Source organism: Sarcophilus harrisii, chromosome 3, assembly GCF_902635505.1.
Source record: "Sarcophilus harrisii chromosome 3, mSarHar1.11, whole genome shotgun sequence".
Taxonomy (NCBI): Eukaryota; Metazoa; Chordata; class Mammalia; order Dasyuromorphia; family Dasyuridae; genus Sarcophilus; species Sarcophilus harrisii.
Window position 1 is genome coordinate 546,171,997 of NC_045428.1, and position 71,205 is coordinate 546,243,201.

The 71,205-nt window shown below is 48.8% G+C and overlaps 1 protein-coding gene across 1 annotated transcript; it reads right to left on the reverse strand.

Moving 5' to 3' along the window:
• Positions 1–10,506: 10,506 nt before the first annotated feature.
• On the reverse strand, positions 10,507–50,203 carry SPOCD1 (SPOC domain containing 1). Its single transcript, XM_031962266.1, has 15 exons — positions 50,092–50,203; positions 47,885–49,710; positions 31,526–31,579; positions 29,494–29,667; positions 19,396–19,501; positions 19,040–19,178; positions 17,958–18,117; positions 17,713–17,829; positions 15,898–16,023; positions 15,384–15,510; positions 14,320–14,500; positions 14,028–14,178; positions 13,608–13,697; positions 12,866–13,052; positions 10,507–11,731 (listed from the first exon to the last, which is right to left on the reverse strand). The coding sequence occupies exons 2-15, from the start codon at positions 49,655–49,657 to the stop codon at positions 10,746–10,748; spliced, it is 4,371 nt and encodes a 1,456-aa protein (XP_031818126.1). The 5' UTR covers positions 49,658–49,710; positions 50,092–50,203; the 3' UTR covers positions 10,507–10,745.
• Positions 50,204–71,205: the final 21,002 nt, after the last annotated feature.

A 71,205-nucleotide genomic window follows, 5' to 3' on the forward strand; every position in this document is an offset into this window, starting at 1 on the left:
TGCTGCCCAGCTTTTCTGCACCCCCACAATTCAAACACTCTGGTGAAACACCTACTATGTGCTAGCACAAGTCCCTTCTCAAACTTAACCACTTCCAGTGACAGGAAACTTACTACCTGCCAAAGGCTTCCAAGAAACTCCGTTTGTGGCCATCCTGGCCTCCCGGGGAGGCTCTCCCCTATACTGAGCCCACATATTCCCCAGAACTCCCTCCCCCTCTCCCTGTGCCTTCGCCATCATTGTCCCTAGTTCTGCCCTCCAGAGTCGTCCCTTAGACCATCAGATAGCAAAAGCTGGTTAATTCCGTGCCTCAGGATGAAACTGCTCTCTCACCTCAATCTGAAAGTATTATTGGGAATGAAATGGCTGGGGAGCTGAGAAGAAGCCCAAATGCTATCTCCTAAGCTGGGGACGGCTGCTAAACCACCTGGCTATTATTGCCTTGCGTTTCCTGTCCCCTGCCATCCTGGCCCGCACATCCAACTCTCTGCAAGGCGATTCAGTTCAATTCAACGCAGTGCCGACTGTGTGCCAGGGAGGGTGCTAGGCGTGGACTACAGCGATTTTTAAAAATGGAACATTCCCCTCCCTTGCCAAGTCTATATTCTACTAGAAGAGGACTGCCATTTTTTTTCAGTTTCTCATTTAGCGTTTTGTCGTTGTTTTTGCAGTGGGAAATCTCGACCTTTTTATTTTTCATTATTTTATTAAAGCTTTTTTATTTTTAAAAACATATGCATAGATCATTTTCAACATTCACCCTTGCAAAACCTTGTGTTCCAATTATTTTCTCTCCCTTCCCCTAAGTGGCAAGTAATCCAATGTAGGTTAGACATGAACAATTCTTCTAGACATTTTCCTATAACTATCATGGCGTACAAGAAAAACCAGATCAAAAGGGAAAAAAATGAGAAAGAAAACAAAATGCAAGCAAACAATAACAAAAAAGTGAAAATTCTGTGTTGTGATCCACACTCGGTGCCCACAGGAGGAGTCTCATTTGGAGACTTCCAGACTAGTGGTCTCTGCTACTGGACTCTGGGAAGTGATAAAGAAAAAACAGCCCATTTCCTTCCATCTTTTCTCCACAGGCCTCTGGGCCATTCCCCCGAGGCCTTCCAATAGCCCAGGGCCCCGTTACCCCTCTCCCTATGTAAGATCCCATCTCCTCTAGCTGCTCATTTAGTTCAAGTCCCCCTTGAGTTCAAGCTCCCACCAAGGCTTGGTGAGAATTTACCCTCACAGTGCCCGGTCTCATGCCCACCCCTTCCAACTCTGTCTCTGAGGGCAGTTAACTACATCAATCTACCCTGGAAGATCACATCCGTGGAGTCTCCTATTATTCCAATTTGTTTCTCTGACTTCTCTGACCAAACATCCCCAGTGGCCGATGTTCCCCAGTACATGTCGTCTTCCCCTATTAAAATGTAAGATAGTCAAGGGCAGAAGCTGTATTGTACTGATCCCAGTTAGGTTATAGCTCCAGTGCCTGGCACAATTGACAAGGGTTCAATAAACACTTTCCAATCTCCAGTCTTTCCAGAGCCAATCTTGCTCCCTGTACATGAGGAAAAGAGATAACATGTTAAATAATAGAATAACCATCTGAAAAGCTCTCAATAGGCTAAAGCCATGAGCCCAGTCTAAACAGATACAGCTGAAGAAGGATAAATGTAAAGTCTCCTCAGGTTCAAAAAATCAATTGCACAAGCAAAAATTGAGGGAAGTATAGCTACATAGAGTTTATTTGAAAAAGATCTGGTGGTGTTAATAGCCTGCAAGCTCCATATGGATCCATGGCATGGATTGGACATCAGAGGAGCTACTGGGACCTTAGACTGCATTAAAAATGATCAGTCATTCCTCTGTTCTGTGTCCTGACTTGACCACTCTGTCACCTAGTTGCCGTTATAACTGTCTTAAACTATTCAAAGGGTTGACCTATGGAAAAGGGACTAGAATTATTCTGTTTGACCTTAGAGGGCAGAACCAGCAGCAGTCTTGGGGAGTAAGAGTAAAGAGTACAATTTGGGCTTTAAGTAAGGAAAAATCTTCCTAAAAACCAGCTGAACAAATGGGAGATAGTGCCTTCCCAAACACCAGACATTTTTAAATCAAATCAATGAGCATTTATTAAGCATTGTGCTAAATTCATGTGATACAAAGAAAGACCCAAAAAAAATCCCTGCCCAGGGAGTTCCCAGTCTAATAAGACAATAGTGCAAACAACTGAATGAGCAAGATGGACACAGGATAATTTGGGAGTCATCTCAGAGAGAAGCACTAGCAGAAGTGGGCAGGGTCCAAGCTGGGGCAGGATGGAAGCTGGAGGCAGAGGAGAGAAGGGTGTTAGATACAGGGAAACCACATGGCCGGAGGCTGAGAGGAACTTGTTTGTGGAACAGGAAGGAAGCCAGGTCCTGGATGAAGAGGCTATGGTCAGGAGGGACGCATAAGAGACCTGTAAAGGGCCGGAGGGGGCCAGTTATAAAGGGCTTTAAAGGCCAAACAGAAGATTTCATCTTTGATCCTGGCAATAGCTGGAGTTGATTGAATAGGGGTGGGGTGAGGAAGGTGACAGATCTGAGCTTTAAGAGAGATCTCCTGAAGGTGAAATCAGTTGCATTTGGTAGTAGATGGGTTATGGAGGGTGAGAGAGAGTTTAGGATGACCCCAAGTTGGTTGGGAGCCTTAATAGCAGAGAGGACCACCAGTGTTTCTTGATTCTTAATAATGGTCTTGTTGAGGCATTTTATTTGCTTTATCAGATCAGGATTTGAACTGTGTCCTTTCCCTTTTCTCCTCGGGCCCCTTAATTGCCCACTGATCACCAGCAGCCCTGTCTTGTTCCATATCCAGGAAGAATAGTCAGGCAGTATTCTGACAACCCACTTTTGCTTAGTAGATTAACCAAGGGATGGAGACCCACAAGGTCACCCATACCTCTGTCTGTCCTGCTCCAAATGGGCTTCCTCATTTGCTCCTGAATGAAGCTGGCCAGCTGGAAGGTCAGTGGCCCATCATCTGAATTGCTGGCAGGGCGGACTAGGGCTCTAGCCAAGGTCTAGTGCAGGGGCAGTCACAGCGTGGCGCAGCTTGGAGTGGACCTGGCCAGTGGCTTGCCCGCGGTGGGCTGGGCAGGAGCTGTCTGTGGAATGGGGCAAGGCATTCATGTGGGAGTCAGTCAGCAATCAACAAATATTAAGTGCCTACTGTGTGCTAGACACAAAGGCTGTGGGAGAGGAGATTCCTGCTCTCAGTGGGAAGTTCTCGAGGCCGGCTGAGGTCCCACTTTCCAAGTCTGTGATCTCTAGCAGGTGTCTGCCTTTGCCAAAGTCACCGCCAGCCCCAGCTCCATCTCGGCGGATAATGAAATGTCTCCAGGAATATGCTTTTGGTAATCAGTGTGAGAGAGACGGAAGCCCCGTCACTTAGTTCCCCAGCTTCCTTCCACTCCCAGCAATCTCAGGAGGACATAAATCTTCTTAGATGAGCCCAAATTGTAGGCTGTGCTATTTCGAATCCCTGGACCTGGGAAATGGCCCCTTGGGCCAGAAATGTACCCCTTCCACTCGGAGAAGACCGAGTGCACAGCTCACCTTCCATCCCATCAGTTTCCTTATCTGTAAAATGAGGGGATTATATTAGATGACGTTCTAGCTCAGTCTTTATTCTGTTTTATATCTTAGGGACATTTCCAGATCTAAGGATGAGACGTCTAGTCTACTTTTTAGGGGGAAGGGATGGAGCATCTTGGGATCAGGAGCAGAATTGGATGAAGGGACCCACTACGTGCCAAATTCATTCTCTTTGTCCCCATGCTTGCCAGCAGGAAATGTCCCTGGAGACCCTGAACAGAGGGTAAGGGGAAAGACCAAGAAGGGAGCTCTGATGTGCCCACCAGCGCCTGGCAGCCCCCAGGGGCTCCACTGCCAGCCCCCGACGCTGGCCCGAAGTCAGCCTTGGTTGCAGAAGCAGGATTCTTGCTCTTCTCATTTTAATACGGGGATTTCCTGGGAGGGAGCACTCCTCATCGCAGATCATGACAATGTGACGTCCTGGAATGGATACCGGACTTGGAGTATGAGCCTGGGCCCAAATCCAGCCCCTGACACTTAGAGTCTGTGTCATTCTGAGAAATTCCCTTACCCGTTCTGGATCCCAGCTTCCTCAGCTGTAAGACAAGGGACCCTGGATTGGGAAAGTCCTCGGGTCCCTTCCAGTTCTAATCCGGGGCCTAGAGTCCTTCCATAATTGAGTAGGAGGCTTGTGGGGTCCCTGGTGGAAGGACCCTGCTTCAGGACGGGGACACCCGTGTATCTCTAGCCCAGCCCAATGTCCGGCTTCCAATGGTCACTCATAAACGCTTGTTAAATCCTTTAATGGGATGGAGCCTTGGGTCCAGGTGGGCCAGCTCCAGCCCAACAGGCCCTGCCAGGCCTTCAGCTGGCACAGACTCCCGAGCCAGGGTCATCTCTGTGCCACAAGGAGATGTTAAAGAAGGACTTCAGCGGAGGTCCCAGAGTGCTAATGATATGCAAATTAGCATGCAAATCAGCATGACTCCAACAGCTGATCAAATCACAGCCTCTCCAAGCTGGAAGAGTGGATGGGGTTCAGTCTCCTCATGGGCCCAAGGTCACCCAGCCAGGCAGAGGCAAAGTCGGGATTAGAACTCGGGGCTCGGATTTGAAGCCTGGTTTGTACACCAAGGTTCTTAACCTGAAAGAGCTGTGAACATGTTCGTCATTTAGATACATTTTTTATACCTGTCTGTGTTCCAGTGTAGTTGATTTCCTTTGAAATGTCATATATTTCCTTTTATGTTTTTTTAAAATGTGCTTTTTATGTTTAGCTTACATTGGATTACTTGCTGCCTAGGGGAGAAGAGTAGGGGGAAGGGAGGGTGAAAATTTTGGAAAACAAGGTTTTGCACGGATGAGTGTGAAAATTATCTTTGCTTGGATTTTGAAAATAAAAAGCTGTTATTTTTTTTAAAATGTGCTTTTGAGAAGGGGTCCATAGGCTCATCAGAACCCGGCCCCAGGACCAACAATAATCAAGAACTCTGACTCTCGTAGGAAAATGGGGTAAAGAAAGAAAAGCAGAGAAAAAATAACTTCCCATCAATGAACCTTCTCAGCTTAGACTGGTTCATCCTCAATCCTCCCAGCTTTGTAAAGCTGCTAAGGGTTGGGCTCAGAATCAGGAAGACCCAAGTTCAAATCCAACCAGTTACTGTGTGATCCTAAGTGACCTACTTTAATATATCTCGATTCTCTTGTATGTAAAACAAGAGATCCTAGAGTGTCCCAATTCTCTGTCTGTCGGGGTCCTCCGTGTGTCTTTTTCTGTATTCCCACCACTTAGCACCGTGCCAGGCTTAGAATTGTCATTTTTGAATCATGTCTGACTCCTCACGACCCCATTTGGGGGATTTTCTTGGCAGAGATCCTGGAAGGGTTTGCCATGTCCTTCTCCAGCTCATTTTACAGAGAGGGAAACCGAGGCAAACCGGGTGACTTGCCCAGAGCCACATAGCTGGTAAGTGCCAGAGGCTGGGAAGATGGACTTTCCTGCCTTGCAATGCCAGTGCTCCATCCACTGCACCCCCTGGCTACCCACCTGGCACCTAGAAGGCCCGTAAGATATTTACTGACTGCTTTCAGTCTCTGTTTCTAAGCTTTGGAGGAGAGCTTTAATCATGCAGCAGGCTTCTTGGGAGAGTTGGCTCTGCATTAGGGTTTAGTGGGGGAAGATCCCAAGAGATGCTATGATGTCTGATCGGGAGGGGAGGTTCTGAGCAGAGTGAGCAAGCCCCGGTCTCTCCCCTTTAGCCAGCAGGCCTTTGGCTCCCCAGCCCCCGGCAGCAGCAGCATCACCCCACCTTACCCCACCCCACCCCTCTCCCGGACCAGCCCTGCTGCGACAGCCAATTAGCCCTCATTAGCCAGATCCTCCTCAAGCTAACGAGCTGAGCAAATATTTTCCCTGGGAGCTGCAGGGCCCAAGCAGCTGCGGGAAGAAGAAGCTGCTTCAGTGACTGGGCCCACAGTCCTGATCTGGAGTTGGGAGATCTCCTTGCTTTGTTCCTTTCACAGGTCTGTGTGGGGAGTCCGTCAGTAAGCAAAGCTTCTACTATGTACCGGGCACTGTGCTAAGTGCTGGGGATACAAAAAGAGGCAAAAAATGGTCCCTTGACTAGCTTCTTAAGCTGTGGTTCATGGCCTCCTGTGAGATCTTACAACTGAATGTGGTGGTTGTAAAATGGTGATTTATTATCAATAAATGTTTGATTTGTATATTTGTTTTCTATACCTCTATACCCTGGATTACATAAAAATTTCTCAGGCAAAAAATGGTCAGGAGTGGAAAAAGTTTAAGAAGTCCTGATCTACAGGAGCAGGGTACTAAGAGGAAGCTAGAACAGGCTAAGGGTCTGGGGGGCCAGTAGACAAAGCTGGGGTTTGCAGTGCCCACCAAAGGCTGGGGATCGGCAGGGAGGAGAAGAATAGATGTGGATTTCATAGGTGATGATGATGGTTTAGTTATTTCAGTCATATCCAACTCTCCATGACCCACTTGGGGTTTTCTTGGCAAAGATATTAGAGTTGTTTTACCGTTTGCTTCTTTAACTTGTTTTACAAATGAGGAAACTGAGGCAGGCAGGGTTAAGTGACTTGCTCAGGGTCACACAGATAGTGTCTGAGGCGGGATTTGAACTCAAGAAGATGAAGTCTAGCACTCTACCCACAGAGCCACTTAGCTGTCAATTATAAAAATAGAGTTTAAATAGTAATCCAAGACTTTCAAAGTGCTTTTCCTCTATTATCTCATCTGATTTAACAACATGCTTATGTGGTAGGGGCTATTATTATTCCCATTTTACAGCTGAGTAAATGAGGACAGAAAAAAGATTTAAATGACTCGTCCCATCTAGCCAGGAGCGGATTAGGGAGACAGATGGAAAGGTCTGCAGGAGAACGCTGGGGAAGGAGCTTGGCCAGGAGCACATGGCAAGGCAGCAGGGATAATGATAAGCATTCTAGCTCCCAATGGGAAGTGAGCCAAGGGGATACCAGGGCAGGAAGAGATCCCAGGGGATCCCTGAGCAAGTGCTGGGTGAAGGAGCAGGTGCCATCTGGAACCTCTCTCATCCACTACAGTTCTGGGTCATCATTGTAAGATCCCTTACTGTATCTTCAGCAAGAAAACCATAACTGGGGGCTCTCCCACCAGGAGCAGATTTAAGTGTCCCAGACCAAAGGCAGTTAGGCTGCTCTGAAATTGTAACACCCCCCCCTCCCAGGGGTCTGATAGTGATTGAGTCCACCAACAGTGGACTCCCAATCAAGGACAAGCCAAGAGATCCAAGAAAGTTGCAGAGTTCAGACCAAGAAGTTGATTGATAAACAGACTTCCCCTTGAATCAGACCACTCTGGGAGCACTGAACCCTTGCAGGCCCCCTGGACTGGGCTGGAAAAGCCCCAGAAGGACACAAAGGCAGAAGCTCAAGCCATCCATCCTCACCCCCACATCCCCGGCCCTACCATGAAGTCTAAAGTCAAGGAACCCGCTGGAAGAATGAACAAATAAAACCAGATTCTCACTGTAATGGGCTACTAGGGGGGACTAGACAATTACTAAAAACATTTACCAGCACAATCTCAAAGAACAATGCAGACTGGAGGCAAGCCCAGCAAGAATTCCTAGAAGAATTAAAACAAGAGACTGAAAAAAAAAAAAGTGGGAGGGATTATTTTAGAAACCAGTTGAGAATAATAGAGGAAAAATTAAAAGCTAGAAAAGAAAGCTATAAAAAGATAATTAATAGCTCGGGGAAAGAGGCACAAGATCTTGTTGAAGAAAATAACTCCTTAATCAATTAGAACTGGCCAATTAGAAACTAATGACTCCATGAGACCTCAAGAAATGATGAAATGCATGGCTGAGCTGGAATTCAAGTTCCCTTGTAGTAGAAATTGTTACAGTCTTTGTGCTAGAGTCTCCATTGCTAGCCTGATAGCTGGCACTCAGTGGGTTCTTTTTTTTTTTTTTAAACAATAACTTTTTTATTTTTCATGTAAAAATAACATTTATTCTCACAAAACCTTGTTTTACAAATTTTTCTCCCTCCTTCCTCTCTTCCTCCTTCCTTGGACAGCAAGTAATCCAATAAAGGTTAAACATGTGCAACTCTTCCACCTTTATCCTGCTGCACAAGAAAAATCAGATCAAAAGGGGAAAAAAGAGAAAGAAAGACAAGCAAACAACAAAAAAGAGATGTAAATACTGTGTTGTGATCCAGCCCCCACAGTGCTCTCTCTGGGTGTGGATGGCTCTCTCCATCACAGTCTTTTGGACCTGGCCTGAATCACCTCATTGTTGGAAAGAGTTGGTCACAGTTGATCCCAGTTGACCATCACATACTCACGTTGCTGTGTCCGACGTTCTCTGGGCTCACATAGTAGAAATGCCTGATCAATTGGATGTAATGATCTCTAGCTCTGAACCTATCACTACTATGGGGGAAAGTAGGGGATATTTAATTTCTATAGTTTTTCAAGGTTTGCAGAGTATTTTTTCTCACAGAAATTCTTTAGCCAAGGTTAGGATCATCATCATCATCATCATCATTATCATTATCATTATCCCTATTTTGCAGATGAGGAAAGTGAGACTGAAAGACTCGTCCAGGGCCCTGGGACCAGTGAGCATCAGAGTTGGGACCAACCCTGCCTAAGCCAGGCCTTGGATGGACAGGGGCCCTGCAGCCCTGCAGTGATGGGGCTCAGGGAAATGCCCCACCCCCCTCAGGGCCGTCACTGGACGCCCAGGCCGCGGCCGCTCTCCTGCAGCAAGCAGACTCTTGGGGCACCGGGGCCAGTGTCAGGAGGAAACCCCCACTCTTGGTACCAGCCCGGGCTCGGTGCCCTCCCACCCTTGGGCATAGATGCCAGGCAGGTGCCCCCGGTCAGTCAGAGATAGAGCCAGACGCCCCGAGCACTGACCATGAGCCAGGACCCGTCAGGGGGCCTCAGGCTGCCCCCTGCCCCGCCTCCACCCAGAAGTCCAAGGCAATGGCTTTAGGGGGTCTGGGTTTGGCTCTGCCAGTTTCCTTCCCTGACCTTCCGTATCCTCTTCAGTGCAATGAAGGGGCTGCTTTGGATAACAACTGACATTCCTTAGTGCTTCCCGGGTACCAGGGCCTGTGACAAGCACTCTACAGTTATCTCAGTCACCACAACTTGGGGGTAGCCCCATTTTACAGTGGAGGAAACTGAGGCAGACGGCCACATGACTCTGCAGGTCACGCAGCCAGAAGGTGTCTAAGGCGGCCCTGACCACTGACGCTGAGGACTTTCCCCCCAAACCTGCAGGGCCATTGCCCCTTCCTCTTGGCCTGTTTCCTGCCATCCCAAGGTCAATCCCTTGAGGGTAGGACCAGCGTTTCCATTTCCATTCCACCAGGCTCTTGGTACAATAATAATAAAGCTCAGACCGTTAGGGGTCAGGGACAGAAAGCTGTTCCCCGGGGGCCATACTGGAGGATGAGAGGGTGGCCCTGGGGGGCTGTGGGAACGCAGAGTGTCATGGAAGTGCTGTGGGCTCCGGGATCCCGCCTTCACAGAAGCCACGGAGGCCAGTCCCATTTTACAGCTGAGGAAACAGAGTCCCCAGAAGGGGCTTGCTCGAGGGTCCGTGCCTGGGGCAGAATCCGCACCCAAGGCTTTCCTGCCCTGCCCCCTCATCCCAGTGCCAGAGCCACGTCCGTTCCTCACACAGACATCGGGTCTCTATTGGTCAGCAGAGGTGTGGGAGGATGCTGACTCAAGCATCCCGGTGTTCCACCTGCGTGTGCCCCGGGCCCCCCCCCAGCTCAGCTGCCCCCCAGCTGCCCCCATCCCCCAGGGCCCCCCAGCCGCACCCCTCCGGGGTCCCCGCTCAGCTGCCCCCCCTCCCCCAGGGCCTGACATCCCCCGCCCAGATGTGTGGCCAGGCCGGGGTGGTCCTCCCTCCCCGGTACAAGGAGCAGCTCGGGCTCTGGGCTAGGGAAGGGGCGTCCATCCCCGGGCTGAGGGCGCCCCCTGCTGCCAGCTGCAGCACAGGAGCAGCTGCCCATCCTCCGCAGCCCCCACAGAGCTCCCCGCAGTCTCTGGGAGGCAGGAATCTCCGCCCCGGCCGTCCCCCTGCTCCCCAAAGTGGCTCCCGGGCTCGGGGGCAGGTGGGCAGTGGAGGCTCCGCATCTGTGGGCACCCCTGACCACCCACTCCCCCCAGGCAGAGGTCACCTTGGCAACACCCTCCCCACCCGCGCTGGGGCGGCCTTCTCCTTCAAGCTGCTTTTCTATCCCTTTAGGATCCCCAGGAGCCCCCCGGGGGCTGACACAGCAGGGCTGGCTCCGAGGGCCGCAGGCCGGCTCAGGGGCACAGCAGAGGGCGGCCCAAGGCCTACTTCAGGCCCGTTCCCACCCCAGCCCCGCACAGAGACCCAGCCACAGGACAGAAGATACTGAAAGGTTTATTGAACCCTGAACAAAAACAGAACAACAGGAAATGCCAACATGAGGGCACGGGTGCCCGCCCCGGGGCACCCTGGCCTAAAAAGTGGCTCAGGCCCACTTGGGGGAGAGAGGAAGGCACAGCCCCCTCCACTCCAGAGGCCCCAAGGAGGGGCCTGAGCCCATCACACCTAGGGGGAGGGAGGACTACGGAGGCCTGGAGGGACTTCCCTGGGGGAAGACTCAGTAGCCAGGAGGAGGCTGCTCAGATCCACAAAAAGGGGTCAGGAAGAGGGGCGGTGGTGGGCACTCCTGGCTCTCGGCCTCCCTCCCGGGGCGCTCCATCCCCACAGGCCCCGGGGCCCCCCCGGCCCCAGGCCCGGGGAGGGAGGGGTCCGGGCCAGCCATCTGCAAGGAGGCCTGCAGCTGACTATTCATCTTCACCAGGGCCTCGAGGTGCTGGATGAGGGTCAGGGCCTCCCCAGTGGGGAGGAGCGAGGGGTGGGGGGGCGGGCAGGCGGCCCCTGCGGCTGCATGGGGACAGTTGGTGGCGGCGTGCTCGGGGAAGTGGAAACAGTCAGCGGCCGGAGGGTGGGAGAGCAGGCTTGGGGCCGGGGCCAGGGCCACCGCCGGGGGGCTGCCGAAGTGGAACAGGCCAGCCAGCTGCAGGAGGCTCAGGGCCCCCAGCTCCGGGGCCAGGCCCCCACACTCGGGGTGCAGCGGGGCCCCCAGAGGCACCAGCCCAGGGCCCACGCCGTCGGAAAAGGGCTGGGCTCGCTGACTCGGGATCCTTCCGCCTGCGCTGAGCTGGGTCCAGCCGGGCAAGGGTTCCTGGGGGGCCAGGCTGCCCAGGGGGCAGGGGCCATCGGGGCACGGGCCCGCCACCTCCTGCTGGCAGCAGAAGGGGAGGCTGTAGGGCCCCCTCCCCCCAACAGACTGCTCCTGCTCCACGTGCCCAGCCACCTCTTCCAGGAGATCAGCCGAAATGCTGTCCCAGGCCGAGGGGCCCTCTAGGCTGGCCCCGGGGGCCCAGGATGGGCCAGGCTTGGAGAGCCCGGCCGGCCTCCGAAATCCGGGCGAGTAGCACTTGGTCTCCACCGTCTCCTTGAAGGTGACCGTCTTGCGCTTCTTCTCCTGCAGGGGGCTGGTGCCGTTGAGCCGGAGATCACCCGGGGGGGCCTTGGGCAGGATCAGTCCCAGCACAAGGCTGCAGTGAGTAACTTCCAGGCCTGGGGAGACATGGGGGGAGACCCTGAAATGCTGGCTCCGGGCCGGGCCAAAAGCTGGCAAACACAGAACAGCTGCGGTTCCCTTCACCGGCTGTGAGCCCCACTGTTTGCCCCCAGACGGGTCAGAACCCGTGGCAATGGCCGAGCTTGGCACCTCTGGCAGAGACCAAGAGCCCCGAGGGACCCAGCCAGCGGCAGAAGCCCAGGCTCCCTCAGCCAGGCCCCTTCTGCAGGAGCCTCCCCTGCCCCAACCACTCTGGGCTGGCTTTGGCTCTGTACTTGAAAGGCAGCCGGGCCTGGGGCCGTCCCATCCAGGGCACAAAGGGCTGCCACTGCCAGGCCCTCTGCCCCTGTCCCTCCCCAGCCCGGAGGGCAGCCTCTCCTGGGCCTGCCCCTGCTCGGCACAGTGACAGGCACACAGCAGGCACTGCATAAATGCTGGCTGACTGACTGACTCTTGGTCTGGAGGGGCTGAGCCCACCCAGACTTCCTCACTCAGGACTCCCCTTGGCCCTCCCCCATTAGCCCTGGGGAATGTGGCTCCCAGAAGAAGGGGCTCCCCAGCCTTGGAACTGCAGATGCAGCCCGCAATCCCAAGCCCCCGCCCCCAGCTGCCCCCATTTCTCCCCATGGGGCCTGTCCGGAGCCTCCTTTCCTCATCCGGATGAGGGGATCCTGGAGGCCCCCCCAGGTTGTGTCTGTGGCTGATCCAGCCTTTGTGGGGACCTGGGGGTGGGGGAAGGAGCCTGCTGCCTCCCAAGAGAGCTGGAGTCTTGGCCAACGGTTCTGGGCCCTGCCTGTCCCCCCACCCCCACCCACAGCTCCCAGGGCAGGCCTGTGGGCAGTTTCTGCGCCCCCACCCAAGCCCACTTCCCGCTCCTTGGACCCCTGGTGAGGCAGAAGCAGCTCTGGGCCCATCCCCGTTCCTCATTCCCCATGGTGCCCTCCAGAATGCCACCTGGGTCAAGGCACAACTGCGTCCTCTCAACAGTCCCCTTAGAGATGGTCCCCAAGGCCGAGCTGGAGCTGGGGGTGGTCGAGCAGGCCAGCTGAGACCCCCAGCTCTTTTTCACCACATGCTCTCCCTGTGGGCCTCCCTGGCCCGGCCCCCTCCCTTCCCGTGGGCCGCCATACCTGGGCCTCCCAGTGGGCGCAGCTTGGGGGGCACGGGCTGGAAGGCCGGCAGGGGCACCAGAAACATGTCCAGGTGCTTGCTGGCCGCCATGCCGTAGCGCTGCTTGTTGTTGAGGTAGGAGTAGAGCATGTTGTAATTCTGGGCATCGTGGGCTCTGAGGGGGCACAGCCGGACCACACTGATATCCTGGGGGGGAGGAAGAGGGGGAAAGGACTGAGCCACCTCTGGTGTTCCCCCCCACTTGGGCAAACCCTCCCGTCACCCTAAACCCTTCAACTGTCAGCCCAAAAAGGGACAAGCTCTGGATCTTGGCGCTTGGGCCCCCCTGGGGCCTGGTTCCATCCCAGATTTATCTCGGGCTGACAGCCTCTGCAGTCCCGCCCAGCTCAGACCCTCCCGTCCCACGCTCTCTGCCCACCCTCTCTCCCATCGGAGCCTTCCCTGAGCCAGACCCCAGGCCTGGGACGCTTCTGATCTAAACCTTTCCTCAAGCCCCTCCTTCTCCCAAAGCTCCAGCCCAGGTGCCCCCGTGCCCACAGGCCCCCCAGGAGCGCTCCCAGGCCCTCCTCTCCAAGAGCTGCCAGGGTGCCTGGGCATCTTGTGCCCTTAACTCCCTGTCTGCCTCCTGAATCCCAGGCCCTGCCGCCCTCCTTCTGCCCCAGGCTGAATGAGGAGGGGCCTGGACCCACTCTAGTTGCCCGCCAGGGCTGGGCAGTCTGTTCACATGGACCAGGGCCCTACCTTGGCTTCCGTGGACCAGATGCTGTCCAAGTAATCCCAGACGGCTTCGGGGAGCACGCAGCCTGCTGAGCGGATCACCTTGGGCAAAGTCTGTGGGAGGGAGGGTGGATGGGCTGCGGGGGGGGGGGGCACAGGCTGCTCCCCTGGGAGACCCAAGGAGGCTCCTTGTGGCCGAATCCCCATGGCTGCTCACAGAGGCCGGGACCAACCTGGGGGCAGACCAGCCCTAGTATCCCCGGAGCTCCAGGGTCAGCCAGGGAGGAGAAAGGGGGGAGAAAGGAGGAGCAGAAGGCAGGGAGAAGGAAAAGGTAAGGGGGGTGGAAGAGAGAGGGGGGAAGAGAGAGGGGAGAACCAAGGAGTGGGGGGAGGGGGGAAAGGGGACCCAGGAGTAGGGGGAGGGAGGGAAGTCTAGGAAGTTACCTGGATAAGCTGGCTACTGTAGCCATGAACCAGGAAGGCTTTCGTGTCAAACCGCTTGATGGAGAACATTTCCAGGGCACCTTCCCACAGTGGCCGGCCCTGCAAAGCCTTTGGCTTCAGAGCCTGTCTCGGGCAGAAGGCCAACTCAGGCCTGGTACGGACAGAGCAGAACAGGATCTGCCGGGCTGGCCCCTCCCCCCCAGACCCTCTCCCCCCCCCCAGCTGGGCACCCCAATCCCCGGCTTTCCCACACCCCTTGCCAAGGCCCCCCATTTCCATCCCCTCCCCGGACCTGTCCTGCAGCTGAGTCCAAGGGCCACTTCTGCTTTTGGACATCCCGGGCAGGGGGGTGTCCACTCGCGGCAAGGACGTGGGGCCGGGGAGTTTCTGGGGGGTGCTGGTGATTTTGCTCCTGGAGAGTGGGGTGCTCCTGGGTGCGTTGAAGCCTCTGCCCCCTCGAGGGGCCTCCCAGCCTGTGAGGTACAGACAGAGGGGTTGAGACTGAGGGGTGGGACGTCGGCTGAGGAGCTGAGGCGGCTCTGGAGGAGGGAGTGCTGGGGCCATTCCCACGGCCTCTACTGTGGCCCTGAACAAGGGCTGCTCATAGGCTCTGCCTGGGTTAACCCACAGCAGGGCCAGGGGTGGGGGGAGGTTTGAAGGCCCCACAAGGAGCACAGCTTTCAGAAGGCCCCACAGGGGAGCACTGCCCTCAGAAGGCCCCACAGGGGAGCACTGCCCTCAGAAGGCCCCACAGGGGAGCACTGCCCTCAGAAGGCCCCACAGGGGAGCACTACCCTCAGAAGGCCCCTCAAAGGAGCACTCCCCTCAGAAGGCCCCACAAAGAAGCACCATCCTCAGAAGGCCCCACAAAGGAGCACCACCCTCAGAAGGCCCCACAAAGGAGCACCACCCTCAGAAGGCCCCACAAAGGAGCACCATCCTCAGAAGGCCCCACAAAGGAGCACCACCCTCAGAAGGCCCCACAGGGGAGCACTCCCCTCAGAAGGCCCAGGGAGGAGCACATCCCTCAGAAGTCCCCAGGACACTCAGAGGATGGCTCCACATGCCAGATACATTGAGACTTGCTCCCTAAGCCAAGCCTCCCTCCCCCAGTTCCATCCTGGATGCTCTTCCCTGCCCTCCTCTTCCAGCTCCTCTGCCCCTCCAGCCCCTTCCCACCCCCCAGACCTCTTCTTCCACATTCTTCCTCTTCCTCCCTCAAGACCCCTTTGCCCTCTTTTACCCCAAAACCACTTTTCAACCCATTCTTCCACCTTTCCCTGCTGTCGTCGTCCTTGGCCCCCTTCTTCCCCTGCCCCCCCCCGCCAGCCCCCCTCCACCAGGCCCTGCTCCCACCCATGCAGACTCGGCAGTCAGGGTCCAGGAAGTGGCTCTCGTGCTGCTCGGTCGTGTCTCGCCCTGACTGGGACTCGGCCGTCCCCGGCTGGTGGCGCAGGTTCAGGTCCATATGGGAGGCCGGCTCCTGCGGAGAACACAGGGAGGGGAGGTCCAGGGCCGCCCCGGGCCTGCTGGGAGCCGGTCCCAGACCCGAGAGGAGGACTCCAACACTCGTTCCACCCCCTTGCTCAGCAGCCCCGTCTGTGTCTCCCGCTGTCCTCTTGCAGGGCTTAAATGTCACCGTGGGCGAGGCTGCCCAGAGGGGGACTGAGGCCCAGCTTTCCTGAGGCCACAGAATTAGCGCCCAGGGCACCCAGCCTACTGCGGGGGCTGGGACCTCTGCGGAAGCTTCTGGCCCCCGGGGTAGCTAGCCACCCCTCCCCACCTCTGACGCTCTCTGGCGGGCCCTGAGGTGGGGAGGGGTCGGGAAGTGCCCCTGGTGGTGCCAACTTCAGCAGCGACGCCCACTCACAGTCAGATCTTCCAAGGTGAGGGTCTGGTCCACGTCCGGATGGATCTCAATCTCCCCTTTGTGGGTCAGCTTGGTGACCCGGCAGCTTGGAGCCTCTCGCTGCTGCTTCTCGATGATCTCCAAGCCCTGGCGTAGAGAAGGCCCAGGCTCGCGGCCCTTGCTGACCGCGCCTCGCCCCCCCCTCGGCTCCCTCCCATCACCCCCAGGTCCGGCTCCTGCCCTGCCCGCCCCCCCTCCCCCCTCTGCCTGCCAGGGCACCCAAGGTCCCGGCAGGGCACCCCATCCCTTCCCCTCCCTCCTCAGCATCTCCCCGCCCCGGCCCTGGGGGAGCCCTGCGGCCCCTTCCCAGGCCGGCCAACCCACACTCAGAGTTGGGGCCTGATCCGGCCGAGCGAGAGGAGGCTTCCGAGGGCAGAAGGAGGCGGGAGAGACTGAGCATGTGTGACCCGGACTGGGGGGAGCGGTGGGGGGGGCCCAACAGGTCACTGGGCCTGGAGGCCTCCATTCCCCCACTATGAAATGGTCCCCAAGATCCTGCCGGCTCTGACTCTGCTGCTGAAAAGTCTGCGGGAACTCTGCGAGGAGCTGCGGGGGGTGGGGGGGGAGGGGGGAGGAGGGAGCGCAGCCCTTGGTGCAAGGGGGAGAGAAGGGGGGGGGCGGGCAGCGCGGGCGGGGCGATGACGAACGCAGCCTCAAACACATTGGATCCCAAGTGTGGGCAGCCGAGCTCCGATTCACTCTCTCCGCACAGGAGTAGGTGGGGGGCTGGCAGGAGACCATCACAGTGCCCGGGGAGGAGGCTCCCGGGATTGTGCCTGAGCCGCACAGCGATCCGCGGGGGGACGAAGACTGGGCGGGGCGCAGGGAGCAGGGGCTGTCTCCCGGCAGTGGGGGCAGAGAGCAGAACCAGAGGCAGGGGGGGTTTCAGCTGGGGGAGGAACAACTTCCTAACTGCCCCCACTGTCTACAAATAGGTCCGTTCTATGGACAAAACGGTCCGTTCTGTGAGGTAGTGAGCTCCCCGTCTTCACAGAGGCCCAAAGAGGGCGGATGACCGACCATTCAGTGGGAATGTTACAAAGGCACAGACTGGCCCGGTGACCCTCGGGTCTCCTCTGCATCAGGTTCTAGGATTTCATGAATGACTCTTAGGGACCATGCCAGCTGCTCTGCCTGCCGCGTAATACATCGGAGCCCTCGTCCTCAAGGCTCAACATGGTGCCCTGGATCACCGGCCTAAAAGGAGCAGTGTCCGGCGAGCGGGAGGCCCAGGGCCACGGGGGTCAGCCCAGCTGGGAGCCCCAGCCCCACAGAGGGAGCCCTGGCTCTGCCACCCGGCTGCAGGGATCAGTCAACAAAGCCCTGACACTTCCCCAGCACCTGAGGATTCACAAAGCGATGCCCCCCCCCACAGATGGGGGGGGGGGCGCTTTTCACTCTCCCCAACTCCCCGGAGGCAGCAGAGCTGGGACCGAGGACCCAGGGCTCTGTGCTCTCACTGCACTTCTCTGGGTCTGGGCTTCTTTGCCTGCAGCCTAACATTTTGGGCTCAAATGCTGCCCAGGTCTCTGGGGCCCCTGTGACTGTGCTCCACAGCCTGCCACTCAAAGAGGAACAAGATGCTCCCACTTGCATGTCTGGGCTCCTCCCGGTCTCTACCCTGACACAAACCAAAATGCTGATGGAGCCGACTTCTTCATCCCCCTCCTCCCTGCCCCTCCTCCTGCTCTCTCCATGTCCCGCTCCTCCGCTCCTCCGGCCCCCTCCCCCCCCCCCCACCCCGCCACTCCCACTGTGGCCGGCCCAGTCACTCACATGCTTCACCTCTCGGTCCCGCCACTGGGCCAGCTCCTGGGAAGCCAGCTCCGTGGCACTCATCCGAACCAGGCCCTGAGGGGTGATGTCTCCACGGATCACCTGGAGGAACAGGTCCTGCAAGCACCAAGGGCTGCAATGGGCCTGCGGCCGGACACCTGCTCCCCCCTCCCGCAGCTACCCTGTCCAAGGTCCTGTGCCCTCTCCTCCCCCCCCCCCTCAATGTGGCTCCCGTCCCCGCTCACCTTGTTCCTGGGATCCCTCAGGTTGAACACCAGGCTTCGGTATTTGGTCTTGTAGCGGTAGTCGGTGCATTGCATGAGGTCAAAGATGGCAGCCTCAATGTTGGCAGCGATGCCCCTCACAGCCTCCTCACCCACAGTCAGGTTGGCAGGCTCCTGCAGTCTGGGAGAGGCAGAGGCCATGGGTGGGACGAGGCCAGGGCAGGGCCCCCGGCACTTTGGGGGGCAGGTCTGTTGTTTTATCATGAAGGTCAATTGCTCAGACAATCATTTTCTCCAATTTGATTTTGTTTGTCTCAATTCAAGGACCAAGCTTCCTGGACTAGACTCCAGAGACCATCTAATCCAAGCCCTTCATTTTATAAATGAGGAGACTGAGGCCCAGGGAGTGAAACACTTTGTCTAAGCTCACACAGGTGTGACTTGCAGACCCGGGCCCTCTCCCCCACCTCAGAGGCGCACCGTGGAACTCTCCTCCAACCTGGGCCTCCTGCTGGGGGCTTGCTCCCTAAGACCCCCTGCCTCTGCCCAGGGTCTCCCCTCACAGGTTCTTGAGCAGCAGCTGTTGCCCAGATCGGATAATCCCAGCCATTTAAAAACCGCGGCCGAGTTCCAGAACTTTGCAGGGAGACCAGCAGAACACCAAATGCTGCCGGTGATTTGGGGACAGCGTGGACACACTGAAGTTTTACCAAAAACAGGAGGATTTGGCTGTCGACAAACTGAGCCCAGAGCAGCACAAATGGAGTTGGTCCGGAGGTCCCATTCTCCCCTCCCCCCAGTGCTGCCAGTGCCGATCCGTGGCTGCCATCTCCTCCATCCTCTCCCTCAGGCTGCCTGCTTCCCTTTGCCAGGCTGTCCCCATGGCCTCTGTGCCCTGTCCCAGGGAGCCTGTGGCCCCACCCCCCCAAGCAGCAGCAGGTGCCCCTATCTCATGATGTCATGAATGCCCAGGTCCCCATTTCCCTCTCTCTAAAGGGGGGTCAGATGGACGGTTCTAATCTGCCATTCTACAACCAGAACATGGGAACTGGGGGCGACCCCGGGGACTCCGGGGTCCCCAGGGAGATTGCAAAGAGCCTCACCGTTTCAAGAGCACCTCCCTCAGGGAGTCAGCCACAGCGCTGCGCACCTGCTCCCCCGAGAGCTGCAGGGGTGGGGCCGGCCCGGGCAGCGGCTTCTCCTTGGGCGGCCGCTTCTTCTGTTCCCTCACCTTGGGCTCAGCTGAAAATACAAGAGGAGCATGTGGCCTCGGGGGACACGGCCTCCAGGGAGAGCAGAGGGGTCTCCATCCACGGGGACCAGTAAGTGTCTGAGGCAGGATTTGAACTCAGGGCTTCCTAACCCCAGGTCCCATCCAAAGTCTCATGACTAGCAGCCGGGGGTGCTGGGACCTGACTTCCACCTTTCTCCCACCAGCAGAGCACTCGCTCCCACTCACCTGGGGTCTGTGGCTTCTCCACAGGTGTGGGCGCAGAGGCTTTGCCCACCTGAGGGGGCTTCTTCTCCCCTTCACCAGAGACATCTTTGGTTGCCTTTGGAGCTAGCTGTAAGAGCAGAGATGAGTGAAGACTGGGGAAGGCAGAAGGAGTCCATGAGCAGAAACAGGTCCCCAGGAAAGGCCCTGAGGCCAAAGGAAGGGCCCGAGTCCCTCCTCCCTCTCCATGTTCATCCAGTCATCGCTACCCCTACTGTGTGCGGGCACTAGAGAGGCAACTCAGCAAAAACACCATCCACATCTTCCCCGAGCTCCTGCTCCTCCAGGTCAGAGGGAAAGTCCACCTGCTCACCTTCTTCCATTTATGTGCTCTCTTTCCCTTCCACAGGTAAGGCAAGCCTTACCCAAACAAGTGCTCCTCCCTCCTCTGCCACGCCCGTCCCACTGTGGGATCGCTCCCATGTTTCCCTCACAGACCCTTTGTGTCTTCTCTTTGTAATTTCTGCCCACTGCTGCTGGTTCTGTCCCTTGGACCAAGCAGAACTCACTCCCTTAGCCAAGCCATAACCCTTTAAATATTTGAAAAAAGCTGTTCTATCTTTCTCTCCTCCAGACTGAAACTTTCCCCTCCCTTCTACTTATTCTTCTGAAGCACAGCTTCTAATCTCCTGGACATCCTCCTTAGGATTGTCAATGTCCTTCTTCAAATGTAGCTCCAGCACCCACCCTGGAGTCAGAAGGCCCTGAGTTCTAATCTGGCCTCAGACACAACACTTCCTGGCTGTGGGACCCTGGGCAAGTCACTTAACCCCAAAATAAATAAAATGTAGCTTCAAAACTGAAGAGGATGCTCCAGCTGTGATGGAGTTAGAGCTGTATGAAGCGACACCTCCCTCTTCTGGATTACCTCTTCCTAATACAAAAAGCTAAGGAGACTTTAAGCTGCCAGCTCACACTAGTGATCAAGCAATCTACTTGGAGCCCCAGATCTTTTTCACATAGACTGTTATCTATCCTTCTCTTTCCCACCCTATTCTTGTGCAGTTGGACCCAAGTGTAGGACTTTGCATTTATCCCCTCAATATTCTACGATGCTTTCCTTAGTTGTCAGAGTGCCCTCAGCTGCCATCCACTGCTCAGCCTCCTCCCCAATAATGTGCAAGTGGTCTGACTCGAGGGCAGGATTTTTCCCACCGCACCAAATGACCACCCTGGATTTCTGGCTGATGACTGATACATGAGAGGTGGGGTAAACTTAAAGGTTTGGCCCTGGACCTAATGGTAACTCCCTCTTGCCCTAGAAGCAGACCTAGCTTGCAAGAACCAGCACAGAGGGAAGGAGCTCACGTATCAGTGTCAGAGCTTCGCCCCTGCTTACTCTCTGTGCCCTTCTCCTAACCCTCTCAGTCCCCCTAGACTCTCAGATTCTTCTCTTTTCCTTGGTGCCCTCCCACTGCCCTGAGTCCTGTCTGTCACAGTGGGAGACATGAGAAATTTCCAAGAACACTCAAAAACTCTGCTCTAAGAGCAGAGAGGCTTTGCCCACCAGGAAGAGCAAAGTCCCATCTGGGGACTTGGTGGTTAATCCCTGGCCTCTGGCCTTGCTGATCACGGATGTTTGCTAGTGACTCCACCCCCTCCACACATCCGGCTGCTGCTGCGGGAGCTAAGGCATGATTGTGGGGGGGCTTTCTGGTGCCCGAAAGGTCAGGACTGTAGCCCAAAGGGCTACCTGTCTTAGCCTTTCAAACTCCTCTGCCAGCCACTTTCTCCTCTCCTAGTGAGGAGCAAGACTTCATCTGGGCCCTCACTGCTTACCCCCATCCTGTTCTCCAGCCCTGCCTGCCACCATTGCGTTCCCAATACAGCATCTGTTCGAGCCTCCTCTTCCCTTCTCTGGCCAACTTCCCAATACCTCCCCACTCCTGGGCCCCATGCTTCCCTGAACAGAGGCGCCATGGTCAGTCTGAGAAGCTCCCTCTTCTTCTGACTTTCAGCAGTTCCCTCTATGTCCCTCCCCTTTGCTCCAGTCTCACAGAAGGATGTTGAGCTCCTTCTCTGGGCCAGTTGCCCTCCTGTATCCTTGGTCCCATCCTCTGCCAGAGATGGCATGCCCCACGGAGCAGCCTTTTTTGTCCTAACTTTCCCCTTCTTCTTATCCCAACTACTGCTCTGCTGCCTGTGAACCTGGGGCTACAAACCCTGCACTTGACCCCCTTAAGCCACTGCTCTATGCTTGCCTCCCTTTCACAAGCTGAACTCCCAAGAGACACTCTTTGTGTCTCACTTTTTTTTTTCTCATTTCCCACTGCCTTCTTAGCCCCTTGTAACTGTCTCCCTTCCCTACTACTGGACTGAAACGTTATCTCCGAAGCCACTAGGGAGCTCTTTTCTCAGGCCTTGCCCTTCTTGACCCATCAACAACATCCGGCCCTCCTCTCGGGGTCTCACCATCGGCTCCGCCAATCAAGCTTTCCTTGTCCCCAAGGTGTGGGACTTCTTCCCAAGCTTCTGTCCTGGACCCTGGTCTCTGATGCCCTCCCCTGGAACTCTCCCCAGACCCCCCAACTGAGCTTCTGTCTCCAGGCAGTGGACCCCCAGATCTAGGGATCCAGCCTCATCTGAGTTCCAGGCCCTGAAGGACCCGTGCCTCAGTGTGCCACGCTTTCCTGGACATCGCCTGACGCAGAAGTCACCGGCTTCCTCCGGACCCCGCTCCGCTCCTAACGTTCTACTCTTCTCCTGCAGGATCCTCGACCTTCTCCTCCTGCCCAACACTGATCCTCTCTTTAAGACTTTTCTTCCTTCCATCCCTCCACGAGACAACTGCCTTGCCCCATTCGGCCTACATGCCAGTCCCTGTGCCAGGCATGCAAAGGAAGGCAAAGCCAGCCCTGCCCTCTGGGAGCTCCCAGCCCCACCAGGGAGCCAACGTGCAACGCCTCCGGACCAAGGCGGCCAGGCTGGGATGCTCACCGCTCCCTAAGCATTATCCCAGAAGCACAGGGTTGACCGCGTCACCCTTGCTTCTGGAGCTTCTCAAGTTTCCCCCTGCCTTCAGAATCCAGTCCCAGCTCCTGTGTTTCTTACGTAAAGTCTTCCGCAATCTGGCTCCTGCCCACCTCCCCAGGCTGAGCACACATCCCTCCCCCTCACACGGTCCCAACGCCAGCCAATTTGGCCGACGTGGTGCTTCCTGCACAAAGCGCCCCATCGCCCGCCCCCAGTCTTCCCGCCGGCTGTTCCCCCTCCCTGGAAGGCTCTCATTCCCCCATTTGCCCCTGACAAGTCCCAGTCCCCTTCAAAGTCATTCCAATGGCGTCTCCTACTTTCCTGACACCCCCACTTGCCAGTGCTTCCTTCTTCCCTGCCTCCTGCCCCCAATCACTCTGAAAAGCATGCTTTCTGCAGAGCCTACAGTTACTCTTCTGCGGACAGCGCCTTTAGCAGAATGGAAGCTCCCTGGGGGGGGGGAGGGGGGGGAGGGGGACTCTTCCAGTGTCTAGTGCCTAGCACACTGGGTGGCCCTGTAGGCCCCTGATAAATGTTTGGTGGTCGATTGCACACAGAAACTCAAAAGAAACAGAAAAAGACCTCAGAGACCGTCTAATCCAGGAGTCCTCAAACTATGGCCCACGGGCCAGATGCAGCAGCTGAGGACGATTATCCCCCTCACCCAGGGCTATGAAGTTTCTTTATTTAAAGGCCTACAAAACAAAGTTTTTGTTTTTACTATAGTCCGCCCCCCCAACAGTCTGAGGGACAGTGAACCGGCTCCCTATTTAAAAAGTTTGAGGACCCCTAATCCAACCATGCCTGATGGGAGCCATTCCTGTGTAATATTCTGGACACCTCCCGTGATGGGGAGCTCAGATTTTTCTTTTATAACACAGTTAGGAAATCTCCCCCTCCCACAAAGCCAAAAGATGCCTTCCTGCCTCTTCACCTCATTTCTTCTGGTACTACCTTCTGGAGCTAAGGAGAACAAATCTAATCTTTCTCCCATGTGAGGACCTTTCAGACACTTAAAATACTGTGGTTCTATCCTTCCTTGAGTCTCCACTCCTCCAAAATAATAATATTTATAGATATGGTACCTAGGTGCTTTACAAATATTATCTCACTTGAGCCTCACAACTTCCCTTGGAGGAGATCAGTGCTATTACTCCCATTTTACAGATGAAGAAACTGATAAAAATAGAGGTAAAGAGACTTGGCCAAGTTCACAAAGCCACTATGTACCTAAGGCTGTATTTGTATTTAGGCCTTCCAACTCCAGGTCCAAGACTCTGTCCACTGCTCCAGCTATATGCCTAACCCCAGATCCTTCCACAAGGTCGGCTGGACCACCTTGGTCACCTTCATCTGTGTGTCCTCTCATTTGTCACTATCCTTCCTAAAATGTGGAGTTCAGAACTTAACATAATACTCCAGACCTTGTCTGTCCAGAACAGAGGACTCAGCTCTGGGAACCATTAACTTTGAATCAGAAAATCTTCCAGGTTACCGTCACATCGAGTCTCTAACACACTGCCAGATAGTTGTTCAGTTGTTTTTTAGTCTTATCTGACTCTTTGTGAGCCCATTTGGGGTTTTCTTGGCAAAGATAAATACAGCGGTTTGCCATTTCCTTTTCCAACTCACTTCACAGAAGAGGAAACTGAGGTAAATGGAGTGGATAGACTTGCCCAGAGTCACACAACTAATAAGTAATATAATAAATCTGGGTCTGGATTGAACTCGGGAAGAGGAGTCCTCCTGACTCCAGGCCAAGTATTCTATCCACTACACCACATGCATAGAGAAAAGAAGGAGAATCTTTTCCATTGACGAACTCACACTTTACAAAGGGTGATTCTGAAGATGTCAAGAAACACTTCTGTCAATTGGAAATTCTCCCAAATAGAATGAGTTGCCTCAAGATGATGGGGAGGTTCTCTCTCACAGCATGTAGGCCTTCAATTTCGTGGAGGTACCAGGTGAACTTGGGAGGCTGTCACTGGGTCCTAAGTCAGAGTTGCTATAAATAGCCCCCCTTTAGAGCACGTTGCACAGTTTACAACAATTTTTATCACAGCTACTTGTGAGATGGGCACTTTAGCAATTAAGTACTTTGGCTATGTTGGAGTGGACATTCCTCTCCAAGATCCCTCCCTCTGCCTCAGTACATCATTTGTGGGGGCTGCCTTAGCTGAGCACCTCCTCCCCACATTCCCTCCTTGGCCAGCCTCTCCACCATAGATTAGCTCCTGGATGGCACACAGGGTACACACATACAAAACGCCAAATGTCGACCAGACTGCCCGCCCATGGAAGCCTATGGTCACGTCCAACAGCCCAGGCTTCCCAAGCCTCACCATTTCCATTTTGCAGACAAACTAATGTTCTCTTCCTGAACCTGGGATTCCATCAGCCCATGGAGTACCCCAGAGAGCAACCCAGCCAGGGAGCAGCCCAGGAAGTAGCCCAGAGAGCAGCCCAAAGAGCGACCCCACCAAGGGAGCAGCCAGATAGCAACCCAACTCAGAGTCCAGCCCAGGGAGCAACCCAGAGAGCAATCCAGAGAGCACCCTGGGAGGCAGATAAGTACTAGTTTTGTCACTTAAGAGTTAGGAAAACTTGCATGAGGCAATGAGAAGGTAAAGGACTTCCAAGGATCAGGACTTGAACCCAGAGCCTCCTGGTTCCAAAGCCAACTGGCTTTCTTCCCCCTAGACTGTGCCATCTCTATTGGGAGACCAGGACCAGACTCAGACACAACTACTACTTGTTAGAGCTGAGAGTGGAGCCCTATTCTCCCAACTCTTCCAGAGCTTTTGTCTTCACCTTGTGCTGTTTTTCCCATATTCTTCTGATGATTTCTTCCTGTGAAATCAGCCCCCAAACATGACCCCTTTTTCCCCTCAGAAACTCATTCTGACTTTATAATTTATTTTAAAGATCTCACTGTGAAAAAAAATTAAGGGGGAGATAAATGGGAGAGGTAAATTTTTGTTCATTGAGAGAACAAAATACCATTTAAAAACCTCATTGTGGTTAGCTTTGCTCTATAAATGAGGTAATGAATGAATGAGCCCAAGAAAAAGTATTCAAGCAATCAAATCAATCAACCAGCATTTATCAGGTGCCTGGCACTGGGAGACCTCATACGGCCTTTGGTCACAATTCTGAGCGGGGTCCGGGCTGTGCAAGCAGCTTTGCTGCCTCCCCTGTTCCCCTCCAGTGGTCTCGGGCCCCCAGAGCTTCACTGTTTACCTCCCGTGACTTGACAAGCCCAAGCAGAGGGAAAGGCCATCCCTGGGGGCAGCTCCGATGGGCAGCTTTGCCAACTCCAAATTCGCCCCTGATACGGACGAGCAGACAGACTCGAAATTGGCTTGCTGATCAGTCAGGCGTGGCCCTGCACATCAGCGAGAGGAGCTGAACCCAGACTCTCTTTCCCAGTTCCCTTGATGGAGAACTGACTTCCTGGGCATTGCAGACACAGTAAACTGATCTCTGGCTCTGGCCACAAGCCCAGCCAAAACCTTGCAACTGCCTCCAGAGAACACACCCAGAATCCCGCCAGCCAACCCAGAACCGAAACCTCCGGGGACCAGAATCTGAGGCTCTTGGAGCACACCTTCCCCCAAACCCATAGGGGTCACCCCCTCTCCTGCTCCCTGTGCTCTGTGTTACCACTTCCCCTAAATGTTTATGCCCCAGGTAAAGAATTTTTGTTACAGTTCTGATGAAAGGCACTAATCCCAGGCAGAATCAGTTCCACAAAACCTGAGGGACATTTCCCCAAAAAGCAATGGCTGCACAGAACCTGGGGACAATGGAAATTTTATCTGTATGGCTGGCTGGCACACAGTCAGTGCTTCCTCTGCCCCCCACTGCCCCCCCCCCCCCCCCACAGAGTCTGGCTTTTCCCAAGAACAAGCCTCCTGAAGCCGCCTTAAGCCCAGATCCCTGCCCTGCCTCGGGCCACGTAGGGATCGATGTGGCCAGGAGTTCGAGGGACAGCATCCTCCTGTGACTGCAGCGAGACACAGCGAAGCGCACTGCCCTCAGGGCCATCTCTGCTTGGGCACTTCTCAGCTGGGTGGTCCTGGGTGAGTCACTTCCCAGGGATGCTGGAGAAGTGGAAGCTGCTCTCAAATGCGCTGCTGTTGCCGGGCTGTTGGGACAGAACACCACTGATGAGCCTGCCTGTGTCCAGCAAGTTCATCTCTTCTCTCCCCAGGGCAAGCTCCAGATCCGGGAGGTCTGCCTTCTCCTGCCTCACCAGGAGCCCGGAGCCAGAAGAGCTGTGGCGGGTCAGCCAGCTCATTGCCCTAGGAAGGCCACGGATTGTTAGACTGGGGTGGGGTGCAGCTGTTTGTTCTTTGTTCTCCCAGATCTCCAAGACATCAGGGAGGTGATGCCATGGGGCAAGGGAAGGAAGCTGTGCAAGGGCACCAGTCTTTGCCTTTCCTCTGGAGCCATTTGGGCTGAGGAGCCAGATGCAGATCAGGGCTAGAGAGATGGCTCTGGATGCAGTGGGAGACCCTGGGAACACTGCTACCAACTCTTTCCTAAGCTTCATATAGTCCCTCACACTGGGTTATACAGTAGTTACTTGATAGATAGGGGAAGGGGAGAAAGAAGAGACAGAGGGGGCGGGGAAGAGAGACAGAGACAGAAAGAGACAGAGAGAGAGAGAGAAAGGGAAGAAGAGAAGAAGGCACCATATGGGGGGGCCCAGAGTCAAAGGGCTGTTATCAGCTGTCAGATGGCAGGCAGATGGGATGAGGCGAGACTCAGGAGTAAGAAGCATGACATGGGCCTCCCTCCCTGGCAGGGCTAGGTCCCCATGAGCTTCAGGACTAATCGGCCCACTTGGATCAAAGAGGGAGCCCTGGGCTGTTGCCCATTAATGGGGGATTAATGGGAGCTGAGGAGGCTGCTCTGGTAATCTGGGGTCTGGTGCTTTCCCGAGACAGAAGGAACAGGAGGATGAGGTGGAAGAAGGGTGCCACATCTTTGGGAAAGAGCAAAAAGCAAAGATCTCATTGTGGGGGCTTCGTGTAGTTTCACAGAGGGACACCAGACCGTGGGTGCCTAGCCCTGGCCTTTCTCTGCCCAGAAGAGACCCTCCTGGAGCCAGAAGCAGCAGACTATGGCCAAAGAGCCAAGCCTTTCACAGGGGGGCAGTGTGGCCCAGTAGCAAGAACACTCGGTTCGGAGTCAGAAAACCTGGCTTAAAAGCCTGACTTGTGAGCTGTGTGACTGAGAGCAAGACCCCCCCCCCGCACTGTGCCTCAGTTTTCCCAGAAGATGAGGGGGCAAACAAGGAAATCTTTAAGCTTCTTTCTGTCTCTGAAGCCTGTGATCCTAAGCAAGCAAAAAGAACCCAGTCAAATGCACAACTCCCGGGCCAGGTCTGTCCCCCCATGTTCTGTGACTGGTTTTCTCAGGCTCTTTATTGCAGGGAATGGCGGCTGTGGGCTCCTCCCTTCACCCATCTCTCCTTCCTCTCGCCTTCTCCCTGCTCACTGCAGCCCCCTCCTCCAACACCAGAGGAAGTCGACATGAGGATATGACAGATGCCCAAAGCAATATTTGTGAGGATAACAAAGAACTCAGGAGAGCTGTTCTGTGGAAAAGGGCAGACAGCTCCTGATGAGTACAAATGCCAGCCACTTACGACAAATCATGCTTTGGGGGGGGGGGACATCTGACCCTGGCCAAGATCACAGAGGACCGTGTGTTAGCTGGAATCTGAGCCCAGGGAGGGAAAAGCAGGAGCTTGGGATACCCCCAAAAGGGCTCTGAGAGAGCAGCCTCGACCCAAAGTCCTGGGGGCCCCACAGGTCTATGATATCCCCACTCCAAGGGAAAGTGAGGGACAAAGAAACCGAGATTTAAAACCGAACCAGCTTCCTCATTTTTACAGATAAAAAAACTGAGGCCCAGAGAGTTAAGTAATTTGTTCAAGGACACAGAAATAGGAAATAGTGAATCAGGATTTGATCCTTCCTTCCAAACCTAGTACTCTTCCCTCTGTTCTAAAGTGGATCACAGGATTCAGAACTGGAAGGAAGCTTAGGGATAATCTTGTGGGATTCTCTCCAATTGACAGCACAAGTGGAGCTGAGATTTGCTCTCTAGCCCCCAAGTCACTTTTTAGCCTGGGATGCTCCTGAAAAAGGTAAGGCTGAGGGAGGAGCTGGGCACTCCCCCTGGCACTGCCAGCAAGAAGCCTGGCCCCATGGCACAAATGGCCAATCCCAAGGAGGAGAAGAAAAGGACTTTGAAACCTGTTGCTCTCTATTAATTACAACCCTGATCACATTCATTAGCCAGGAAAACAATTATGTTAGCAATATTCATTAGCCAAGAAAGCAATTAATAAGGCAAATGTCTTCAGCTATTGATAAAGAAAGAAAGAAAGATATACACACAAAACCCACAGTGACTATAACCAGCAGCAGTCTGTTCTAGGATAAACAGATGAGCAAACAGATGGGAAAGAGCTTGTTCTCACAAGGTTCTGGGGAGACACGTGTTTTGGGAACTTTAAAACTCTACCAAAATGGGAATTCTTAATGTTTCCTGGCATTCAAGGCCCTACATAATAATCTAATACCCTCCTGTACTTATGGACTTCAGTGTTAAATGGCACCAGCCTCCTGCTGATTCCCTCAAACCCATCCCCTGGACCCCACCATATTCCTTCCTGACTCTTTGCTCAAGTCATTCCTCAAAAGATTAGCTCAAATGGCATCTCCTCCAGGATGCCTTCCAGACCTCAAACAGTCCTTTGTCTTATCTCATGTTATCGTGTATCATGTAATGTTACATATGGGATATTCTGTATCCTAGTTATCCCTATGGATTTCTTAACTCTTTAACAGACTGTGAATACTCTGGGAATAAAGATTCATGCGAACTTGGCTTATCCTACATAATTTGGTATAGTGCTCTGTACATAGTAACTATTTGCTGTTTCTTGAATGACTGAATTCTGAGAGAAAGGAAGAAAGGGCTTGATATTATGAATGAACTGCTTCTCCCTGAGCCCTACACACTATGGGACCAGCCCTGTCCATGCACATTGACGTAGGACTCCCTTACCGCTTTTTCCTGGTGTGAACCCCTGGCCCGAGCGGAGGAAAGCTGGGATCCCTGGGAAGGTGTCTCTGAGCTGGCTATCGAGAGGTCCTCCAGTTCTTCCAACTGTGGGGGCTGTTTGGGTTCCCAAGCTTGGCTGACTGCCCCCAGGAGTCTGACTGACGACCCAGACCCTAACTGAAAGAAGAAAAACACATGTGGGGAAGAGAGACTTCCAATATTTGTTCCTTTTTCAGGGAAGAAGGGTCTTGGGTCACAGCGGCCCAAAGCCCAGTCCCCTGGCTTCTCCCCTGTCCCCAATAACTGCCAAACAGTCAGGCCTGAAGAATTAAAAACAAACAAAAATGGGCCAGGCTCTCAGTATCACCCTCACACACTTACAGCCCAACCATGAACTTGGGGAGGGCAGATGTCAGCCACTAAAATCCTAATACTTCAACGTCTCCCTCAAGCTATTAGGCAGTTCCCTTCACTTTCCTCCAACTACCCAAACAAACTCTGACCTGCTCCTCCCTAGCCCAAAGGAGAGAGAGCCAGGCTCTTGGTGGGAAGGCCTGTGTGACAATCCTCCCTGTTGGGCTGATTTCTCTGAACTCTATCAGGCTGGGAGCCCCTTCCGAACAAAGACTGCTCCGTACCTGAGAGAGGATGGGTTGGATCACTGAGCTACTGTGTGTCTCACTGCTCAATCCTGCAGAGCCCAGGGCAGGGCTTCTCAAGGGGCCTGAGTCAGACCTGGGACCCTGCCCCCCTCCAGGATCCCGTTGCTCAGTCCATTGAGGAAGAAACCCTTTGGAGTTGCTAACTCCACTCTTTCCTGATTAGCACAAATTGGATTCCTGTGATTGGAAGGGACCTCAGAGGTCACCTAATTCAGTTCACCCTACATTTTACAGATGGGGAAATTAAGACCCAGTGAAGTAAAGGGACCTGGCCAAGATCACACCATCGGCAAACAGCAGAACTAGCACTGGAACCCTGGTCCCTGGCAAAGCACCGGATTTGGAGCCAGTGTCACGGAGTCATGGGCTGCAACCCCTGTCCTGCCACTAAAAAGCTAGGTGACTGGACCCCTTCCTTCTCAGCTGTAAGATACAAACACAGTCCCAGGGGGTCTTCCTCCAGGCTCCAAAGCCTACGGCTCCAAGCTGGGTGACTTTTTCTGCCGTACTACATTTCTTGCAGTTCTTGACAGCTTTCTGAAGATTCTCAGAGAACCTTCAGACTTTGTCTGAGAGCTATGTCTGTATGGAATATTTGGGGAAATCTGGGCCAAACAAAGCTGGTATTTTTTTTAAGCAACGTGGCCCCAGAATAAAACACCCACTTCTGATTCTTGTACTTCTGCTCTCTCTGCCTCCACACTACCCCACGTGAACTGCAAGGTGCCATCTCCTTAGCCCACCCAAACCCAGCCTGAAGAAAGTGGGGGGAAAAGAACCAGCTCCCACAGAGGTTTAGAACCCCCCTAAGCTCAACTCAGCTCCTTCAGGTATCTCCCTCCTTATCAGGGCACAAAGGAAACCCAGTGGCTGTTCCCTGACTCTCTTTTCCCTCTTTCCCAGTGGATGAACTTGGGGAATTGCTTCAGCACACTCTCAATAGGGGTGACCAAAGGTTCTTACATATGACTTTCCAACCTAAGGATTGGCAATGACCCCACAAGCATCTTCCCAACAGTTTTGGAGGGAGGGGTGAAGGGTAAATAAGTGCTAGGAGGTAGAGGAGATGGTGGGATGAGGGAAGAGCAGGAGAAAAGAGTGAGCAGCTGGAGAGAGAGGGAGGAAGTACAAACAGCCATTCTTGAGTTAGGGGGTGGAGGGGAGACAAGGGCAGGGGCAGAGAGCAGCGGACGTCCCAAAGGTGCCAGGGGCCAGACGCGGGATGAGACCCAGAAAGGTCCCAAAAGGCCTCAGAGGCACACCCAACCAAATGAGCCAGGGTTCCCCAGGAGCCCCAGTGGCTTTGTACTTTGACTGCCGACAACATTTGAAGAATGAACAAAGTGAGAAAACAACAAAAATGGGAAACCTACGTAACAGACAAGCTTCACGCCATTTGGCAGACGCGGCAATGTCCGCTCTTCCTCCTTGGAGAGAAAAAGAACAAACAGAGATTACAATGCAGTCCAGTGGCCCTCTGAGAAGGGAAATGGCTCCTGTTCGAGCGGCGTGCTTGGACACCAGAGAGCAAATTGGCCAGGATGCGGCCACAGAAGAGCTCTCACTAGGCCAGTACAAAGGGGCCAGAACACGGTGGACAGAGCCCGAGGACTGGCCCAAGAGCCTGTCGGGAGCATGAGGAGAGCCGTCAGCCCCTCCAGCCTCAATCCAGGAGAACAAAGAAGCTACCACAACAGCTCAGGCTTTCCCACATGCCCAAGGAGGCAGTGATGGGGGAATGGGAGGAGCAATACAAACCAGGCTCACACTTCCAGCTCAAGACTTAAAGCTATGTGAGCAAAGATAAATCATCTCGTGTCTTTTAAACCCAGTTTTCTCATCTGCAAAATGGGGACAACAGTGCTCACAAATTGCTGTAAAGAAACCACTTTGTAAACTTAAAAGCACCATAGAAATTGAAATTAGCATTAACCTCCCTGGCTTGATTTTCCTTATCTTTTAAAAAATTATCTAACCCTCACCCTCCATGCATAGTTAAGAAACTCATCTCCTTCCCTTCTCCTTTAATTGTTAATGACCTTTTATATTTAGGTCATGTATCCGCTGGGAGCTTGTTGTAGTATATGATGTGAGATGCTGGTCTGAAGCTATTTTCTGCCAGACAGCTGTCCAGTTTTTACAGCAGTTTTTGAAGAATAAGGAATTCTTATTTCAGTACAAATCCCCATTCTTCAGAAAGAGGCATAGGGACAAAATAAGATGTCCAAAACACCTTATATATAGTGGGTATTTAAATAAACCTAAATTAGCTCTTCCTGAAACTAGAAACAAGCATGATGGAGAAATTAAAGCAATGAATCTCATATCAACATATTAACCAAAACTACTTTTATGTGAAAAATGGAACAGACGATATCTTAAAAATATGGCATGGCCAAATGGGAAGGTGGACAAGTCATCTACTAACAGTGAGGGGTCATAGATGGATGGACAGCCTGAGGCTGCCCCAGAAGCCATAAAATATTCAAAGACCCAGAGAAGAGTATCCAGCTCTTTCACGGAGAATTGGTAGAAATCAAGGGATGAGCATCCAGGAGAATAAGAAGGCAAGTGATCTGCCCTGGTGGAAGGGAGACCCCCAGGGAGATCACAGGCCCACTGCTTAGTCATGAATCCGCTATTATCTCATTATTGGTTTTAGAGACAAACACTATCCCCATCCCATCCCATCCTCAGTCACAGGAAACCCATCAGTCTCACTAAACAATTTACCTTGTTTTCCACTCTAAGCAGCTTAACTTTCCCCATGCTGTCACTGTTTAATCTGTTTGACAGATTTTTGCTTCTGTATAGAGACTCAGATTTTTTTTTTCTTTCTGAATCTGATTTTAAATTCAATTAATCAATTGATGGGAATTTATCCTGTACGCCAATATGCCCCACATTGGTTGTTGCTGGGGTGGGGAGGGTGCAAAAAACAGCATTCCCATAGTTACCTCATAACCATTCTCCCAACAGCTTTGGGAGGGAGTATAAGAAACAGTATCTCTATTCACAGATAAAGAAACAGAAGTAGTTTCCCCAAGATAACCTGGACATCGGAGCAGGGACTCAGAGAAAATGCCCTTTCTGCTATATCCCCTGCCCCTACAAGAAGGACGTGACGTGAAGCCCTTCCATCCTTGCCGAGGCTTGACTCAAACACAAGAAACAATTAGAGAATAGCACAAGAAAGCATTTGGTACCCTATTTAGCTAAGAGGGCAGAGGCGTATATAACATTCAATTAGAAAGATTTCCATCAAACATGATTAAAATTCAAAAGAATATTTGGTGTTTGAAGGAAGCCTGGATATGGGCCAGACTCTTCAGGCCTCACTAGCCCACAATTAGCACTTCTCCTCAGCGTGGAACCAGCCTGAGGAGCCCTGCCTCTGGATCCGGGGTCTTGGAAGGGGCTGCAAAGGACTTGAGCAGTGTCTAATGCAAGGCCCTCATTTTACACAGCAGGAAGGTGAGCAGCCAAGATCATCCGTTGGGCTTCTCCCTTCCATCCAGGACTGGCTGCATGCAGACAGACAGACCCGGGCCAGACCCACGGTTCCTTAATGAGTCCTTAGGGTCCAACTCCAGAGCTGCTTTGTAGCCCCAAAGACAACTTCTCTCCTATAGGATGTCCATGGACGGCAGGCCTGGCGGTGCCACAGACCCCGTTTTGCTGAGCCCAGATTCATGCCCGGCCAATTAGCAGGCGGTGCCCTGGCAGGCTTGCCATGTTCCAGCTCCAGGCCCGCAGGTCTAACGAGGGCTCTGGCTGCGTGTGTCCCCACCGTGTGACAGGAAGCAGAACAATCAGACTCACTGCACCCATACTCAACCACCCCCACACTTCCAAGACAGCCATTCTTTACATCACACGGTTTCTGGAAAACTCACATCTACAGAGAACGCCTCTTCCCCATAGTACCGATAAACAAAGGTCTCCGGGCACTGTTCTGGCCATGGCTCGCAGTCTGCTTCTCTAGGGCAGAGCAGGAGCCAGAGTTTTCGACTTCCAAGGGAGGGGGATGTGATGAGGGTTGGGGTCTGGAGGCCTCCCCTCCTGCTCCTTGGCTGGCTCAGTCAAAAGCCTTCCTCTGCTCCATAACCCAAGAATTCCCAATCAGGAAGGGGCTTCTTCATTCTTCTGCACCCCAGAGACGCCCTTTCCCTGGAAGCATTCTGAGCACATAACACTGTCTCCTGCTGTTTTCCAAACATCACCAGATGAGAAATCTATTCACTTCAGTTCAGACGTTCAGCCACCCTGATAAGAGGCAGCTGGGGGGAGCGCAGGCTCCCAGGGTCAGTCAGAGGCCCTGGGGTGCCGTCCCTTCTCCACAGGGAGTCTCTCCATCTTTGGAACCGTTTCCTTCTAAGACCCAGTCTCTGTTAGCTCTGTATCCCACCATGCACAAAGGAGCCCAGGGCCTAGGCCTTGGCACTGAAGGTCACAAAATTCTAAAGAGACGGTCCCTGCCCCCTCAGGGTTCAGAGGCCAGCAGGATGTTGGGGTCCCAGCACAGACAGATTATCAGACAATGATCCATCCCCACACATGAAACAAACTTCAAGGTACTTTGAGGAAAGGGTCATCAGGAGAGGGAAGAGGGGAGAAAAAGTGGGGGGAAGTAAGGAAAAGAGGGAAAGAGGAAAAAAGAGAAAAGTGGGAGGGGGGCTCTGAGAAGTCACATAAGTTGGACTTTAAAGGGTAGGTTTAAAAACATCCAAATTACTTTTCTATAGTCTTTTACAAAAACAGTTTCTGAACTAACAGAGCTATGAGGTAGGGCACACAAATATCTTCCCCTTTTTACTCGGAAAAGCCTGTCCCATCACACTGCCTCCTCTATCCTGCAGGGTCCTTGGACATCCACTTTCTGCACTCTGACCCATAACTCTGATTACCAACAGTGTTCCCAAGAGGCCACCGGGCTCTTAAGTTGTTCATTTCAAAGCTTTTCAGAAAAAGTCAGTTCTCTTATTTCCAGCACTAACAGGAGACAACTCCCAAATGACCCAAAAGCCATTTCTATCTGGTTTCACCCACTATCTAATTCCCCACAACCACATGCAGACCCACACAGATACCTGCATGAGACACATGCACACACACATGCATTAATTGAGTCTCATCCCTCCATTTAATTGCATCTCAAGACTTCCCCGCGTCTGTGGTTCCCTCATTGTGGGCAGGTGAGGCAAAGTGCCCCAGAACTGGAGCCAGAGGCCCTGGGACCCCATCCCAATCTCTCTGCTTTGCTCTTCGTGCAAACCAGGGAAAATCACTTTTGTGTCTCTAGGAATCAGTTTCCTTGTTTGGAAAATGGTGCATTTGTCGGGGGAGTCCCTGTCAGGCCTCCCAGATCCCCTCTCCACATTCTGGTAGGCAAGTTCATGAGTTGTAGCCAAAACCATAATCTACCCGTCGGTCAGACTGAGGGGACCCTCGGTCACTGGGCTAGCCTAGTTATAGAATCGCAGCCCCTCCAAACTGGAAGGAGCACCTGCAGCCAACCAAGCAAGACCCAAACATAGCTGCTGGTCTTCCCAGCCATCCTCTTTGCCCTCTCTGAGCACTTACTCTTCTCTGGGTTTCTATGACACTCCTCCATCCCCTCCAAACCCTACCCCCAACAAGGCTGAGCTGGAGACATTGCCTCTGACCAAGGGTTCAATGCTCAGGAGCATTTTCACCTTGGAAATTAGTGAGTGCTACAAATGAGCACTTGATTTGAGACTCTGTGGACTGTCTGGACTTTTAGGCCACATAGATGCAGTTCCTGGGGTCCCTGGCGCAGCTCTCTCCGGTCTCCCGGTCAGGCCGTCCTTCTGGGCCACCTTTGCTGGGTCTTTTTCCAGACCCGTACTTTGCGCTGGAACCTCTTCTGCTCTCTCCCCATGACCTCATCGGCTCCCAGGCCTTTAATGATCCTCTCCAGGGAGATGACTCACACATCTACAGACCAGCCCTAGGAGCTCCTCTGAGCTCGGTCCTGAATCACCAACTTGCCAGTTGACCTTTCCCACTCGATGCTCCCCAGACATCTCCAACTTCACACGTCCAAAACAGATGATCTTGCTCCCAAAGTCCAGCCCACTCTTGACCTTTTCTGTTTCCATCAAGGGCAGCACCACACTTCTGGACTCCCAGCTTCCTAAACATGTTTTTCTCTCCTCTCCTCTCCCAAATCTTGCCTTTTCTCCCTCCATATCACTTGCATCTGACTCCTGAGTCACAAGCCCTCTGAGAGACAAGCCCTCATCACCACCCTGCCTCAGCGGCCCCCCCAATGCATCCTTCACCCACATGTCAAAGGGCAGATCTGACTGCATCATTTCCCTAATCAACAAACTCAGGGGGCTCCCATGGCCTCCAAGATCAATTCCCCGCAAGCCCCGGCTCCAGTATCCTTCCACACTGCTCCCCTTCTGCACTCCACAGCTTCAGGACATCGGCCTCCTCAGCCATGTCTGGGCCTCCGCGCTAGCTTCCCTCACATCCAGAAAGTGCTCCATTGTCCTCACTTCTTCCACAACCCAGCTCAAGCTCCTACTTTCCCCAAAAGTCTGGGTGCTTTCCTTCCCAACCCACCTTAAACCCTACATGACTTTATCCTCCATAGCAGACCTATCTGTACAGACTTAAAAGAAGAGACTTTCTGCTGTCTTGGTTTCCCCTGTGCCTAGTCCAGTGTCTGGCAAGCAATTGGTGATTAACAAATATTTCCGGCTGCTGATCAAGCGTGAGCCATCCCCGACCCGGAATCCCCTCTACAATCCAGATGGTGAGTTTTCTCTGCAGCTTCTCTGTTTCAGTCTTCCACTCCCTAGCTTCCTGACAAAGGCAAAAATTCTTCTCTGCCTTTTCAGATTACTTTTATTCTTTATTGTCTTGTAGAAGTCCATTAAAAAAAAAAAAGCTCCATTTTCCCTGAGACCTTATGCTGTGGTGATACGTTCCTGGAGCCCCCAGCAGGGAGACTGACCTGAATTAAAGGACAGCTTAATTGCTGGCAGAAACAAAGAGTTCACCAGCTATTCCCAATCTCTTCCTTCCCTCCAGGCTGGCTGGGCCCGAGCCCTTCAACCCCTTGTCATTCCTGCTGCTGCTGCCCCAGAGAGCAAGCTCTGCTCCTGGCCTTGTCTTACCACCAGTTTCCTTCCCCTCTGCCTCAATACTAGGCTGCCTCTTTCTTCAGCTCTGAGTCCTCTGTTCTCTCCCTTTCTCCTCAGCTCCCTCTGCCCTGTGGTTCTAGTTGGGAGACTGTGTGTCCATCAGGAAGTCCGTATCTGAGATCTTTCCAACATGGCCCCAGCCTGTGGAAGCCCAGAGTCATTTCTAAATGATGACGCAGCATTGGGGGCCAGTGGCCAACACCAGGGGAGATGGCAATGGGTGCTGAGCCACAAAGGGAACAAGGAAAATCTCAACAGACAAGTGTAATGAGTGACACACACATGATATTTAGAGCTGCAAAAGACTTCAGAGGAGGAAATGGAGAGAAGTTCAGTGACTTGACCAGTTATACTGGAAGTAAAATGGATCCAGGATTCAAATCAAGGTTCTGACTTGGTGCAGGGAGGAAGAATCCCACCAGTTCTAACAGCTAAAGGGAATAATCTGCCAAGAAAGAACCAAAGATTGACTGCAGTTTTCTTTCCCACCAAGCCGATTTATATTCTTTCAGAACCCACTGAAGGAACTTGTGGGAGGAGAAAATTTTGTAATGAGCTGTTACAAGCCAAATTTCTCCACTTTTCAGGCAGTTTCCTCATCATCCCATTGAGTGTGTTACTGCATCTGTTGTTGCTGCTCAAATGTGAGGACAAACAAGCAGGACTCCTCTTGAATGGCTAAGTCATCTTTACCCATTGATGCTCAGAGCAACCAACAGTAAGGCAAAGAAAGGTGCCCTCTCCCATTTCAGGCCTGTTAACCCCCAACACTCTCCCCCTCAGAAGGCCCAGACCCCAAGCTCTGCTCCATGGGGTGACAAAAAGCATGCGCTGCCTGACAGAGGACAAAGGATGGCCAGTGTCTTCCCTGCATGAGAAGCGGCTCGCCAATGACCCCCAATTTATCTGGAGAGAGCCAGCAGGTGACTTCTTCCCTGCTGTCCATGCTGCCCGCCAAGCATCCCATCACTCTTTTGTGGCAGCAAACAGCTTTCCTCTGTGGGAATGACAAGGATCTTGCCATTGATAAGAAGACCCCCTCACAGATAAATCATCTTAGAAAGATGCATGAACATTGCTCATTCCATACCAAAAATAAATCCACCTCTGATGAGAAGAAAAACATCAGATGGACTAATATCCCTAATCCCTTGCTGTTGACTAACTCACAATATCATCCTGGTCCCTCACAATCTCGCAAAATGTTAAGATCTAGGAGGACTTTCATAACATACATTATTAGAGCATACAACGCTGAACATTAAAAACAGAATATTAGAACTGGAAAATGTCCTCTAAAGAGACAGAGGAGTGGATGAGATCAAAAGTTGCCCAAGAGCCATGAAAAACCAACTGCAAGTCCCATCTCTGATACATCTAGTAAATATGGGCAAGTTACAGCCCCAATAAGCAGCTGAAGAGCAATTTATGGTTTGATGAAAAGGGCTTTCTCACTTGGAGTTCCTGAGGTCCTTGAACCACAAGAAGAAAACAGAACATTGAAATATCAGAGCTAGAAGGGATCTAAGAATGTTAAATGTCAGAGGCAGAAGGGCAACACCAAATGTCAGAGCTGGGAGGGCATTAGACCACTGATCAGAGCTGGAACACAGAAAGTCAGAGATGGAAGGGCTTTGGAAGACTGAATGTCAGAGATGGGAGGGCTTTGGAACATAGAATGTCACAGCCGGAACACAGAAGGTCAGAGATGGAAGGGCTTTAGAACACTGAATGTCAAAGATGGGAGGGCTTTGGAACACTGAATGTCAAGAGATGTGAGGGCTTTGGAACACTGAATATCACAGCTGGAGGGACCTGACAACATAGAATATCAGACTTAAAAGGAACATAAGAAATCAACTAGCCTCATCCTGCCATTTTACAAAGGAAAAGTTGGGTCTCACCAAGGGAGTGTGACTAAGCAAGGTCACAGAACAAGTCAGAGGCAGGACCAGGACCAGAACCATTTCTGGGCCACCCCCCCCCAGTCTTGTTCCTTTTTTATTCCTCCTTGTTTCTATCCTTGGGCCTGAAGTGACCCCACCGATCCTAAGTACGATGAGACAGAGGGCAGCATCTCCAAGCTCTAAATGTGCTGGGCAAGAGTACCAGAGCAGAGAGGACAGATCTAGGAAAGGGAGGATGATAGAGAGGAGAGTTTGAATTGCTCTTATCAGAACCTGCTCATGAGAAACTTCCTAGATGAATGGTCTCCCTGGGTCTAATCTCTCACTCAATCAATGATCACTACTGCCCCAAAAATCTTTCTCCTATTCCATATGTTCATAATAACCTGCCCTGTTTTTAAAACCTTTCATGGCTTCCTCCTCCCACTTACAACATATCTAAATTCCTTAGTCTGGCATTCCCAGCCCTCCATCTCTCCTGGTCCTCCCAGCCCTCCACAATCTCCCATCTCATTAATCCCCAACTCCTACACAGTCAGTTTCCTCATTAGCCGGACACTGCTGTGTCTGTGCTGCTCGCTCGGATGATTTCTTCAAGCTAGAATTCCTTCCCCCTTCTGCCCTTTGACTTCCTTTCAGACTCTGCTAGCTCCAATCCTCCTGATGACATTCCCTGACTGACCCTGGGAGAGACCCAGGCCTGGACCTGTCAGTATTCTGGGGACCTGGCTCCATCTCTGCCTTGAGCTGGAGGACTTTCACCCCTAGGGATTCATTGACCTCTAATCCAAAACTTGAGATGTTTTAGCTTCCTCCTCTCTGTAAATCCCTGCACCTGAATCCCTGGGCTAAGAGACCAGCTGCCTTGGAGGATGCCCGAAGTCTGGCCTCTACTCCCTCTCTCAGGGCTCAGAACCCGTGGTTTCCTTAGTATGGGGGGGTACATGATCCCCCATGTCTGGAACTCAGTCCCTCTTCACCTCTGTCTCTTAGAATCACTGCTTTCCTGCACGACACGGCTCCAAAGCTCCCTTTTATGGGAAGTCCTTCCTGGAATCCCTGGTTGCTCATGCTTTCCCCTCTCAGATTACCTTGCATCTATTCTTTATTATTTTGTACCTCGTTCTAGACATGTTGTCTCCTCCACCAGAATGCCATTTCCTTGAGGGCAGAGACGGTTGCTGCCTTTCTATCTTTGGCCCTTGGCACAAGTCCCTGGCACATAGGAAGCATCTACTGAATTTTATAGCTTGAGCTGAGCATGGATGTGGCTGAAAATTTCAATCTGGTATGGGTCTTTTCAAATTTAGTCAGGCTATTCCTCGGAAGGCAATTACACAGTTAATGGCTGTTAAAGGCCCCAACCCTTCCCACAGCTTGGTAAAGCTGCCATGACATCTGCTCTGCTGGTATGATCTTCAAGGAGCCAGGGTACTACCTCCATACCCAGAGTGGTGCCCAAGGACAAAGCTTATGGAAGAGGAGTCAGCTACAAATGAGATCATAGATCTATGTCAGTGGTAAAGAACAGTTCATATTTCTATAATACCTTAAGTTTTACTCAGCACATCCTCCACAATTCTGTGAAGTAGAAAGGGAAAAGATGTTTATTCCCACTTTAAAGATGAGGAAACTGAGGTTCGAAGAGATTAAGTGTCTTGCTCAAAGTTACATAGGGAATAAGCATCAGAGGTGAGATTTGAACCCAAGTCCCACAATAGCATTCACTTTCCCAATGGTTTGCAAAGATCAAAAGAAATAACTGTAAAGCACTTAGCACAGTCCTTGGCACATACTAGACATTTTATAAATATTATTATCCCATGAGTATATATTTCTATTATAGCATATCTATTTGATTTTACTTGTCATTAAAAATTATATCTTCCACTCCCACCAAATCAGACTCCTCACTCTCCAGAGGTTTTTAATATAAAGTCTAGGAACTTTGGAAACATCTTTTGATAACTGTATTTCAATAGAATTAATTTTTCTTGTTCTATTTTATTTTCTGCATTTGGGGACATTTTTCGGAAAAGCCCATAGGCTTCTCTAAAAAGATCCAGGTCATTCACATATTTCATCTGTGCACACATCCTGGACCACTACAAGCACCTCTGGGTATTACTCATCTCTGTGGTCAGTGTAAGACTAAGCTGTTCCTCAGACTGGGAGGAACTGTGCTCAGCCAAACCTCCAAGACCAGTGGGCACTAAGGAAATCAGTTACTTAAGCCACATCTCCTACCCTGAGCACAGCATGTTGGAAAGAATACTAGAATCCCTCTGGAATCTCTGTCTGGGTCTTGGATTGGGAATAGGGGGCAGCTCTTGTCACTGAGAACAACTATAAACAAGGTCGATACTCACCATTTGGGAAATGGTTGAACATGTCATGGTACATAAACATAATAGATTGTTATTGTGCCATAAGCAATGGTGACCATGGGATATTCAGAGAAGCTTGAGAAAACTTGTATAAAATGATGCAGAGAGCAGTAAGTAATTCTACAAGAGCAACATATACAATATGTAAGTAAAAATGTAACTGAAATTAATGCAATGACCAATCCTAAATCAAGGGGTCACATAATTATGGATGCCGAACATGTCACAGACAGCTAGACATAATTGCTATATTAGTTGGTTCAGAAAATTTTTTTTTGAGGAAGGAATATTAGGGAGGGAGCATGTAGGCAACAAATGAGTGTGTTGTGAATACATCAAGCCTTTTTTTTTTTTTTAAGAGAAAAAAAAAAGAACCGATTTGGAGGTCAGGAAATACCAGGTTTTAAATACCTTCTCTGACCCTTATTGGCTGTGTAATCTTGGGTTAAATTAAGCTTTGATCTCCTCTATAAAATGAAGATTAAAAAAAGCTCATACTTCCAACCTCAAAAGGAAAGAAGAAAGGAAGGAAGGAAGGAAGGAAGGAAGGAAGGAAGGAAGGAAGGAAGGAAGGAAGGAAGGAGAGGGAGAAAGGAAGGAAGTTCTGTAAGCCTTAAAGCATTAAAGAAATGGGGAGTTGTTACCTGACACAGCTTGATTTCCGTCACCTAACCCTAACCCTAATTCCAACTCTAAACTTGATGTAATATATTTCATTTTAGATTGGCTTGTAGACTAATTGTTTCATGCACATCTGTCAACTCCCCATCTTCCTCTGGTTGCTCTCCAACTAGTCAATGTCCTTCCTAAAACAGTGGTACCCCAAACTAAACACCATGTTCCAAATGTCTGAGCAAAGAGTACATAGTGACTACTTCCTGTTCTGAAAACCATCCCTCTCTTAATCTGAACAAAGATTATACTTTTGCTACCGTGTTATATTTTGAGGTTCGTGTTTACTGAAGTTCCCCAGACTTAAATCTTTCTCATGCTGTTATCTGGCCACATTTCTAAGTTTTGTGCTTATGAAATTGATTTTTTGAATCCATACCCAAGACTTTACATTTATCCCTATTACATTTCATTCTACTCAATTGAGAGCGTCAAGATCCTTATGGATGCTAACTTTGTCACTCAGTGTCTTGGGTATCCCTTCTAATTCTGTATTATCTGCACATTTGATACCATCTATAACTTCATCCAAGCCATTATTAAAAATGGTGAATGGCACAGGTCCTATGGAGAACTCCTTCCAAACTGACATGGAACCATTAAAGATCACTTTTTGGGTCTGGTCCTTCAAACAGTTCAAACCAACCAACTGTGGTATTAGCCCACATTGTTATAGCTTTTCCACAAGGAAAGCATGATTAAGGTAATCTGGTTAAACTATGATTGTAGCATTCTGGGTAATAGGGTTAATCCCTTGATGCTGACTATGAATGATCATTCAAAATGTTCACATGTCATCCTTTTAATCCCACATACTAGAATTTATCCCGAACGTAAAATCAAATTTGACTCCCCACAGCTGGGAAATCCCAATCACTTCCCTATGGTGAAAACTGGGACATCTGTGTTTCTCTAGTTCTGCAGAAATTGTCCTGTTCTCCATTCTTCCTCAGATCACCAACACTGACTCAGTCATCCAGTCTGGCCGTTCTCTGGGTATGCTGGGATTTACTCTATTTGCTGGATGACTTGATCTCATCCAAGAGAGCTTATTACTCTCTATCTCTTAACCTATGCTGGGTTTCAAGTTCCTATTAACATGCCTGTTCTTTCCTCTCCAATCTAGTGATAATTGTTCTTGGCAGAGAAAACAGAAGCCAGAGTTGAGTGGTCCTTCTCTACTATTAGTACCATGCTGAGCAGCGAGCTTTTCTCTTTCAGGATCCCATTCTTTTACCCAGCATAGCTAAAAAGCCCTTTTTGTGATTTGGCCTTAGTTTTTAGCACCAGTTTCAGTTCATTCCTGCACAAAACTGTGTAGCACCTTAGTATTTACTTTAGTTAGTTACCTGCCCCTTTTTACATCCACCACACACTTTTAAAATCTGAGTTGCCCAATGAGCTCCCTGTACATCTACATTGGCCTCTTTGGCCATTTTCCTCTTTAAATCATTATTCTGTAGCTTCAGAATGCCATTCTGGACTACTTTTCCAGTCTGCCTGGATGGTCTTCTTTTGTAAAAATGCAAGTTGTACACTCTGATCCTTCTTCTGAAGCCTCTGAAAGTTGCTCTCCCCAAACCAAGCCCATCCTCGGTTCTCCTGGCCTTGCTCACATCTCCCCATAACCCCTTTTAGCAGACAGTCTTTCTTGTGGATCAGCAATATACACAATGCTCCAAATATCCCAACTTTCAGCTTCTTTTGGCAATTGCTACATCTTTTAATGGATGAAATAATCAAGACAACAAGCCAGGAATATACTAAGTTCTCTATTGTGGGCAGAAAGAATCCTTCCAGCAGAAACCAAGAAAGCTGAAGTCTCCCTTCACCACTCACTCTATCCCCCCACTTCCCTGCTTTCCAGGTTTGTCTGCCAAATATATGTCTCCTCCTCCTGTCCAGGCAGTCGGTAATATCTTCCCATGACAAAATCACTTTTGTTTCCTCTACATTGATTTTCACTCAAATGTTTTTTTTTTTTCCAAATCAAGATTTACCTTCAAACAAAAGACAGTAAATAGATGAGACTATTCTTCATACATATGTCCAGGGGACATACTTTCTACCTACTAAGTACAAGTTAAAAATCAATAGATTTTTAACGGGTTCAGGTTAAGGCAATCTAAAAGGGGTTCAGATAAGCATCACAGAAGGCAGAACCACAATTCAATTCAATATATTTATTAAATACCTACTATCCACCAGAAAGATCCTATGCTGTGTTAAGGATATCAAGATGGCTATTTTCATAGATCCTTATATCAAAAAATTTATGATCATGTGGGTGACTGTGACATGTACATATATGATAATGCCATAGCAAGTTTGAGAAGGAAAAGATCGCTTTTATCTGATGGGGCAGAGAAGACTTCCTGCAGAAAGGGTCACTGGAGTGGGGCCTTGGGAGGGTTCTTCAATGGGCAAAGATGGGAATGGGAAGAACATTCCAGGCATGGGATGAGAACAAACGCCTGGAAATGAAAGAGTAGAACATGGGACGATAAAAAGTTCTGTTTCTTGGCAGCCCATTTTCAGGCTGGAGTCAGACTATGAAAAGCTCGAATGCCAAAAAGAAGCATTGATACTTTATTCAGTGGGCAAAGGGGAGGCAATGAAGTTTTCATTTGGAAGGGAGGGGATATGACTGGAATGGAATTAAGATTATTCAGGTACTTTGTGAATAAATTGAAAACAGGAGTTTGGAAGCAACATGATCAGTTAGGAGATTATAACAATGGTCCCTGTACTGAGGATTTTTAAGGAAAACTAGAGGTGTGTGACAAGCACTGCTTTGCCTTTGAGGTGATCTCAAATAAGCACACGTTCCCACAATGCCTTTTGCTGTTTCTAAGACAGAATCATGAGCTGGTTAAACCACTGGTCTGATTGATGTTCCTGCGCTTAGTGCCTTGCTCAAGGTCCCCCCCCCCCCCAGCCTTATCCCCTGCTTCAAAGCGGAGCCTGATGAAAATTCTGGCCCCCTGGGTGCTGGCTAGCCTGGGGCTGCTTTCCTTCTTCTTGCTGCAGATGATGGTATGGGCTCAAGAGAAAAAAGTGGGAGGGAATTGAAAAGGGGAAAAAGACAAGAAACTGAGGCGGGGTCCACACAAGAGACGGACATCAGTAGGGTCAGCAAATGCCGAAGGAGAGCTCCATCATTAGGCGTCCCAACAAGAGGCTTTTCCCAAACACCAAAGGGGGATTCTCAGCAGCAGCCAAGCCAATGGGCAGGTGCTGCCAGTACCTGCCTCCTAGCCTAGGACCCTTCCCCAGAAAACCAGCCAAAAACGACCCGGGAGTTGAGAGAGATGGCTGATCCCATGGGGGGATGGGCAGTTTTCCCCACATACACAGAGCTGGGGATGGGCCTTTCCCCACCCACAGGGGCTGGCTCTCCCCCTTTTCTCCTCTGTGAGGTCAGAGTGTGCCCTTTATCCTCCCTCAGTCCTTTCCTATTGGAGCACTCTTTTCTGCTGGCTCATATCCTGTGACCTTGGACCCTGGAGCAAAGGATGAATCTGAATCTGTACAGCCGCGTCAGGGGCTGATCCGCAGCGAGGGGTGAGGGGCTAGGAGGGAGGCCAAGGGCCCAGGAGGACCAAGGCTGCTCTCCTGTCCTCTGCCTCCAAAGGGCCAGGTGCACGTGTACCAAAGCCTCAGCAAACAGAGCTGCTTCTGCCCTGCCTTGGCTAAGGCTCGGGAGGGACTTCTGATCTGAACCCACAAGTGGGGGTTGCCCTCCTTGCCCCTGACCACCACCCTGAACAAGGCCTGGCCCAGCCAGGAGCTAGTGCCTGCCTGCCCTCCCATGCTCTCCTCCCACTCTTGCATTCCTCCCCCCCCAGATCCCCCTCCACAGGCTGGCTTCAGCTCCAGGCAGCAGCAGCAAGCCTCAGTTACCATGGGAACGGATTGTTTGGGGGAAGCCACCCTGCTTTTCTGTTGTCAAGGACAGAGCCAGCTGCTGGCAGATTCCAGCTGATGCTGAGGCTCCTCCCCCCCCCTTCTGTCTTCCTGGAAATGGCCCCATGCTTGTTTCCAATCTCATCTCCCATCCTGACGACACTTTACAAGGCACAAGGGAGGCAGGACAAGGATTATTGCTCTCATTTTACAGAAGGGAAAACTGAGGTTTGGCAACAAAGCCACTTGGTCAAGTTCACAGAGCTAACAATGTTGCAGTCAGTCCTTTCTAACTCAAAGTCCAGAGCTCTTCCCACTCTGGAGTAAAGCCCCTCCTGACCCACCCACCCAATACAGCTCAGAGTCATGAGATGGGGGGAGGGGATAGAGCCCTGGGGTCAGCTGTTATTCTTTCTGTTCAAGACTCAATTCGCAGCTAGAAGCTAACCCCAACTTATGATACTCTCTGTCTGCCTTGAAACTTACTTTGTTGGGGTGGGGGGGAATTACTTGCCCAGGTGACACAACTAATAAGGATGACTTGAAACCAGTTCCCTCCTAACTGTAGTTAGTTAGCTGGCATGGTCCAGCTCTACGGCTAGAAGAACCCCCTCCTCCCTCCTCTGTACACAGCAGGGGGCTATTTCTTCCTCGTTCTGAGAGAGAGCCGTGATCCTCCTGATCTCCGCTAAGGCTACACTCAGAGCATCCTCAGGCCTGTTCCTCATCCCACCTCACTCAGATGGCCTTGACTGTGATCCCACTACCATCTCTCTGGGAGAGACCCCAGAAGGCTGAGGCTCCTAGTTAAGCCTGCCAGATACTCAGCCTTTGCCTTCGCACAGCTGCTCCCCCGGGATAAAATGTCCCCACTCTGGACTGCACACTCCAGGGGAAGAAGGCACTGGGATTCTGTAGTTTGGGGGTGGCTGTAGCTATCGAGGTATGTCCCGAGGAGGGGGGAGGGAAGGAGGCTCAGTCAAGCACAGGAAGCACCCCAGATATCTTGACCATGGATAAAAAGCCCCAAGGGGAGGGTGGGGGGAGGTTAACATGGGAGAGGAGGCTTAGAGCAGGAGATGATACTCAAGTCAAATCTAACCCCTTAGTTCTACAGGACAAATGACTTAGCCAGAGTCACCCAGAAGAGCCAAGACCTGTGCACTCTAAATCCTGGGAGAGCCCTTGGTCTCCTATGGTGGGGGAGGGCTAAGCTCCACAGGGAAGAGGAAGAAGAAGGGGAAGGGCCTCCCTTCGCAGTCATTTAACTCAGGAGAGCACTTGGGAAGGTTCCTAGTCAGGGCTCTCTTCTTTAAAGAAAAGGAAAAATCTGAGAAAGACAAAAAAGTGAAAATGGGGCTTTGGCCCAGAGGAGGGGAGCTTGGCTTTGGAGTGAGTCTGCCAGCCTGCAACCATAAAGTCTCTACAAATGTCTGGGGAGGAGTCATCTCTCTGCTGTGTGACCCCAGGCAGGTGACTGCACTTCCGAGCCCACTCCCTCATCTGTCATGTAAGGAGGAGAAGAATCCTCACAATATCAGCCTCCTGGGATTTTGTGAGACAAGTGCTTAATCAGTCTTAAAACAAAACAGAAACAGAAGCTACATGGATTTTTATCATCATCCTTGCCTAGGCTGGGCCCCGCCACTTGGAAGGGCCACAGATGCTAAGAGAAAACATACCTCTCTGCTTTTGCTTACTGGGCCTGGTTCCTGACCTCCCACATCATCCGCTCTGGATCCTCCGTTCCTGCCCCACTCCTGGGCAGAGGACAGCACTCCCCTCTTTGGCTTCTCTGCGGCTCTGGACCTGTTCCTACGATGTTTCAAGGGTCTCTTACTTGACTCAGACGCCTTCTCAGGGTCCAAACTGGCTCCCCCAGCCACAGGCCCCTTTGAAGAAGAGTTGGCTAGTGGGAAATCCAGGTCGGGCTGGCCACAGGGCTTGTTTGTGGAGGAGAGCCCTTGGGGCCTAGCAGGAGATCCCAGCATCTCTCCCCTGTTGGCACCAGAGGCAACCCCAACACCTTTGCCAGCAGCAGACTCCAGTTCCTTGACAATGTCTGAAAGGTAAGCATCGTCATTGCCAGTGACGGCCTTGGGCACCATAGCAAAACCAAGATTTTGATTTTCTCCAGAGACTTCCTCTGATAATCTGGAGGAGGACGTCAAAGGCAGGGAATCCAAGGGGACAGCCGGTGGGCAGGGGTGCGGACTTTTGCAGGAAGTCTTAGAGGCTGACATTACACTGGACATGGCTGCCCCGTCAGGAAGACCCAGGGCCTCCACAACTAACATAGCAGTCACTGTGCCTCTCTGACCCTTGATGGGAGTGCGACCAGGGGCCTCCCCACTTTCAGCCCTGTTGGGCAAGAGAGCATCATGCAGAGAAGAGGCTTTCTGCGAGCAGGTCCATGGCTGGGTCTTTCCCATTTGCTTACGCTCTCTTTCAGCGGTTGGGGAGGTCCCAGCAACGTCTCCCACTGGTCCACAAGTCTCCTGACTGCTCTTTGGAAAGGGGCTTGCTGGAGTCTTGGGGTCCGCCCCCCCTGCTCGGCCGCTTTCGTTTCTCTTCCAGGATTCTTCTTCCCGGAGGTTTTTCCTCTTCCTCACCTCTCTGGAGGTGGTCGACAGCCTGCTTTTTTTATTTGCCCTCACCAGGGCCAAGCTAGGGGAAGAAGGTGAAGTGTCGGGCTGTTGTCTTTTCATCTGTTCTCCTTCCTTTGTCTCCTCACAATTGTCCAGGGTACAGTCCACAGGGGTCTCCTGCTCCAGGGCCAGGCGAGAGAAGATGCCCTGTTCACACACCTCAGAGAGACACTCGGGAAAAGCCACTGGGGTGAGCCATCTCATCTCAGGGGGGCTCTCCACATGGTTGATGGGGAGTCCTTGGTCGGGTTCTGGAGATCTCTCCTCGGGCAGCTCATCTCCAGGGATCTTCCGGGGCTTAGGGGCCGCCTCCACCGACTTCTCCCCCTTTCCTGTGAGTCCGATGCTCTGGGCCACATGGCCAAGCTTCTTCCCCCAGTTTTCGGCTAAGATGTCGTGTAAAGCCACGTGAAGCTTCTCTAAGAACTGTGCTTTCCTCTCCACGGGCGCAAGAGAAGGCTGGATGTGAAGATCCGGAAACAGCAGCGAGTCCTCACCCTCCTCCTGAGCCCCTCCAACCGGGCCCAGGATACAGGTCTCAGGATCTGCACCCTCGCCCACCGTCTGTGAATCTTGAAGGGCTTCCTCCACCGGGTCGCTGTCCTCCTGACAGTCCATCCCCAGGGGCTTGCTCCCGTTGGCTTCGGGCTCCAGGCTCCACTGAGAGGAGGTTGTGCTCGGTTCCCAAGCCCAACTCATCCCAGAGCCGCCCCCCTCCGCCTCCTCCACAAAGGGGCCGCCGTCAGGGGAATAGAGCAGGACATCCTTGGGACCAAAGGCGTCTTCCTCTTCCCCATCTCCCGACATGCCTGTCGGCCGGCCAGGCAGGATCCAGGGAGACCATGAACGTGCAGGGAAAGCTGCCAAGGGAGACAAAAAGGGATGTTATCAACTTCAGGGCGCCCACCAGTCCCAGGAGAAACCCGGATCTCTGGGGCTCCTCAGTACAGTCATGGACATGGGCTCACAGCATCTCTGGTCCGGCCGGGAGGGAGTCCGGGACACCCGAACCCAGTGCCCATTTCCCAGAGAAGCAAAAGGCGGCTCCGAGGGACAAGTGTGTTCCTTCCAGAACTAGCCCCGAACATACAGGTCCCGAGCGCCCTGTCTCCGAGCCGGAATGTTGTACCTCGCTAACATCCCAGTGCCGGAGATGACACCGTCTGCCCCCACACTGAGCCCCAAGCCATAATCCCTCGCCTCCTTTCCCCAACTCCCTTCTACCTTCCCTACAAACCAACCTGGGACTGCCCAGTGACAGGCTCTCTCCACTAGGGGGCCCAGCGGACCAGTGAGCCCCGCGTCCCTCACCTGGCAGAGCACAGGCTCCCCACCGCGGTCACGCCCTCTCGGCTAAGCGCTCGGACACATCTTTCTGCTGACTGAGCAGTCACACCCTCCTTTTGTTAAGTGGTCGGTCACCCACACCCTCTAGGTAACTGACCAGTCACAATCACACCCCCCTCCCGCGGGTCCGTCACAGCTTCTCTTCGCTAAGGAGATGCCCAGCCACGCCCTCTCCCGCCGGCCAGACCCAGCTCCTGCAGAACGGCACCCCTTCTCTCCGCTAAGTAATTGACCAGCCACGCCCTCTCCCAGCTGATCAGTTACACCTCCTCCGCAAGTAACTGACCAGCTCCACACGCTGTGCAGCAGGGAGGACTCACCGGGGCGGACCCCACCCCAGCACCGTGATCCCCAAATGGTTCTCAGCCCCAGCCACGCCCCTTACTTGCGGAGCGGTCCCTCACCGCACCTCTCCTTCGGCCGGCGCCCAACGGACTCTTTGCGGCCCCGCCCCCTCCCCCTCCCCTCGTGCCATCGAGGAACGGCCCCGCCCCTCCCGTGCTGTGGAGCCCCCTCCCCAGAACCGAGGGGAGTCGGGGAGCACGGGGCGTGAACCCCTGGCTGGCGGGGAGAGGGGCGGCCGAGCCGTGGCGGCTGGGGATAATCAGGAAGCTTCGCTAAGGATGTGAAAGAGGGGAACGGGGTGGGAGGAATCACTTTTGAGTTGGGGGGGGGGAGACCAAGTACGAGAAGAACAACCTGTAGAATTGGGGGAAAAGAAAACGGGGAGGAACCCACTTGTAAAAATTGGGGGAAAAGAAAACGGGGAGGAACCCACCTGTAGGGTGGGGAGTACAGGAAGAAAGGGGTCACTCCGTGGAGGGGAGAAGGGGGGGGCAGTCCTCTCTGAAGCCGGACAGGAGGAAGAGCAATTTACCAAAGCCAGGAGGCTGAGCTTTTTAAATTTAATAGTTTTTACAAAAAGATCTGATGGGAAAAATAATGCCAATAAAAAGGACTCTCAATCCCATAGAGCTTTAAGGATTACAAAATGCTTTACTGAATGTGGAATCAAGTGTTCCAGATTCAGAATCAGATTAAGGTTCCAGGCTTGACTGCTACTTATTACCTAGGTGACTCCAACCAAGCCCCTTCCGTTTCTTTGTGAAATGAAGCAATGGGACTAGAGCTCAGTCCCTTCCGGCTCGCAGACCAGAATCTTGGCTTTGCAAGCTCAGTTCACAAAGGAATCTCTAATAACATTTACACTGCACTTTCTTATTTTGCATATATATACATAAAACTTCATTTTGGCCATCACAATGGTCACCTTTGAGGTAAATAATAGTAGTATTCCCATTTTACAGATGGGAAATCTAGTTTAAAGGACTTGCCGGGAGAGCTAGAATCTCAAACGGAATTGGAACTCGGGTCCTTTTCCCAAGTTCCAGTCCAGCAAACCATCCCCCGTGCCACCAGGTGCCTCTACTACATCCTTCACAAATGGTCATCTAGTCTCCTTTTGAATATTTCTGGTAGTGGGAATTTACCTCCCATGCTATTCTTGAATAGTTTTTTTTTTTTTTTTGTAAAACTGTTAATAAGTTTTATAAATCCATCTCTTCAGAATCATCACTGGACCCAAAGTTGGGGGAGACCCCAGTTCAAATGTGACCTCATTCATACTCACTGTGGGTGGTGGAACAAATTGCTTAATCTGCCTCAGTTTCCTAATTTGTAAAATGGGCTTAATAATAGATATACTTCCCAGGGCTTAAGGGATAAAATAATATTTGTGAAGAGTTTTGCACACTTTTAATGATTTATAAATGTTTTGTTATTCATTTGTGTCTGACTCTCTGTGACTCTATTTTGGAGTTTTCTCCAAACTGGAATGGTTTGCCATTTTCTTCTCTAGCTCATTTTACAAATGAGGAACTGAGAATGTTGTTTGTCCTCCTTCATTCTTGAAGAGCGCCATGACATCAAGGAGGTGATGCTGTAACATGCAAGTGATTTGGACTGAAGTGAGGGAGGGCTGGGCAAGGTCAACTGCCTCACTTTCCCCTCCAGAGCCCACTGGGACCAGTGGCCAGATATAGACCAGGACAACTGGAGATGGATACGGTGGGAGAGACCTTAGCCTTTTTAAGCTAAGGTCTTCAACAGCTCTCAGCTTGAGGTAGCACCCGTTCAGTGATTAAGGCTAGGGAGCAATAGAGGCAAAGAATCTTTCACCTATTCCAAAAAAATAAATAAGTAAATTAATGAATCTCAGAGGGGAAGATTCTCAGGGTTTCTGGCCAAAGCAGAAAGGACTGCTACTTACATTCAATGTGAGTCAATCAGGACCCAAACAATGACCAAATGGGGGATTGGCCTTGGACCTATTGGTATCCAATTAGAATCAGATTGGTTTTTGGTTTTGGTTTAAGGCCTGGTCCTTAAAAAAGAAATCAAGTCAGTAAATCCCAAAATCTTTTGGAAGGGTTCATAAGAACAAAAAAAGAAAAAAATGCTTTTAAGAGTGTAAGTAAATATATGATACCCTATGTGGGCAGAGGGAGGAAAAGAGGGAAGGACATCCATCTAGAACCTTTCCTTCAGAAGAGCCCCTTATAAAAACTAGACTTACCTGAATTGATGCAAAGTGAAATGAGCAGAACCAGGAAAACATTTTATGCAGTAACAGCAACACTATATGACGATCATTTGTGAATGACTACATTCACATACATACATACATAACAATACAATTATCCAAGACAATTCCAAAGGACTCATGATGAAAAATACTATCCATCTGTAGAGAAAGAACTGATGGGGTCTGAAAGAAGATCAAGGCATTCTATTTTTCACTTTGTGTATTTTTTCCATGGGTTTTCCCCCCACTTTGGGTCTGTCTTCTTTCACAACATGACTAATAGAGATATGTTTTGCATGACTGAGCATGTATAACTGCTTACTGTCTCAGATAAAGGAGGGGAAAAGAAAATTTGAAACTCAAAAAAATTTTTAATGAATGCTTTACATGTAACTGGAGAAAAATAATTGTTAAAAAAACAAAAACAAAAACAAAAAAAAGATATGCAAGACAAAGCCAGGAACTATATGAACACAATTACAAAACACTTTTTGCACAAATAAGTTAGATCTAAACAAATGGAAAAGTATCAATTGCTTCTTGGTAGGCCAAGTTAATATAATAAAAATGGCAATTCTACCTAAATTAACCTACTTATTCAGTGCCATACCAATCAAACTGTCAAAAAATTACAGAGCTAGAAAAAACAAATTTCATCTGGAAGAACAAAAGGTTAAGGAAAATAAGGAAATTAATGGAAAATATGGAACAGAAGGTGGCTTAGCCATACCAGGACCTGTAACTATAGAGGTAATCATCAAAACCATTTTGGTACTGGCTAAGAAATAGAGCAGTGGATCAGGGGAATAGATTAGGTATACAAGACACAATAGTCAATAACTAGTAATCTAGTGTTTGATGAACTTTCAAAGACTTCAGCTTTTCAGATAAGAACTCACTATTTGACAAAAATTGCTGGGGAAATTGGAAAACAGTATAGCAGAAAATAGGCATTGACCAACATCTTAACACCCAATACCAAAATAAGGTTGAAATGGGTTCATGATTTAGACAATAAAGGGTGATATTATAAGTAAATTAGGAGAGCAAGGAATAGTCTATCTGATAGAGCTCTAGAGTAGGGAAGAATTTATGGCCAAAGAAGAATTAGGAAATGTTATAAAATGCAAAATGGACAATTCTGATTACATTAAATTTAAAAGTTTTTGCAAAAACAAAGCCAATTCAGCAAAGACTAGAAGAGCAGAAAGCTGGGGGGGGAGGGGAGAGGAGGATTCACAGTGTTCTGATAAAGACCTCATTTTTAAAATATAGGGAACTGACTCAATTTTTCAAGAAAACAAGTCATTCCTCAATTGGGAAATGATCTGAGGTCGTGGAACAGACAATTTTCAGATGAAAAAAATAAAGCCATTTCTAGTCATATGAAAAATTGCTCCAACTCACTACTGATTAGAGAAATGCAAATTAAGACAACTCTGAAGTACCACCTCACATCTCATATTGGCTAAGATGACAGGAAAAGATAATGATAAATGTTGGAGAAGATGTGGGAAAACTGAAATACTAAGTATTGTTGGTGGATTTGTGATATGATCTATCTTCTTGCAGAGCATATGGAACTACGCCCAAAAGACTATAAAACTATGCATACCCTTTGATCTAGCAGTCTCACTATTGAGTCTGTATCCCAAAGAGATAATAGAAAAGAACCCATATGTGTAAAAATGTTTGTAGCAGCTCTTTTTGTAGTGACAAGGAACTAGAAATTGAGTAGATGCCCTCAGCTGGGGAATGGCTGAATAAGTTATGGTATATGGATATAATAGAAGAAATGATGAGCAGGCTGATTTCAGAAAATCTTGGAAAGACTTACATGAACTGATACTGAGTGAAGTAAATAGAACCAGAACATTGTACACAATAACAAGACTATTTGATTATTATATGTTGATTAACTGTGCCGGACTTGGCTCTTCTCAACAATGCAGGGATTCAAAGCAATTCAATAGAATTTGGAATGAAAAATGCCAATCACATCCAGAGAGAGAACTATTGAGATTGAATATGGAATGAAGCATGGTATAGTTGGGTTTTTTTCTTATGTTTTTTCCCCTCCTTTGGTCTATTTTTCTTGCACAACATGGCAAATGTGGAAATATGTTTCAAGGATGGTACATATTTAATCTAGATCAGATTGCTTTGTGTCTTGGGGAGGGAGGAGGGGAGAAAGGGAGAAAAATTGGAACACAAGTTTTACAAAATTGAATGTTGAAAACTATCATTACATGTATTTGGAAAAATAAAATACTATTGAGGGAAAAAAGCCAACTTTTGAAATGAGTCTGATAAATTTTTTAAAGATGAGCTTCTGATGACATTCAAGTCAGCCTCCTAAAATGCCCCCCAATTGGTGAACATGCTTCCTCAGCCGTGACTCCCAAGAATGAATACATTATAGGGCAGAATATCGTGGAACTTTACTATCTTTTTCATTCTGGTTATTTTACTTTTCAATGCAACTTAGCTCACAATTTTAGGTATCATTGCATTTTCTTGCTGAGATTGCAATCTTCTAAAACTCCTAAATCTTTGTCATACAAACTGCTGTCTAGACATACTTTCCCCACTGTACAAGAGTTGTGTTTATTATTTGAACCCAAGAGTAACACTCAACATTTATCATTATTACATGTTATCTTAGTAGCACTGGCCCTTTGCTTTAGCTTCCAGATCTTTTCAATCCTTATCAGCCAATGTGTTAGCTATCTCTTGCAGATGTCATTTAACAATTTTATATTGTTGTTGCTATTCAGTCACATCCAAATCTGTATGCCTGACCCCATCTGGGACTTTCTCGGCAAAGATACTCGAGTGTTTTGCCATGTCCTCCTCTAGCTCATTCTATAGATGAGGAATCCGAGGCAAACAGGATGAAGTGACTTGCTCAGAGTCACACATTTAGGAAGTGTGTAAGGTTGGAACTGAAGTCAGGAAGATGAGACTTCCTGACTTCAAACCAGAATTCTATCCACTGTAATATCTATCCACTATCCACTGTAGCACAAAAAGAGCTGCTACAAACATTTTTACACATATGGGTTCGTTTCTTTCTTTGGGATACAGACCCAATAGTGAGACTACTAGATCAAAGGGTACGCAAAGGGAACGCAATTCTACCACATGGCTGGACACTAATTTTATAAATTAAACTATTGAGATATACAAAGCAAATAAAAATACTAAATAGCACGTTCCATCACTCCACACCCAGGTCAATTCATGATTACTCATCTGTATAACAAAGATGATCTGTATAATGAGTTCTTGGTATTCTACAGTTTTTTGTTAGACCAAGAATCATTAGTAGGGCACAGAGAAGAAACTCAAGTTCAACTGAACACCCCAAAATAATTTATTAGACATTTATTGTATACAAGCAGAGCAAATGAGATATAAGGCACTCTGCCCTCTGGGAGCTTACAGTCTAATAGGAAAGCCATCTCACCTACAGATACCTATGGTACTGGGAGGATAAAATGAATGTCGAGAGATGTGGTTGTTTTCAGCTGATATCAGGCATCCACCTGAGCTGGACCTCGAAGGAAAGGAGAGATTTCAACTGATGAAAAATAGGCTGGGGAATTAAAAGGTGAAATCTTTCAAGACTGAGAGGCTGTCAAAGGTAAAAAAGGAACAGAGGGAAGTGGGCAGGATGAAAACAAGGGACGGACAATCATTGGATTTCACAGCACCATCCAGTTTATATGAAGGGGTGTAGTATAACAAAAGCTGAAACAGACATTCAATTCAGGAAATGCAGGGTTCTGTGACTAGAACTGGGAACGCAAATATTTAGAAATTGCAGTGTTTGCCTTCAAGGATAGTCTTGCACTGCACTCTCCCTTCCCATGCAGGAAACAGGAAGGGAATGAGCATTTATATGGTACCCTCTATGTGTCAGGCACTGTACTAAGCACTTCACAAATATCCCATTTGATCCTCACAACATCCATAATAGTAGCTGCTGTTTTCATCATCCCCATTTTATAGTTGAGGAAATTAAACAAAGATCTAGGATCACAAGCTAGTATGAGATTTGAACTCAAGTCTTCCGGACTTTGGGCCTATCCACTCCACTTTCCTGAGTTAGCCTGGGGGTAGTTTCACCAAGGCCCACCTATCTGGTGAATCCAGGTCCTGCTGTCATCGCCACTGGTATAGATGTTCTCCAAGCCATTAAAACCTAAACTGGGCAGAGTGTGGCCGTACAGTAGGAGGTGGCTCTACCCTAGTTCTTATTCTGGATCTCTGCAAAACTCTGCAAACAGTAGGAGGTGGCTCTATGCTAGTTCTTATTCTGGATCTCTGCAAACTTCTGAAAAATATATTTATAACTATTTCAATATGATTTCTCTGTATTTCTTCATCCTCTCCACCCCACCTCTGGAAGTCGGTATGCATTCACCAAACTGTGTCTGTTCCAGACTGCCAAATGTATATCGTAAGGTTAATAAGTGGGCAATGTCCTCACCAAGCTCATTTCTGAAGAGCATCTGTCTGTAGAGCCTACACAACAGTCAGCCAGGTTTGTTTGGAGCAACCAGATCATAGCATCATAATATGCCTATTAAATGAGAATAAAATAGTACTATGAATCCATTAATGTTTTAGATGACAGTATATTTTATTAATCACACTACCACCAACATATATTTGAAGAATAAGCCACATGTGGTTGAGAAATTTAGTGTATATGTACTTGCCCCCTCACAACTATGGTCACAAGGCCAGGTCATTCAAGCTCTTGATACCCCAGTCAACTCTAGAAATTCTGTATTAGTTGCAAATGATTTACATTGGTAGATGGAGTTGCCACACAGATGAAATTACAAATTAAGAGATAGAGCCTTGAAGTCAGGAAGACCTGAGTTCAAATCTGGCCTCAGACACTTAACACTCCCTAGCTGTATGACCCTGGGCAAGTCACTGAACCCCAATTGCCTCAGCAAGAAAAAAAAAAGAAAGAAAAAAAAAAGAGACAGACAGGTCCAAACTAACTTTCTGGTTCTCAGGTTGAGAACCATGATCTAGTCTAATGCCTTGGTTTATAGATGGTGAAACTGAATCTATGGGAAGTTGCATCCCCAATGTCACACAAGTTATAAAGTGCAAAGTAAAGACTTGAATCCAAGCCCTCTGATTCTAAACCTAAAATCCAAATTCCAAGTGTTCTTGGACCTCTCCATTCTCTGTTCCACCTAGCTGATGGGGTCTACTGAACAGAAAGAAGATCCACAGATGACTTCAAGCTCAAGTTCAAGCTCAGGCCAGCTAAAAATGTGCTAAAAATATGGCCGAGAATGCTTATTAGGAAAGCGTCAAAGCCTATGCCACCAATCCAGAGAGAAAAATGCACTGTTCATGGTAGTGGGATGTCATGAAACGTTGACAGGTCACACACCTCAGTGGATTCCACCACTTTCTAGCTATTGATTTCTCCGTGAGAAAAGATGTTGCTATTGATGGCCACAGATTAACTTTATTCTCAGCCTGCCCTTGCTCTGCAGAAATGACCATGGAGACCATTCTTTAAGCTAAAACAAAACAAAACCAAAAAAAAACCTGCATTGGATCTTTAGTACCAAACTTGGTAGTGCTCTTACAGACCTGCTCATTAAGAATACAGAATCCTAGAGCTTCCTGCCTGAAGAGAGACCAGGCCAAGTTAACAATTTTGGTTTGTTTGGTTGTTTTTTTTTGGGGGGGGGGGATGTTTTTGTTTTTTTCTGAGGCAATTGGGGTTAGGTAACTTGCCCAGGGTCACACAGCTAGAAAGTATTAAGAGTCCGAGGTGAATTTTGAACTCAGGTTCTCCTGACTTCAGGGCTGGTCCTCTATCCCCTGTACCACCTCGCTGCCCTGAGTTAATGGTTTTCAAACAGAAAGTAGCTTGTTTTAAGTGAGTTAGGATGGAGGGTCATTAGGGGAGGGGCTGGTACCAGGTACTACTCAGCAGCTATTAAACCATCTCCCATGGCTAAATAAATGCACCAGGCACTCAGGGATATACAGAAATAATCAAGGAAAAGTCCCTGCCCTCCCGGAGGAGCACAAGATGACACAAAACACAGCAGCAAAGTGCTATAAAAGTGTGAGTTTAAAATTGTGTTATTTACTAAAATGCTTCTGAGATGCACAATTTCATCTATATAGCATTTCAAGGCCTCCATCCACCAATCCAGATCTCAGCCTGTCTGAACTTTAGCAAGCATATTTCATTAAATGCTATGGCAAAAATAAACTTGAGTAACCAACCTTTTAGTAATGAGGCTGGTGAAACTGTTGGATTTAAGTGCCTAGAGGTATACAGACCCCATACCAGACTTCCAGAGGTGGGGTGGAGAAGAAATGGCACTGTTGGATGAAAGAATAAAAAAAGACAGCCTCTGACCTTGAGGAGCTTTCAGGGACATGACTTGCACACAGGTAAGTAGAGATTTAACTAGGGCAAAGAAGGGAGCCAGACGGTATACCTGGAAGAGAAGAGGAGGGAAAGAGGACTGTTGGCCAGGTGGTTAGGGGATAGATTCAGGGTAGACTTCATGGTGGAGGAAGAACCTGAGCATTCAGGGAAGAGGATTTTTCCAAAGACAAAGACCCAGCGGACAGGTGAATGGGTGGAGGTGAAAGTTTATTTATTTATTACCCAGTTTATTACCAGCTCTTCTATCAGAAGCCTTTCCACCAAGGTAAGACCTGCCAGAGCCTACACTCCGCTGGCAATCTCCAGGAAGCCAGGGTCACCTCCACACCAGAGGCATCAGGGGAGAAGTCTATTGGCCAAGGGCCAGATTAATCTTCTTAAAACACTGCTTTCACCAAGCCACTCCCTGGCTCCAAAGTCCTCAGTGACTGTCAAGGCCCGAGGACTAATGACATAGCCTTTTAGAAGGAACCTGGTCACCTCTCCGAGATCTAATGGGAAGAGACCCCATTAACGGGCGCCACTTCTGCCCCTTTCCAGCTGGCTAACCTTGAGCCCATCCTGTCTGAGTCAGCTTCCTCACCTGTAAAGTCAAGGTGATAACACCTGCAGCCTCTGCTTCTCAGGGCTGGGGGGAGATGAGTGAGTGGAAATCATGACTTCAGTGATGGCTCCAAGGCTTTAGAAGGGCCTAAAATAACCATTTTCCAACAGATCGGTGCACCTTTGATCTCCTGCATATGGGTACTCCTCCTGGGAATGGAGACCCCGCCACACTGCTATGTAATGCAGGACAGTGCAGGGTGTAAGGGGCGTGAGAGGGGCAAGGTGAGATCTGCGGCAGGTGGGGGTGGGGAAAAAGTCAGAGAGAGGGGGACAGAGGAGGCAGCATTTAGGGGAGAGAGACAGAGAGGAGGGAGAGGGGGGAAGAGAAACAGAGACAGAAAGAGACACAGAGAAAGGGAAGGAGGGAGAGGGGAGAGAGAGCGAGAGACAGAGAGTAAGTATATTGTCTGTGTATGTGCTTAAGATGGTTCCCTCAAGTGCTGGAAATAGGCTACACTGTAGACAGCTGAGAGATAGTCACCCAGTAATAAGGCTCCAGCAGAGAGGAGGAGCCATGTTTTCAGCCCACCAGGCTGGGAAGCGGTGGATGTCAGGTCTAGGTACTCTAGCAAGCACAACAGAACAGCATGAGAAGATGGAGACAGAAATTCATTTGAGCAGTTTGCAAGGTATTGATCTGCTAGCAACAGCAGGATGGAGGAAAACCTAAGAAAATGCATTCGACAGGGGGAAAAACACAACCTGTTTAACAGGCACCATTCTGACAGTGGATAAACCACTTTTCCTAATAAATCAACTTGCCCTTTCAACAGCTCAGTGCCCTCAAAGCAAATGGGTTTGGGGTTTGGTTTATTTGCTTTTTTTTTTTTTTTTTTTGTCTCCCAGAACAAGGTGTTGGTTGTAATTAAAGCAAGGCCAACAGAGTGGGTTTGGTCTTTTTCCTGACTCTAGCTCTAATGATGATGTTGAAAGGAAAGAAGCCTGGATCTCTAACTCAGCCTCCTTAGCCATTAACATTCAGGGCCTCCCCGATGGTATAGCCTACAACCTGAACGCAGGAGGCAGAAGGAGCAATGAAGATTCTTCTATTTTCCCTTTGCACACAGATTTTCTCTACAGGGCATGACAGGTCAGCCCCCCAGCTCACAACAGATGTGTTCATCTGCACTTTATAAGAATTTAAAATTACAAAGCAATTCCATCTCAGCAGAAGCTCCTGAAATAAAACAATGTTGAGTTTTCTTACACAGTCAGAGCCCCGTCCAATCTGCCTTCTGAGGTTGCTTTTCAAACGTTCAACATTTGAGGCAGAAGAAAATTGATTCCATTTCCTCCTCATCAGGTGTAGAAGGCCATTGGTTTGGTTCCTTTCCATAAAGGCCTTGGGAAGATTTAAAAAATGGTAATTAAAGCAGAGTTGTTGAGCCCAGGACCTGAGGGAGAAATACAAGGTCAGGCTGTAGAGTAGGAGGTGAAATGTCCATCACTACCACCACTACCACTGCCCCCCCAAAAAAGGGAAGAGGAATTAGAGACACAAAGATAAAGAGAGGCAGCAAAGACGTGATGTGGGGCTAAGAAATGCAAGAATTCAGAAAACTAGCAATGTTTGGAAAAGGAAGAATTAGGGAAGACCAGGCACATAGTAGCTAGCTAATATTTTTTTTAAATTAAACTGAGAACTGGAATAAAGCAGAAAATAAAAGGATGCCCAGAAGCCTGAACACTATCACTTTCAGCACCAAGGTTAACAGTCCAGTCGTTCAGTTTATCAAGGGCTTTTTTGCTGTGGTTAGACCACACCTAAAACTCTCATTACACCCCAATTATGCCCTGCTACCCCCAAAATGCCATCATTTTGTCCTTGGCATGAAACCTCCAGAGGCTGTCATAGTATAGAGAACAAGGCAGACAGCTCTGGCATTTCCCTTCCTCCCTGCCCTGGTCCCAAGAGCCTGCTGTCTGAGGAAGATGCAAAATGTCCCTTAACCTGGGAACTGAGAAGCATTCTCCCAGAATGCCCTGCTCCACTTCACCTGAAGACCCAAGAACAAAACTTCCATAGAATACTGACAAACTCCCATTTTTTAAAGTTGAAATTTATGAAACACTTTTTTCCTCACAGTCTTGTGAGATAGACAACCAGGTCTATCTAGAATGTTCCCCATTACAATACTACCTTGCCAAAATCTTTGCCTAGTGTGTTGAGGAACATCAGATTTGAGAGCAGAGATTTGAACCCTGACTCTGCTCCTTAAACCCATGTGATGTTGGGCCTGTTTCCTTATGTAAAGTAATGAGTTTGGATTGTCAAAATCCATAAAAGTCCCCTTTACTTTCATTATTGTAAAATAATAATAATAAATCTAACTTTAATTGTAGTTAGGGGTTCTTAACTTCAGGTCTGCGAAATTGCTTTGGTGGTAGTGGTTTTTTTTTAAATTATTTTGAAAACAATGTCAATACAATTGATTCTCTTCATAATCCTACTTATTTCATGAATTTTATGAACATTCTGAGAAAGGGTTCATGAGCTTTACCAGATTGCCAAAGGGTCTCTGCCATAAAAATGTGGTAAAAAATTCTTGTTTTAGGATTATATTTCTCTATGACTTCCAGCAAGATCCTTCTCTCTAGGCAGAGAATTTTCTCAGTGTCCCACAAGTACAAGAGGCTCAACTTTCCTTGCCTGCATTTACTCATGCACCCCATTTACCCCAAACCCTAACTTCAAACACCTTCACATCATATCCCTCCTTCAAGGTCAATCTCAGGTTCCAAATCCATGGCAAAGCCTTCTATGATTAATTCAGTTCTTTTTTCCAATGTCTCATGTACTTTGTGTATGTATTTTAGCACTTTATTCCATCAGTAAGAAAGGCCTCTTCCATGACTGTCCACATCTTCCACATCTGCAGCATGGACACGACTTTGACTTCTCCAAGGCTAGCAAGTTTTCAAGTGTAAGCCCAGCAACAAATTTACAAATACGTAACCTGTAAATCAGCCTACCTGTTTGTAAAGGTTTATCGCCAGGCACCTTATTATGGGTGAATTAATTTTTTGGTTACTGTCATTCATAAAAACTAATGGAGAGGATATGTGTGATATATAATCAAGTAGAGGGATGACCCATCATGATGAAATCCCAGAACCCTGAATCTGCTGAAATATTGAAGCCACATGGACTCACACTTAATACTGTCCACCAAGACAAGATCAAAATAGGTCCATGATTTAGGCATAAAGAACAAGATTATAAATAAATTAGAGGAACATAGGATAGTTTACCTCTCAGACTTGTGAAGGAGGAAGGAATTTGTGACCAAAGAAGAACTAGAGATCATTATTGATCACAAAATAGAAAATTTTGATTACATCAAATTAAAAAGCCTTTGTACAAACAAAACCAATGCAAACAAGATTAGAAGGGAAGCAACAAACTGGGAAAACATTTTTACAGTTAAAGGTTCTGATAAAGGCCTCATTTCCAAAATATATAGAGAATTGACTCTAATTTATAAGAAATCAAGCCATTCTCCAATTGATAAATGGCCAAAGGATATGAACAGACATTTTTCAGATGATGAAATTGACAATATTTCCACTCATATGAAAGAGTGTTCCAAATCACTATTGATCAGAGAAATGCAAATTAAGACAACTCTGAGATACCACTGCACACCTGTCAGATTGGCTAAGATGACAGGAAAAAATAATGATAAATGTTGGAGATGCGGGAAAACTGGGACATTGATGCATTGTTGGTGGAGTTGTGAATGAATCCAACCATTCTGAAGAGCAATCTGGAATAATGCCCAAAAAGTTATCAAACTGTGCATACCCTTTGATCCAGCAGTGTTTCTACTGGTCTTATACCCCAAATAGATACTAAAGAAGGGAAAGGGACCTGTATGTGACAAAATGTTTGTGGCAGCCCTGTTTGTAGTGGCTAGAAACTGGAAAAATGAATGGATGCCCATCAATTGGAGAATGGTTGGGTAAATTGTGGTATATGAATGTAATGGAATATAATTGTTCTGTAAGAAATGACCAGCAGGATGAATACAGAGAAGCTTGGAGAGACTTACATGAACTGATGCTAAGTCAAATGAGCAGAACCAGGAGATCATCATATACTTCAACAACGATACTGTATGAAGATGTATGCTGATGGAAGTGGATTTCTTCAACAAAGAGATCTAACTCAGTTCCAATTGATCAATGATGGACAGAAGCAGCTACACCCAGAGAAGGAACACTGGGAAATGAGTGTGGACTACTTGCATTTTTGTTTTTCTTCCCAGGTTATTTTTACCTTCTGAATCCAATTCTCACTGTGCAACAAGAGAACTGTTCAGTTCTGCACACATATATTGTATCTAGGATATACTATAACATATTTAACATGTATAAGACTGCTTGCCATCTAGGGGAGGGGGTGAAGGAAGGGAAAGGAAAAATCGGAACAGAAGTGAGTACAAGGGATAATGTAAAAAAAAAATTACCCAGGTATATGTTCTGTCAATAAAAAGTTATTAAAAAAAAAAGTGGGGGGGGGAGGGAGGCAGCTAGGTGGTACAGTGGATAGAGTACCAGCCCTGAAGTTAGGAGGACCTGAGTTCAAATCTGGTCTCAGACACTTAACACTTCCGAACTGGATGACTTTGGTCAAGTCACTTAACCCCAACTGCCTCAGGGGAAAAAAAATATCGAAGCCACATAATACCAAAATCATAAATTTAGAGTGAGAGCAGATGAGGAAACTAATGGCCAAGGTATAGAAATAGTCCATGGCAGAGATGAGATTTGAACCTGGTCTTCTGATCCCAAATCCTACACTTTTCCTACTGTACCTTTTGTATCACTTGTGGTCACCCATTCCAACTTAACTGGTGGGATTTTTTCCTTCTATTAAGTTAAAGTAGACTTTCTTCAACTTCTACCCTGTCATACCATTTCTGCCTATTTTGGCCAAACAGAAGGGCATAATATTTGATTATAAACTCTACAACAGCAGAGACTGTGTATTTTAGCTAAGCTTTTTATCTCCTATAATGTCCAATACAGAGCTTTGCACCCAATAGTGGAGCTAACACTCTGGAACCTATAATCTGGTAGATCATTTGGATAAATGAACAGATGGTTCTGGATATAAAAAGATATATAGAGCTAGACCTTGAAGAAAAACAGACTATTACCTCTAAAGTTGAATGGAATGAAAATGCATTTATTGACCACTTATTATGTGGTAGGCACTGTACTAAGTGCTGATGATACAAATACAGAGCTAGTCAGCTGTCTCTGACCTTAAGGAGCTAACATTTGAAGATAGGAAGCCAATGAATATAGGGAAGCAAGAGCTGGAAAGCTGGGGGGGATGAGCTGCCGTGACCAAGAGGACAATGGTGAGCCTGTACCTAGGTAAGATAAGGTAGGCAGCATGCCTTGGAGAGGACACAGAAATAGCTTCTCTGCTCTGATAACTCTCTAAAGCTTGGCACTTAGGTATTTCCTTATGTGTAAAGCATTTTGCAAAGCATTCTGTAAATGCCCTAGCAAATGCTAGTTATTATTGTTGTTGCTCAAACTGTTAAAAATCAATCAAATCTGCCTTGAACACAGAGTGTGCTGGGGCAGAACTCACATTTCCTTGGGTATCTCAGTCTCCCCCTCCCCCAAATGTCCTGTTAAGTCAATAGTGCAAATCTCCCCCCAGACAAAGTGACTTGTCCAGGACCGGGTCTTCTCCTTAAATCCACTGTCCCTCGTACTCCACCAAGAGAACTAGGCAGTCACTATAAAATGTCAGATGGATGATAGAGACTATAAGCATTACAGGTATCTGGAAGACAAAAAGGAGAGATCAGAACCGAATTGGGATGAATCTTCATCAAATTTAGGCTTAAAAGGATGGGTAGGAACCAAAATAATAAATGTAATGCTATAACAATGAAAGGGTTGGTTTATAGATCTGGACAAAGTAATAAATTTCATCTGGAGGAACAAAAGGAAAAGATTTCAAGGGAAATAACAAAGAAACACAAAGGAAGGGAACCTATCATTACTACATCTTGAATGACTTCTGTAGCATAGAACCCGGTAATGGTCAAAAATTATAGAAAAGGTGATATAAATAGACTAGGTAAGTATGATGCAGAAGCAAACACAGTAGCCTAGTGTTTGATAAACCCAAGGACATCAACTACTAGAAAAAAAATTCCCTACTCAGCAAAAACTGCTGAAAATATCGAAAGTAATTTGATAGAAAGTAGATTTAGACCAATAACTCAGACCTGAGGTGTCAAACACAGCTTAAACCAGATTAACAATAAAATAGATAATATTACATTTAAAATTAAGTCAATAAAGGAGCTTTTATCCACAGAGTGGGCTCCTTTGTAATCTGAGTTTGATACTACTGCCTTAAAAAAAAAAATCACAAAAAATTTCAAATGTTTACATTGCCTATCATGTTATAAAATAAATTAGAAAATGGAAGGAGAAAACCTGTACAACTATAGCTAAGAGAAGGATTCTTAAACTAACCAAGAGATTAAGGTGATCATATGATTTTTTTAAAAGGCAGCCTTGGTCATTAAAAACTAAAAAGCTTTTGCATTAAAAAAAGTATACAAAAAGGTAAATAGCTAATGGGGGGAGGGGACTTTTAGGAAATTATCATCTTTGATAAATCTCATATTTAATGTAAATTAGAAATTGATATGAATGTACAAGAACAAGAACTGAATCCCTAAAGAATTAGGTATTTTTTATTTTTACTTTCTTCCTTGTTTTTTCTTTTAATATCTTTCCCCAATTACATGTAAAGATAGTTTTCAACATTCATTTTTGTAAGATTGAGTTTCAAATTTTTCTTCCTCCCTCCCCCTTTCTAAGGGAACAAGCAATCCAATATAGGCCAATAATATGAAATCACATAAAACGTATTTCCATATTAGTCTTGTTGAGAATGAAGAACCAGAACAAAAGGGAAAAGCCACAAGGAAGAAAAAACAAAATTTTAAAAAGTGAAAAATAGTATGCTCTGATCGGTATTCAGACTCCATTGTTAGCTCTCTGGATATGAACACTATTTTGGAATTGTTTTGAATGACTACACTGCTAAGAAGAGCTAAGTTTACCATCACACGGTGTTGCTACTACTGTGTACAATGTTCTTCTGGTTCTGCTCACTTCACTCAGCATTAGTTCATGTAAGTCTTTCCAGGTTTTCCTGAAGCCTGCTCATCATTTCTATAGCACAATAGTATCCCATTACATTCATATTTCACTGCTTCTTCAGCCACTCCCCAATTGAGAGGCATTTCTTCAAATTCCAATACTTGAGCAGGGTTTTCTTTAAAACCCTGATATACACAGTCAGATATGGCCAATGTTTGGATTTGTTTTGACTACCTGTACTTATTGGGGAGGGGGAAGAGTAGGGGAAAGAAACACAGCAAGGACATAAGATGACCAAGTACAAATGAGATGTGACTGGCAAGAGTGAAGAAAGTACCCAAATATGTGGAATTATGGATCCATCAAGAAATATGATTTCATAGAATCTTAAGATCATGAAATCTTACTGCCAGAAAAACTTACTGGTTTTATTTTATTTGATAGAACAAGTTCAAGTTTTCTAAGAAAAAATTTTAAGATGAATAGGATTTAATATTTGGAAAATATAGGCAGGGATGTGAACAAACTGGAACAGATCATGCAGAGAACATTCGGAGTTCATTAATGTAGGGCTGTAATGGGAGTTGACATCAGTCAAGTCAGTAGGGAGGAATCAGGTTATTAGGGACGGTAAATGCAGTGGGAAGCATCTAACTGGAACAGAGGCACGCAAAATACTGAAATATTGTGGGCCTAAAGATGAAACCAGAGGCACAGCGTTTTATGTTTTAAATCCCAAAGTTGAAAGAACCCTTAAAAAGGGAATTAGGGAGATGAGAGTTCAAGTTTTATCTCTTGTCACCAATTTTCTGGATGGGTAAGTCACTTAAACAGCAGGGTGGTATAGTGACTACAGCATTGGGCTTGACATCAAGATTGAGTTCAAAGCAAACCTCAGCTACTTCCCAGCTGTGTGATCCTGGACAAGTTTTAACTTCTTTACCTCAGTTTCCCCAACAACATTAGCACCCATCTCAAAGGGCTGTTATAAGGATCATGAGATAACATTTAATTTTTTTTTCCTTTTAAAAAAATTTACTTATTTTTAATACATATTGCTTTATGAATCATGTTGGGAGAGAAAAATCAGAGCAAAAAGGAAAAATCATGGGAGAAAAAAAAAACAGAAAAAAGAAGTGAACATAGCTGGTGTTGATTTACATTCAGTCTCCTTAATTCTTTTTCCAAATGGCATTTTTTGTCCAAACTCTATTGGGATTATTTTGGATCACTGAATCACTGAAAAGAACCAAGTCTTTCATAGTTGATCATCGCATATTCTTGCTGTTATTGTATACAATGTATCCCTGGTTCTGCTTGTTTTACTCAGCATCAGTTCATGTAAATCTTCCCAGGACTTTCTAAAATCAGCTTGTTCATCATTTTTTATAGAACCGTAATATTCCATTACTTTCATATACCACAGCTTACTCAGCCATTCCCCAACTGATGGACATCTACTCATTTTCTAATTCTTTGTTACCACAAAAAGAGCTGCTACCACATTTTTGCATATGGGGGTCCCTTTCCCTCCTTTATGATTTCTTTGTGATAGACCCAATAGTGGCACTGGGGGATCAAGAGAGTTTTATAGCCCTTTGGGCATAGTTCCCAATTGTTCTTCAGAATGTTTGGAACATTTCACAACTCCACCAATAATGTGTCAATGTCCCAATTTTCCCACATACTCTCCAACATTTATTATTATCTTTTCCTGTCATCTTACCCAATCTGAGAGTTGTGAGGTAATAACGAGGTGGTAACTTTATAAAGCACTTTAGTTTATATAATAAAAAATTTAAGAAGAGTGCCTGGCACCCTTTTAAGTGTTTAACAAATGTCTATTCTCCCCCCCCACCTCCCCATCCCCCACCCCCCATCCCCGCATTCTCTGGAGTTCTTGCCTCCTCTCTGTCCCCAGGACCAATCTGTCAATGAAGGGGAGGCCTATGTGCTCTCTTGGGTCCATTCTAGATCTGACAACTTAGGAGCTCTCCCAAAGTTAGGAGGAGACTACTGCCTTTCTTCCTATTTCACAGAAACTCCTGGGATGTGGCTGGGAGCAGGACAGACCCTAGAAGAAAGTTATTCAAAGGCTCGTAGGGAGCTATGACTTGGTATGACCAGTGAATCTGAATTAGTGTAGGCTCGTACTGAGTGTGGCCTCGAGGTTGGAGGGGAGCTAATAACAAGCTCTGATGACTTTCCTCTCCTGGAGGCAGGCAAAGCGGTCAATATAGGCTGCCTTTCCCTGTACCTAACATTTGTTAAAAACCTACTGTACATTCAGAAAAAGAACTGAGGAGACTGGATGGAAAGCAACACAAGCTATCTTCACTTCTTTTTTCTGTTTTTTTAATCTTTCCCATGGTTTTTCCCTTTTGCTCTGATTTTTCTCACCCAACATAATTCATAAAACAATGTGTATTAAAAATAAATAAATTTACTAGGAAAAAAAAACAAAAAACAAAAAAGGAACCTATTGTATCTAGTTCCCTGTTTGAGACATAGGGAGAATTAAACAGTTTCTGCCCTCCTGGAATTCACAGGCTCAAAGGAGGATTCAGCACACATGCAAACACAATATGACAAAAGTATATTAAGGCCTTCCCTACATACAGAGCACTGTACTGAGAACTACAGAGAGCGTTCAAGTAAACCCAGTCCTCTCTCCTTAGCAAGGTAAGGCTTATTTGGGGGATAAGACACAGGTAATGATCACACAGGGCATGTCAGTGAGAGGCAGAAGAGGAATGCTCAGGAGGCTTCATGGAAGAGGTAGTGAAAGAATCCCAATACAATAATGCATCCTAAGTGAATCAGAAAAGGTGTATGCTAGAAATTTGCAAAACAGGAGAGGTCATTTTCAATTGGAGGGATGAAGGAAGGCTTCCTGGAGGAGATGCCCCTTGAGCCTGGGGGTTCAGAGGATGGCTAGGCATTCAACAAAAGTAAGAAAGGAAAAATATTTCAGGTTTAGACCTATAAGCAAAGGCATGAAGATCAGAAAGCAGAGGAAGCCACATATAGTTGACAATAAGTTGTTCAATTGTCTGGAGTACATCTTGTATAAGGAACTATTATCAGATAATCCAGAAAAAAAGCACGGCCAAATGAGGGAAGGTCTTGAAAAATGATAATATTAGTATTAACAATAAAGGTAGCCAGCTTTTATATAATGCTTTAAGGTTTACTAAGCACTTTGTAAACATTATCTCATATGTTCCTCACAATAATCCTATCTAATGATCATGCTATCACTATCCCGATTTTAGAGGAGGAAGCTGAGAGGACTTACCAGGGTGACACGACTATTATGTGTCCAAGGCTGGGGTTGGATTTAAGCATTCCTTGCCCCAGGTCCAGCCCTCTAACAACCTCGCTCCTTAGAAGGATGCACTTTAATTGGGGGGGCAATCGGGAGTCTGAAGATTTTTGAGCAAGAGAAATGGCATGAGCAAATCTATGGATAAGGAAGTTAAGTCTTACAGTGTGCGAAGAACTGAAGAGGGCAGAGATGGGCATGAAGGCCTGCATAAAATAAAGGGCATCGACTCCAGCTTCACTCTTAGCATTCTCAGCACTTATCCCCCCAGCCTTGCCCGGAGTGGGTGTTTAATCAGTATTTGCTGAATTCTAATGGTCTTGGGGAGCCTGCCTCCTTTGGCTGTCAGCTCTGCAGACTGCCAGGCCTGGCAGAAAGCCCAGTTGACACCAGGATATCTGCAGGATGGTCTCATTTTCACATCAATAAAGACAGCAAGCCTTCCCCTGGGGCCCAACCTAGAGGGTGTGGAGGTCTCTGTACAGCAGAGAACGAGCAGGCCCTGATCTCTGCAGCACACAAACTTCATCTTTGACTCTTCCTAGGCCCCTTGTGGTAAATCCAAGGAGGGGGACAATGTATCAGAGGAGCTGTCTCCTGCTGCCAATCCCACTTGACTTTCTGGTCGCCTGCTGGGTGATAGGTGCCCAGAGGCCTGTCTAGGTTACTGATGGATTTTCTTCCAGCTCATGCACAGGTTACCAGGTCAGGAAGCACCCAGTTAGTATTTTTCCACAACTCGGGCATTGGGCACTCTCCTGAATGGTACCCACCAGGGAGCCAATCATCCCTACCAAGGTAGAAATGTAGGCGTTCTGGAGAGCTCAGGTTTAGCAGAATCATCCCACCCCCCACCCCCTAAACCTGGCTAGTCAACAACTGCGACATGAGGGTGAACA

Bases quoted from the DNA above. Each gene is read 5' to 3' on its own strand.
- SPOCD1 (XM_031962266.1), bottom strand. From the start codon at position 49,657: ATGTCGGGAGATGGGGAAGAGGAAGACGCCTTTGGTCCCAAGGATGTC. The intron at 31,580-47,884 runs GTATGTTTTCTC...TTTCTCTCCAAG, and splicing joins CAGTAAGCAAAAGCAGAGAG to GAGGAAGAGCGGACATTGCC. The intron at 14,501-15,383 runs GTGGGAGCAGGG...TGTACCTCACAG, and splicing joins TGACTGCCGAGTCTGCATGG to GCTGGGAGGCCCCTCGAGGG.